The sequence below is a fragment of the Galleria mellonella genome, unplaced genomic scaffold (genome assembly GCF_026898425.1).
Source record: "Galleria mellonella isolate WM207_F2 unplaced genomic scaffold, CSIRO_AGI_GalMel_v1 utg1634, whole genome shotgun sequence".
Lineage (NCBI taxonomy): Eukaryota > Metazoa > Arthropoda > Insecta > Lepidoptera > Pyralidae > Galleria > Galleria mellonella.
The window spans coordinates 230,329-302,417 of NW_026442007.1; the positions used below are offsets into that span (position 1 = coordinate 230,329).

The following is a 72,089-nucleotide window of genomic DNA, read 5'->3' on the forward strand; positions in this document are numbered from 1 at the left end:
ATATATATATATATATATATATATATATATATATACGATGGTAGTGTCACTGTAGGAGAGGAAGAGACTGTTAGTAATGAAGACTGAGAATCCCATTGCTAGCAATATACCTAACCAGAGGGAGACTTTGTACAAAAGTCGATTGCTTGGGTACCTCTGTCCCATTCGTGTTTCTACCCCACAGCGTAACCGTGAAGCAGTTGTGTTTGCATGGCTGTGTTATATCCATGGTACTGCTCATGTCTATAGGCGACGGTTACCACTTTTCATCAGGTGGGCCGTCAGCTTGTTTGCCATTCTAAGTTGTATAAAAAAACCAGGTCGACCTCCTCGCGGTTCTCCCTGGAAACTATCATGGTTAATTTCTGATGAATTCATCATGATGGGCTAACTGGCCTGTTTTCATTCTCATCTATTACCCTTCACTGGTGCTCCGCCAGCGTATCCCGTTAGCGTAGACGGGGTTACCGTACCATTTTCATCCATAAAAAAAAGTGTCACTGTAGTCTATGAATACCTACAACACCAGGAGTGTCACGTGTTCGTTTCCATCTTTATCGTTACCCGTCCATTCTGAAGAAAGAACTTTTTGAAGAACTCCATACTGCAATGTCTAAGGAAAACCAATATTTTAATAATATTATAAATGTGAAAGAGAGTTACTTTGTTTTTTTTTTTTTGTTATGTTTCAACGCCATTTTTTAGCAATGGAATTTATTACTAACAATCCCTTTTTTCTCTGTTTCAACGCCTTATCGACTTGATCGACCAAAGAAATATATTTGGAAATAAATATGTATATTCTATTCTACGAAGTTTGGAAAAATTTTATACGGGTCAGTGAACTCACCCTGTTCACGGGTAAAATCTACTAGATAAATAAACCAATGCAATGATGGAAGTTGGTGGACAGTAAAACAAACTAGTTGATAGTTGAAAACTGGTGTACTTCAGATTTACATAATGAATACTCTCGTCTTAAGTAGGTACAATGGGGGGAAGGGATTATTAGCAATGGAGTTTGACAGCCCCATTGCTAGCAATATGCCTTATTAGGTCGACCTCCACGTGGTTCCCCCTGGAAACCATCGTAAAAAGTTCTTGTTGAATTCGTCACGATGAGCTAACTGACCTACTTCATCGTCACCTATCATCCTTTACTGGTGCTTCGCCAGTGTATACCGATAGTGCGGGTGGGGTTACCATTCCATTATCATCCATAAACTTGGTACAATATATTAACTATATATTATATATTAACTGCTACGTGCTAATATGTGATATAATCTTCATTACCATCATGACATCAGCCTTTAAGTGTCCACTGCTGAACATAAGCCTCCCCCTTGGTGGTTTTGCTAGTACTTGCCACGTTTGGCAGCGGATTGGCAATCGCAATCAGGCTTTAGAGATGGGCTGTCATCCGTCCCTTGCCATCCCTTAGTCTTCTTTTACGATACTCACAGGAAAGGAAGAGATGTTCTATTCTATGCCAGGACCACACGGCCAAGAATATATATACGTATAAATATGCAATATAACATTTTTTTTAATGGGTGAAAATAATATGGTAACTCCGTCTGCGCTATCGGTATACACTGGCGGGGCACCAGTGAGGGGTAATAGGTGAAGATGTAAAAGCAGGTCAGTTAGCCCATCGTGACGAATTGAACGATAAATTTGTGATGATAGTTTCCAGGGGGAACCGCGTGGAGATCGACCTGATATTGATGGCAATGGGGACTTACCTCCCCATTACTAACCATCCCTTCCCTCCGCGATATAATATTAGTATGTTGTTCCATACATTCATGCATGTTCATGGAATGTGTCATTAGTCACGTTACCATATCATACCTTTCCTCAAAAAGTAGGGCATTAGGGTATCCATCCCTACCCTCTGAAAGTATCAACCTATTTACAAAAAAAAAAACAATAAAAATTACAAAAAAATGTTTATGTTTATAGCCAGTAGCCTTATATTATGTGAAAAATATAATGAACTGTTCCCATTCAAATTTTCATCAATTACACAGTATTTTCAACAGAAAGGGTTCTACGGATTGGACGCGAGTCGTGTGCGATTTTTTAAAATGCATATATTTCATTGTTATATTCCATACATGGGCCAATTTGCAAACAAACGTACAGGGGATTAAGCTCTGTAGCTTGTTACAAATTAAATTGAATCAATTCGTTAGAATGGGATTTGTTATTACATGAGTTTAGTAGCGATTCTAAATTGGATGAGTATTTCGTGATTATGTAATGTGTGCGTTTCAAAAGAATATGCATGGTATTTTTTATATACTACTAGCGGCCCAGTACGTGCTTCGCTACGTATAAAGTGAAGAAATAAAAAAAAAAAATATTATGATCGCTGAAAATTTGCTTTAATCGAAGCACGTCCAAAATGAAACGACCGTGTTAGATATTTATTTTAAATTATATAAATTTTCTTAAACATCTTGTGTCAAAATGTGTACCTACATTTATTAATAAAAAACAAAGTAACTACTTTAAATATAATAAAACGTTCAAATTGTTATTATATCAAATTTGGTAATAAATTATTCTTGTAATGTATATTAAACTAATTTATATTTTAATTAAGTATAGAACACTAATTTATATTTTAATTAACTTTATAATTATTTATTGTCATGATACTTGAATAAAAAGTAATGAAATTGTAAGAACAGGTGGTCTCGCTGACTTGTTCACTCGAATTCAGCCCTGTAGATACAAAAGACTGTTACTTGGGTGGGGAGACAACACTTCTTGTCCAACCGTTGAACAGAGCGGAGCTCTCTGGCGTATCAAGAGTGAACAAGTATAGTGAACCACGTGGTCATTATATAAAATATACAATTAATGTTGATGGAAGTCCTAAAGAAGCTATATTTAAATTAGTGTCAATGGACTAACAGAAGTTGGGTATTTATATTATATTATTTGTTATATATCAAATATAAAGTAAAATAAGTAAATATATGATTTAATAGTATGATATCTAGATTAAAGGAACTGTAAGTACTTGTGCTTCATTTCTATTTATTACTAAGAGGCTTACAACCTTTATATTATTAAAGAATATATTATATACATATATGTAAAGTTAGTATTACGTAGTACACCTCACATATCATTCTATATATATATATATATATATATATATATATATATATATATATATATTTGACAGCACAATCCCCATCTTAAAAAAAGTTTGAATTTGACACAAAAATCCCCATTAACAAAATAATCCGCCATTTATTGAATTCATTTGTTATAAAAAATGTGATAAATGAAGAACCGCTCGACCGATTTTGTGCAAACTTCACATAAACCATCTACTAAATACGTCCGAACAAAGCCTGAACATTTGGTTTGGATAGGTGAGGCCGTTCTTAAGTTATAAAATTACAACGAAAAGTGGCATTAATTTATATATATATATATATATATTTATAGACTATGGTAGCGTACGGGTAAACGCAGTGTAAGACGACCTCCACTAGATGAAGTGACGACCTGAAATGCGTCGCAGGGAGTCAGTGGATGCAGGTGGCTCAGGACCGTTCTTTATGGCAGTCTATGGGGGCCGCTTATGTCCAGCAGTGGACGGGTAATGGCTGAAATCATGATAATGATATATGTACATGTTCTTATACATTAGTATCTATATAATAGTTTGCCACCTACCCTTTGCCTTTTTCTCAATGTCCTCTACCAGAAAGTCGTTTGGAAAAGATTTCTTAGCAGTAAGGGCGCCTTTTGTATCACTTCTCATTAATATTTACTATTCTATTATATAATGCAATGGTGCAATAAAGTGTAAATAAATAAATTGTCACTAATGGGGATTGCGATCCTATATTATAAATATTAGCTAATTCCAAGTGAATACGTCACGATGGGCTAACTAAAATGTCTTCATCCTCACTTATCATCCTTCACTGGTGTCCCGCCAGCGTAACCGTGAAGCAGTTGTGTTTGCATTGCTGTGTTTCGGTTTGAAGGGTGGGATATGGCGTGAATTTACAGGGTACAGAGAAATAACACCTGAGTCCTCAGGAATGGCAACGCATGGGGGGTATCATGGGCAAAACAGTATACTCTGTTATGTCCATGGTACTGCTCATGTCTATAGGCGACGGTTACCACTTTCCATCAGGTGGACCGTCAGCTTGTTTGCCATTCTAAGTTGTATAAAAAAAACAAAGTATACCGACATCGCAGGCGGGGTTACCACACCATTTTCACCTATTAAAATGAAAATATTTCTAAATATCACAAAAATGAATACATTCATGTCTGTAACTCGTGGAGCCCTAAGAAGTTTATGGAAATATTAATTAATGCCGTCGTTATAAGAAACTCGTTGCAAAATAAATATTTGATTTAGGACTTTATGAAGTAATATGAATACCTATATTTATATTATAACATATATACACACAATAAACCGAGACGGTACAGTCTTTTAATTAATATTTACTCATTTTATTTTCCATTTAGAAAATGGAAATAAAGTCGTCTACATGAGAAGGTTTGTTCCATTCGTGATTTTGTCGTGAAGCAGTTGTTTGCATGGCTATGTTTTTTGAAGAATGCGATATGGCAGTGAAATTACATAGTACTGGTGTAATGAAATTACATAGTATTAATTACATCTTAGTCCAGGGGGAAAGGGATTGCTAGTAATGTGATCTAAGAGCCCCATTGCTGGTAATATACCCTATAAGATCGACCTCTTCGCTTTTACTCTAAAAACCGTTGTGGTTAACACTTTTATAATATTAGTAGGAATTCGTTATATTAAAGTATGTTTGTAGGTGTTTAAAATAGGGAAATTACACACAGAATGCTGAGATCTGACAGACAAAAAATATAATGAAAAGCTTTACAATTGGCTTGTTGAGAAATGTTTTTATTCACTTGAAGACTATTTTAAAGTAAAATTTAAAGAAGAAATTCCAAATGAAATATTTTCACGCCACATGGTTGAATGTCGACAGTATTTCCTTTAACATTAATTACTTCTGTTTCGGTTTGAAGGGTGAGATATGGTAGTGAATTTATAGAGTACAGAAGAATAACACCTAAGTACTCAAGAACGGCAACGCATGGGGGGGTATCATGGGCGAAACAGTATACTTTGTTATGTCCATGGTACTGCTCATGTCTATAGGCGACGGTTATCACTTTCTATTAGGTGGGCTGTCAGCTTGTTTGCCATTCTTAGTTGCATAAAAAAATCTATATATATATAAATAAATAAATATCAAGAAATCATAACTCGCAACACATGTATATTTAGTTTTTTTTTTTTTATTTCAAATTATTAAATTGGATTTATAGTAATTATCTAAAAATAAATTGACATTGGAAAAAAATAAATTTCCAATTTATCGTTAAGCTTTAGTCGGATACAATATTAAACTTGGATTAATCTTTATTAAAATTCGATTTTGTCTTCTGAACGCAAATTTGAATCTGCAGGATTAGGAGGCAAAGTCTCCACAGGGCAAAGTGATTCATAACTATAAATTACTTTATCTTTTACATGCAGATTTGTAATCCTTCTTTAACCAGAATTCGAGTTTAAAATACATCTTCCAATCATTAAAGTTTCGTTTTCAATACGCTATATCGGTGAATTCGTCGACCTTACCGGGATATATTGATGGAATGAAATTATTTCGCAAAGATTTTAAATGATCAAATAGAAGTGATGAACATTTGGTCTCTGAGAAGACGTGCAAATATTTTGGTTATTTTTTAATTAGATAGGTACATACTTTTTTTATATTAATTATAAATAATTATTCATATATCTTCTTTATTGCACTTGTAAATTACTTTATTAATGCATTTATAAATGTTGTAAGCAAGGGTGGACTTATCTCTGACAGAGATCTCTTCCAGTCAACCCAATGCAGTTAGAAAGTATGTTGTTAGCGGGCAGCTGAAGTGCTACAACTATTAATATTTAGAGCATATAAACAAATTACAGTTAAATAAAATATTAAGATATGTAATAAAATATTACATAAATACATATACTATAAATAAATATAATACCTACCTACTTATACAATAGATGTTAAAATAAATTAATATACTACCTACAATAGAAATTTACAAATAAGGTTTGACAGTTTTTATTACAATTAGAAAAATGAAAAATTAAGATTATGACTCGAAGAAAAGAAAATGTAGCTTCAACCTTTTCAAAAATATTTTCAAAAGTTTTTTTTAATATATGAGATAAGAATAATAACAGAATGGTACCAACGAGATACTAAAAGAAACAGAGGTAGACAAAATAAGAGATGGGAGAATGACATTAGGAAAAAAGCCGGTCCAATATGGACTCGCAAATCAAAGGGCAAGACAGAATGGAAATCTTTAGAGGAGGCCTACGTCGGAAGACAAACTGTATCGGAACAAAGACCGTTTATGCCCCATTGCTAGCAATATACCTTATTAGGTCGACCTCCACGTGGTTCCCCCTGGAAACCATCGTGAACAATTCTTGTTGAATTCGTCACGATGGGCTAACTGACCTACTTCATGCTCACCTATCATCCTTCACTGGTGCCCCGCCGGTGTATACCGATAGCGCGGGCGGGGTTACCATTCCATTATCATCCATTTAAAAAAAAAGACCGTTTATTGATATTTAGTTTCAACATAAATGAAAAAATTAGTTTTAGTCATAATTTTTTTTTTCTAATACACGATATATTTCTATATAATACTTACCGGTTTAATTTGCATTTTATTTTACCTGACTGGTTTGTCAGGCTTCGCGTTTGCTGCTCGATCGTTCAAGACTAAGGGCCTCGGACGGTCCCGAAACTAGTCGAGCTTTCTAGACCAAATTAGACGTAAGTTAAACCAATAGTTAGATTCATCATCATCATCATATCAACCCTTAACCGTTCACTGCTGAACATAAGCCTCCCCCTTGGGGGGGTTTTGCTAGTAGTTTACGCTTGGCAGGCGGATTGGCAACCGCAGTCAGGCTTTAGAAATGTTTTAAGAGGGACACTGCTGCCCATCCCTCGCCGTCCCTTAGTCGACTTACGACACCCACGGGACAGGAAGGGGTAGCCTATTCTATGCTGGGACCACACGACCAGCTGTCAGATTACAATGGCACTATTCTTATAATTTTACATTTATATCAATAATTAAAACAAAATGCCTGTATAGCAGTCTTATTAACAGGGATTAAATGTAGCCTTGTCCATGGCCAAGTTCCAAGACAAAGGCTTTTTTACCAGCATCAGATTTCAAAGAGCATTGAGTTAATAAACATAATTTAGAGATTGTGTTGTACAAGAAAAAAACTCGACTTTAATTGTAACGTAAGCAGTTATTTTTATTTAAAATTAAACGACTGAACCGATTTTGATAAAATTTGTATAGGACCAATATCTAAATATATCCTTTCAGATAAAGAATAATAATTTAAAAAAATCTGTTTAGAACTAAATTTACTTTTTGGCGTTCCATTGTTTCTGCCTATCCTAATTAGAGACAGGCGTGACAGATATGTATGTATGTATGTTCAGAACTAACGGAGTTATGAGGTAATAAACGTAAAAAATACAACCTAATTCAGTTTTTAACTGACTTAAAAAAGGACGAACATTTTTTTAGAATATTTTTATTTATGAATTAATATTTTCGTTCGTTACACGAGCATTTTTTTTAAATAACAATTGTACATTCTTGATTACATTTATAAATTACAAAGATAATGCAGTTATAAATATTGTGAGCAAGGGTGGACTTATCTCTGAGGGAGATCTGGACCAGCTAATTATTCGAAAATATTAAAATGTTTTTAATTGATTTTAAAAATTCACAGATAATGCAAACTTTGCCCGATTTCAATGTAAACACTCTAAGTTAATAACAGATAAATGAGTACTCGGAAAGCGACGCCGCCGACTTAAAAGGGAAAAAAAAAATACTCTCACGACGGTAAATATTTATTTTAAGGGAATTAATTAGTTTTTAAGCGACTCCCAAATTAAGAAGGTTGTCATTTCGTATGAATTTTTCTGCGACTAAGTTACGTCACGCCAATTTTAAGGACTTCCACAGTTTCTTTTGCAGATAAATGAGTACTCGGAAAACGACCCAACGAACTTAAAAGGAAAAAAAATGTAAATATTTATTTTAATGAAATTAATTTTTTTTTATACTGCTATGGTGGCAAATAAGCATATAGCCCGTCTGATGGTAAACGGGGTTACCGTAGGTTATTATTTTTTTGTTTCGAGAGCGGGCGCGCAGCATATACCCTGCACGCCTATAGGGAGTCACCGAGTTCGATGGGTCTCTGGCGGTGTCCCGGTAGACTTCAAAGCGGGAACCTGCGGCACCGTCGCTATTATGAGATGGGAGGTATATCGTCAGGTTATTTAGCCGGTAGGAGTCCGGCAGTACGCACGCGGTCCCTAAACTGTATGGATCTGCATGATGCATTTTTCCTGACGTAAAAGGAAAGGTTATTTTTTTTATGACATAGGGGGCAAACGAGCTTGCGACTTGTAACACGAGTGGCATTGCAGGTGTGCTGTCGGCCTTTCAAAAAGGAATATATGCTCTTTTCTTGAAGGTTATAATGTCGTATCGGTTCGGAAATACTGCTGATGGAAGTTGATTCCAAAAAGTGGTTGCGCGTGGAAAAAAGTGCATTGTAAAACGCACGATTCTTGTGATAGTGTGACATTTATTATTATTTAGTGCCACAGTATTCAATAGGCATTTAAAATGAACTAGAATAAACATTGAAAACTTGTCCGCGATATATTTTACGTGCCTTTAGACCTGTACCTATGGACGGCTATAACACCAGGGATATCACATGCGTATTGTCGACTTTTAAGAAACCTTACTACACCCTAATTAATTTATAACCGACTTCCAAATTAAAATTTTTATTTCGTGTGAAATTTTTGCGACTAAGTAGTGTTTTTACCGTAAAGCAGTTGTGTCTGCATGGCTGTGTTTCGGTTTGTAGGGAGGGATATGGCGTGAATTTACTGGGTACAAAGGAATAACACCTGAGTCCTCAGGAATGGCAACACATGGCGGGTATCATGGGCGAAACAGTATACTCTATTATGTCCATGGTACTTGCTCATGTCTATAGGCGACGGTTACTATTTTCCATCAGGTAGACCGTCAGCTTGTTTACCATTCTAAGTTGTATAAAAAAAAAATTTTTGACTAAAGTCGCATTCCTTGTTCATTAGTCATCTAGTTATCTATGACCTCTACTGTGAAGAAGACTACGTGCTTACTAAATTTCATGAAAATCGGTCGAGTCATGACAACGCCAAGACATAACAAACAAACTCATTTCTTCATTTATTATATAAGTAAAAATAAAAATAAAAAAAATAAGGATTTCCAATAACTTTAGGATCTGTCTACCCTATAATGAAAATTAATACGATTATTTAATTCAAATTACACCTACCGTGGTCGCGAATAGACTGATGTAATTGTCATATCTCCGCTTCTAAGGCAGAAGTTTTTTCTTCTACCCACTTATTGTTGAGGGGAAAGGAATTGTTAGTAATGGGGTCTAATTTCCCCATTACTATCAACACACTCCATCAGGTCGACCTCTATGCGGGTCCCCCTGAAAACCATCATGCTTTTTTTCTAATGAATTCTATTCTGATGGAATTCGTCACGATGGGCTAACTGATCTGTTTTCATCGTCACCTATTATCCCTCACTAGTGCTCCGCCAGCGTATACCGATGGCTCAGGTAGGCAGTACTAGGCAGGCAGGGGATACCATTCCATTATTACCCATTAAAAAAAAACCCCACTTATTGTCCCATTATTTCATATAAATTGTGTCACTATACTGAAGGTTTCTGCAGAGTACACTGGCCGTGTCTTTATTCGATGCATATTATAACCATAAAGCGTGCAACGTGAAATTCTAAAAGTTAATACCTTATAAGAAGCCTGATATGAATTTAGATTTTTTTACCACTGAGGTGGCAGGTTAGCAGTTACCGTAGCCTATGAATGCCAGCAATACCAGAGGTTTTTTTCAGGATCTGCCGAGATCCTGTTATTTGGGAGCCGAAGAGCATCGCTATCGGAATACAATGCACAGCGGTGCATATACATGGTAAGCTATTTTGATTCAGAGGTAGGAGCCGTTGCCGTTGCCGACCCTGAAAAAACCTCTTTAACCCCCTTTTGAAGAACCCCATTCTCTTGGGAAAACCTCGGCAGGGACCTCATTCCATTACCTGAGTGTTTGTGAGAGAAAATATCTCTGAAACCGCGACCATTTAGGCTCTAGTGTATGAGGATAAACTTCCTGCCGATAGCAAGCCATACGATGGTAAAAAATGGCCGTGGGCCATTTTGATCAATTCCTCTGAGCACAATCCATTGTACAAGCGGTAGAACACGCAGAGTGAGGCAAAAACTCTTGAAATCAAAAGAGATAAATGATGCAACAAAATAACATTCATGAAAAAGTATCAATTTATTGTATTCACACACAAATAGAATTTAATATAACAATTTGAGTGATCTTTAATTACATTTTCAGGAAGTTACAAAATTTTGTGAATAAGTAATAAATTAAATAACACTCTATTATTATTATTATGCAATAATATTATTAAGTTAAATTGTAAAAATGATATAACGAGATCTATTCTGTTTAAAATTACACTGAATGTTATCAAATTTCATAACATTACAAAATTAATGAGTATTTTAAAATTAATATTTACAATATTATTTAAGACACGAATTTAAAATTAACAATTAGTGAACAAAAGCAATTTTATAATTATTACACAATTTAGAATTTACAATTTAAAAAAGGGACACGAATATAATCTAATTTATTTATAATTTGTTGAGTTAATTGAATAAAAGTTCACAATATGTTTCAAATTTTAAATTAGATAAAAACTTTTATTCTTTTTTTGAAACGATATTATAAATTTTATTAATTGAAAGTGGACCCCAATTACTTTTATTCATTGCACAAACATTTTGGAGTATTTACAATAGAAAATGTCATTGGTAGACATTTCTCTCTATCAAAATACTAACGGCACGAGTCTAAACTAGGAAGTCATTTATAAAATCTACGCTTAATTCAATTACAATACTATATAAGGTGCATTAATATTATTTATACGTATATATTTTATTTATATCACAAGCTATTTTTATATTATTACGAGTTAGTGACATAACACGAGAGTATTCGATATTGACTCTTCAACTCTTACCTACTCTCTTATCTGAAATCGCTTAACCTGGCTATCATAATTCAGCCAATTTTAAATATATTTTTCTTCAATCGTAGGATACAACCATTATTTTCTGAACAATCATTCAGAAATTCTACCGGTAATTAATTTGTAATGTAATTTTTATACATATTTGTTATTTACTTATGTAAATAATAAACTTATTAAAAATTTAATTATTTTATTGCTTAATAAGTAAACTGATTTTTATAAGTGAAGATGTAGTAGTAGATTGGTAAGTAAATGTGTGAATGTAAAATATCAGAATTTTGAAATTTTGAAACATTACCTTAAGTGTACTAATATACTATATATAATATACTTTAAATATACCCTTAATTTACTATTTACATATATACAAACCACAAATCTTATGTATTAGCTACTCCAACAGTATAATACAATTTATCTCATTTAAAATTAAAATTAATTAGGTATTAAAATATAAAAATCATAATAATCACAATTTTATTGATTGAATAATTATAAAATTACAATTTTTACATTTAAAAAAGTTTATATTAAATAAATATTAGCAATTAATGAAAATAACAAATAAAAAGTATATTTTCATTCTTATGTACGCTTTATGAAAGAAATACTATATGTACACTTGCTACAAAACGATGTATAAATTTTGCATTTATGTCATTTACTCATTATTTTTACAAACTGTAATTTGTAACTTGAATGTTCTTTTCTTTTTAATTAAAAGCAATTATATCCATGATTTTACAGTATCATCATCAAATCAAAATCAAAGTTTTGAAAAAAAAATTATGAAATACATTTACGGTTATTTATTTAAACATGATTATATTTTTTTTTTATATTTTTTTTTTTGGTGATGTTAAAAATATGTATTTTTACATCTATTAAAATAATCAGTTCAGGGTACGATAGGACTGATATACCTGAAGAAGGTAAAAGCCCAAAAAAATAATTAAAAAAAATCTATTAAAATAAACATCAATTAGAACCGCCGCATTTATTTGCCTAATTCTTCTATTATTGTATTTTTTAATACAAATCAGGAAAAAGTTTATGTGAAAGAAAATATTTAAAAAATCGTATGTAAAAGTGAAAATTTTAGAATAACAAAATTTTACGTAATAAAGTGAATGTGTGAGGCAGACATGCGAAGCCAGGGCAGGCAGCTAGTTTTAATAATAATAACTCTCTGCAAATTCTCTATAATAGTGACTTCTAACCGACGTTTATGGAAGGATATTGAAAAAGTTCTCGTAATTGGATGACCAGGCCCCGAGTTATTGTTAGCAAGAATCTCAAGTAAACTGCAAGATGCAATACAGTTATGGGTCAGTTCATATAAAACTTGATTGTGCAATTCCCTCCTGTTTAGTCTTTACTATTCGCCGTATGGTCCCAGCATAGAATAGTTGGTGTAGTAAGAACTGACTAAGGGCGGGCGAGGGATGGGCACCAGCGTCCCTCTTAAAACATCTCTAATAGCCTAACTGCGGTTGCCAACCCGCCTGCCAAGTGTGGCAACTACTGGAAAAACTCCTCTTATGGCGAAGGCTTATGTTCAGCAGTGGACAGTTAAGAGCTGAAATAATCCTTATTAACGTTATAAATGTAAAAGTGTATTTGTTTGTTACCTTATAACGCCTTAACGGTGTAACCAATCACTATAAATTTTAACATATAATTATTATAAAATGTACTATATATGATGAAGCAGGATAAAAGCTATTTCTTATCCCGGTAATACGAATGAGGTAACGGATAAAAGCCCGTGACGTCTAGTGATAATCTCAGATGAAGAAGAGGTGAAAGCAATTCATCATCATCGTCATCACCTTTGAATTCTATCGTTGCTTTATTAGTATTATAGTATATTATCGTGTCTGTATGTATATTTATATGTATGTTTTGTGTATTAATATTAATATATTATTTGTATATGTAAGTAATATTTGTTTAATGTATTCATGTATGTATATTTATATAATCATATTGTGCAGTAGTTCTCCATTGTATGTGTTGTAATTTGTAAGTCAATATAGATACGTCTGTAACTGTTTATCCAAAACAATTTTCAATATTTTTCACCACATAATTATTTTACTGTTTTTCCAAAGATTGACTGGGAGAGTATGTTTAATATAAAATTAAACCCGCCTTTTATACCAAACGTGTTTTGTAATGTGGCTAATAAAGAAAAAAATGAATAGATGAAATTTTTTTAAATATTATTTTTTTAATTTCTCAATGTCCTCTACCCAAAGGTGGTCCAAAAGAGATTGCTTAGCGATAAGGCCGCCTTTTGTATCATTTCTAAGATTCACTGTATTCACAACTTTATAATTTGTGTAATAAAGTATAAAATAAATAATTAATATAATTTCCAAATTTGTTCTCAATCTAATATATTTCTTTCTTTATTTTCTCCAAACTTTTAATTACATTCAAAGTTTTAAAGAATGTTGGAAGTAAACAATCATATACTTTTTAATTTCGGTGTATGAAACAATGAATTTTAAACTTTAAATCAAACCAACACAGATACTAAACGATAAGACTCTCAAGTCATTCAATTCTAACCAAGTATAATTAATGTTCAGAAAAAAATTTCATTAAATATAAAAATCTATTTACAGTATGTTAACTAACGTAACCCATTCCGTAAAACTAGCGGCGGCATTTCACTTAAATTTTCTATAATTCTATGTTTTGGTGTAATAAATAGTCAAATAAAGTAAGTAAAGTATAAGTAAAGTAAAGTATTATTATTATTATAAATAAAAAATATTATATATATAATATTATATTAATAGATAATTAAATAATATATGAAAACTCGTAAATTTGGTGTCAAAGCAATTGCTACCATCACCAATGTAGTGGTGATAGCAAATGCCTTTTTTTGGAATACATTTAGATTGGACAATATAGAGAAGTCTTACATAAGACATGCATTAACTAAAAATTGTCTCTTAGTAAGTAGCCTGAATTCGGTCAGCACTCAGGCACACGACGGGTTTAAAAGTCAGGTATACCCTATTTTAGTACAGATTCAATTTTAGTTTATCGAAATCGGATAGTAGGCACAAACGATTAAAATGGCTGGTAAACTAAAAACGGTGCTAATATTCACATAACTCGATTCTGCGTAGCCATGAAATTCTTTGTAGAATTTCGAGAAATTGTTGCAAACAGGAAAAAACGATTTCATTTATTTGAGGGGCATAATTCTCACAAAGCATTTATTAGGTACTTACAAACTAATAATATTGAACATAAAGATTTATTTAACTACATACTAAATAACTAATTAAAGAAAATCAATATAAAAAAGTATGGCTGGCGTAGAAAGGGCTTCTTCTTTTTCTCGTAGGTGTCTTAAGAGGTAACTAAGGAAACATAATACTAGAGAGATAGGTAAGGCAGTAGCATCCTACATAAAACATCACGAAAATCTGATTTCTAACCGCCTGCCAAGCGTGAAAACTACTGGCAAAACTCACTAAAGCTGATATAAATATAAAAAATAAATATGATGAAACTTATAATTAGAAATCCTTTTTGAGACTATATATTTAGAAAGTATAAAATATTGGTAATTACAAAATAAAATACTAAACTTAAATCGGATTAACACAAAACCTTACGGTTATTCAATGGAAAGACTGTTTCAATAATCCATGAATATTCGAACACTGGTCGTTATTATTACTATTAAATTATTTATCAATAACATTTTCTAATCAGTTTTAAAATTCTTTGTCGCCTAAATCTAAAAGTACTTAGCAAAAACAACTAATAGTAATGTATTAAAAAAGCTCTTTTCGCTTGACGATGCCTGATAATATTTCACTTCGTCTTGCGTAGGCGGTGAAAAAGTATCCTCTGAATGGAGTCGATTTGAACAAATCAACTTATCTTCTAGAATGTGCAGAAGTTTCCTTCGAGGCGATACTGTTTCTAATTCTCTATTTTTGACAGCATCATCGTAAACTTTATCATATTCAAGGTCTTCTTCTTCGGAATCTCTTCTGTAATCAATTTGTTTAATATTTGGCGAATGTTCAGTATTTACAACTATTGTTTTACCTAAGCTTATTTCAAGTTTATCATCCATGATGCAGTTTAAATACTTCAATGAGTTTTTTAATCGCTTGCTCCGTGTTTCGTTGTAAAGAGTATGCAACCAAGATAAGCGGCAGTCACAGGTCAAGTTGTTACCTGAGAAAGAACAAATACACATTGAATAATCAATACAGTTTCGTAGATATTATTTAAAACCTACATCAAACAGTAATTTCTCATAACACAAATCCTAATGTATTTTTGTGAAGAAAATTATGTGTGTCAAGATAAAAAGTATCCTTTATTAAATTAGGATAACGTCTTTCTATCTTTCAAATTTTACTCAAACCTATGTTGTCGTTTATGTGTATTTGAATAACACCTATTTTTACAAGTGTATCCTACAAACTTTCACATATCTAATATTATTGAACCGAATATTTTAGTTTCTAGTGCTTCGTGCAACAAAATTAATAATTGGTCTTTTATAATCATTTTTCTGTCTGTCTATCAAGATTATTCTTTAAAACAGGTAACAAAATATAGTAAAACAAGTATAACAGAATACTGTAACTGATATAATTAAGAACTTATTTAGATTTATGGCTTAATTTTGACTGATTCTAGAAAATCGCAATTCATTATAATTACAAACTCTCGCCAAATTTTACTTAACTGTAAGCAGAGACTACAAACCGTCAGTTATTATTCTGTTATACTTTCCATACTTGCTTTATATACGAAACATAGCCACACATAAGCTTGTCGATTTCTAAACTTCTCTCTTTAAAAAATCTTCAGTTTGGCCACAGTAAGATACTTACAGTAGTAATGAAACTAATTCTAATTTAACAATCGTCATCATCATATCAGCTGTTAACTATCCACTGCAATAATACTAACCAATTTCGCAGGACATTGTTAGAGTAATAAGTACCAAGCTCACACAATATGAACGATGCAGGACCGAAACAAAGTCAGTTAAATCACTAGCGACAATGCGAGCACAACGGTTCTGTACAAAACATAACTTGTCTACCGTAAAATATTTATGCTATTAAAACGTCGCATAGTAGCAAACCATACATAAATGGTGGATTTATTAACGGTAATACAATAAACGTTTTAAATTTAGACGAAAAATTTTATAAAAATCATATACTGATAGTAATAAAACAATCTATGAATTGATGAGAAAAAATATAGGAATTCCTTTGTATAATATAAGATGAAAAAGATGATCCATGGATTCATTAACTGGTTCTAGAGGAAAAAAAATCTATTGCTAGATCTACGTGTATATCTAAATAAAAAATGTGTTACACCTAATAATAAAAGAATATAAAAAATCAACTAAGATCATGCTAGATATGTACGATTCTATGAAAACATTCTGTAGATCCAGATTATGAATCCAAATAAAACTACACAAAAAATCAGCTGAGACCATATATTAAACTAATCTCTGAATCCGAATGTAGACACAAGTTATGCATCCAAACGAAAGAATACAGAAAATTTCCCAAAATTATGTTGACTACGTAAGATTCTGTAAAACTGTCTCCAGATCTAAATTAAGGTCCAAATGAAAGAACACAAAAGGCAACCAAGATCATATTAAATAATTATACAGTTTTACGCAAAATTGTAGATACAAATGAAAGCTTAAAAGAATACAAATGAAAGATCATAAGATCATGTTGAACACGTACAATTCTATAAAACTGTCTCCAGATCCAAATGTTGATCCATATGATGGGTCCAAATAAAAGATAAAAAAAAAACTCAGAGCATGTTAGTCACGTACCATTCTATAGCAGTCACGTCTCTAAACTAGTATATCAAATAAACTATTACACGTGAACCCAATTTATAGACGAGTCTTAACGTAAGAGGGCACATTCGAAGTCACCTTCTAGAAGGTGTTTTACAATGTAACATTCCTCAGATACAGTTTATAGGGTATCAAACGAAATGATTTGATGAGACGAACAATTATCTGATATTAAAGAATATATATTTATAATAACAATAATAATAAAATTAGATTAGATGTGTCATTTTATCCATTCCAATCAGAAATTGCATTCCGAACAGAGCAAAGGATTCTTAAAAAAATTACTATTTAAGAATGTTTATGATTAAGTTTAATTGAATAAAACATATTTATTAGGTTTTTTAGTTTAATGCTTGTCTTTTAAATTGACCCAATAATTTTGCATTGTAGATGCATTTATGCAAAATCCAGGTTGCATTTCAAAATACAAAATAATTTAGGGACTTATATAATCAAAAGACTCATGAATATATCTGATTGCATTTAACAAAATATATTCAGTAACATCATAATTTATTTGATAATCAAAAATACGAGTAAGCTTGATTATAATTAAATTCTACAAATAATTCTATATAATATCTTTTTCTAAAAATGATCTACTATATCGGTGTTTCCCAACGTGGGTTCACGCCCCACAGGGGGGCAATTTGATAGTTAAGGAGGGAGGGCAATTAAAATATGGACTCGAAGCGATTTTAATTCTTTTGTTCCGGGTCATTTAAATGCAATGCTACATGTAGATTTCGGTGCCAAATTTAATAAATAAAACAAATAAAAAAACGCTGTAAATATTTATTAAGTATTATTTCGTTTGACATTACCAAAATATCAACTGAGCGATTAGAGTAGTTAAGTAAATTTTGTCGGGAAAAATTATGTATGGGGCAAAAAATTTTAGAAATGTTAAAGTGGGGCATGGCACAAAAAAGGTTGGGAAACACTATACTATATCGTCCTGTAAAATTTCATCACCTTCACTTAATAAGGTGCCTAAATTATGATTGTACATGGATACATGGACAGACTTATACGAAAATGCACTTCAGCAAATATTGTATTCGAATTGTATGCAGACAGAGTCGCAAGCAATAGCTTGTTTCCTATAGTATAAAACATATACCTTTATGATATTAATAATTCACTACGTTTGTAGCGCCATTAAATAGAGAGGACGTAAAATACAGAACTCGGCAGCGGATATAAAATTCTCTCGAAAATACTAAAACTTCCAACGTTTCTGTTATAATAATAAATTTCACATTTAAAAAGCAGCTTTATCTCTTACGAAATATAATGTAAAATAATAGGGCAAAGTGTTAAATACTTTATGAACAAAGTACATACGAGTACATTAAGTAACTTTATGTAATGGCTGCTTAAATGTTCTCTGTTTATTTAATTGTTCTATGATCGATTTTTTTATCAAACTAAATATCTTGATGTAGTTTAGTTCTTGCTATATTTCCAAATGTAATGATAAATTAAAACTGGTTTTAATTCTTTACATTAATTATCATTAAATTCAATAGTTAATTAATAACTGTTTTCTATGTTTTTGATTTAATTACCTGTTACAATTATAAATACCCCTCTCACCGTACTGGTTACGCTTCAAACTCTTTTCTCCTACATTCTTCACGACTCTGGAACGCGCTTCCTGATGCCATTAAGAGACTACCGACTAAACCGTCTTTCAAAAAAAGCGTTAACGCACACTTTTTATTTTTATCCGAGCAGTAAGTACTTTATATTATTCTCAATTTCGTGTATAATATAGTATATGTCATATATGTGTAAGTATATTTGTTATTTATATATATTTATTCGTTTATATATGTAATTTTAGTATGTATGTATATCAATAATTAGTAGTACCGCATTCGAGTATTCTGACACTTCCCTATGGTTGACTGGGAGAGAATGCTTTTAGCATTAAGTCCGCCATGTACACATATTTGTACTAATGAATAAATAAATAAATAAATAAATAAATTCTAATATATAATAATACTAATAAATTTGATAATAATAAATATGTATTATTATTCCATTATACCAAAAGAGCCTGTTGATATTTCACAGAAGTAGACACGAAGCATTAAGTAAAATAATATAGATTTATACCATAAAATTTTGTTCAAATGAAGACAACCGTTGCGAGAATAATCAATAAAACTCAGCGGCTTCCTATAATCTCCAAGTGACTTAGAATACTAAACAATAAAGACAAAGTGAAGCCCGAAGTTATGAAACACAACTCACCGTTCAGAGAGATTAAACCATAATGCGTCTTCATGTTTTCTAAGATCTTCTCAACGACCTCCTTTCTCAGCGTTACCAAGTCATTATTTTTTAAATCTAAAACGGTCAACTTTTGTATATCACCGAAGACGTTATTTTCCAATGTTTTCAATTTGTTATCTGCTAATGAAAGTTTGTTCAACTGACCCAGTCCACCGAAACCCCTCTCCGATATAAATTCTATTTCGTTGCCGTCCAAATAAAGTTCCTGCAGATTCCAAAGTTCAGCGAATGCCAAATCACCTATCATCGTTAATTTGTTTTTCCTCATATCTAACGTAATCAAGTTAGATAGACCCTGGAAGTTCTCTCTGATCACGACGGTCAACAAATTATTGTGGAGGTCCAATTTTATTAGATTGCTCAGATGCTCAAAACAACCGTCGTAGAGCAGACTCAAAGCGTTTTTCGATAGATACAAACTTTGTAAATTTGGTAGCATGTAGAAAACGTCTTGCTGTATCTCGGATATTTGATTTTCTACTATGCTTAAGTTCGTCACCATTAGTAGATGTGCAAACGCCATCTTCTCCAGTTTCATTATTTTGTCCTTTGGCATTGCTATCTCCCTTAGCGTAGTCGAATTTACAAATGCAAAGGCTGGTATATTAAAAATGTTTGCGTATTGTATATTAAGATATTTTAAGTGATTAAGTTTAGCAATAACTTTAGAAGGTATATACGTTAATCCACCATCGGCTCGGACATTGAATACAAGCTTTTCTATATTCGGTTGTGTATAAAATGTTGACCAGAACGGATCGTCTACGGCTATACCGCCATTGAAGACCCAACAGTCTGCTCGTGTCGCCATTTTTACTTTTATTGTGTCGCAATAACAATGTACTTTAGATCCTCTATCTTGGATGTCGCAAATATTGACGGGATGAGAGAAGCCTCTGTTGTTTTTCCATCTTCTCCTCTCTTCGTCGCGTCGACTTTCCGTTACGTTTATTTTGACTATCGCCGCTATCAATAAGATCAAACATTTAAAATTCATGTTTATTCTTCACCACGGGTGCGCGATATCCATCTGTAACAACAAAAAAACAAACAACGTTAAATCCACAAACAGCTGATAGAAGATTGAAGTATCTTAATTCAGGTGAAAAGTAAATACATCAGTACTAAATTATTTGCCATAATGTTACAAAAACTATTTATTAACATTTTATTGTGCAAAAGAAAACTTGTTTTGATGCAATTTCGATTCCAATGAATCATTAAATTTTCATAAACACATTAGATTGAATGTATTTTAATTTGGAATGTGTTTTGAAATATCTTCCTTAAATTATATAAACAGTGTCTCAATTTGTGCTCAATATCTCATTATTAATGCTCAATTTCATTATAATAACACGTTTTTAAACAAGTATTCCACACAGACAGACAAATATGCAAAATTTTCGTCTCGGCATAGAATGGGCCTATTACTTTACCATGGGTGTCGTGAGAAGCGACTAAGGGAAGGCGAGGAGCTGCTACCCAGCGTCTCCCTTATAACTTCTCTAAAATCTGACTGCGGTTGCCAATCCGCCTACGTAGCGTGGCAAAACTCCTACTATATACTATTACTAGTAGCAAAACCTCCAAAATCCACTGCTCTACATAGTTCAGCAGTGAACAGTTAAAGGCTGATATGATGATAATTTGTCATTCTATTCTACAAACAAACCCCTGCCGTAACTTTCAAAATTATATATTTTATACGGGATCTATAATCCCATATTTGATATTTGACGCCACATCTTTAATTCATATCCGTGGAAATATATTTAATATTTTTATCATTTTCTAATAATTAAACTTGATCTTGTGTAAGGATGTAGATTTTCATAAATCTGTTTGGGTTCGATTCTCGATCTGGCCAATTTCGGAAGCGAAATATCCTAAATTGGGTCGGGTCTGCATTTTCCGGGTTGCGGCCCCAGATGTTCGTTATCTCATAATGTGTTATGAGATAACACATACATGCTAAGATACCCTGCGGCGTATCTTAACACGAGGACATGAAAATTGATGTAATTGTATAGCATTTAATATAATAAATAGTTGTTATTAATTTGAAATCTCTTTTCTCAAATCTACTACGTAATTCACTAATTTTAGAGCGAATATCAATGTTTCAAAAACGTTGGGGCCATTTCAATTCTGAGATTAACTTAAATTGACATTGTCATTTCAGTATAATTATATTTTTATTGAAGTTTTTATATTTTCCCGTTGAAACGAAATGGTTTCCTGTAGTAAAAATTGTTCAGATACCTACAGAGATATCTCTACCACAAACTTCCTTAACATATGTTATGTTTATAATATTATATGTCATGTTTATTAAATTATATTTTATTTGTATACCGCGTGATACCGGCATAGAAGGGTTCTTTTACCGTGGGTGTCGTAAGAGGCAACTAAGGGAATTTAATGTACGAAGGGTGGTCAGCAGCCTCCTAAAATAATACCAGAGCCTAACTGCGGTTGCCAAACTGCCTGCCAAGTGTAGCAACTACTGGCAAAATTCTCGTTATGGGGAAGGTCTATGTTCAACAGTGGACAATTAATAGTTGGATCATCGTCATCATCATTGGCAACTAAATTCGTAATATAAAAAATATGTATCAAAATTACTTTTTTCCTTTCCTTTACCTTAGTCTTTTCATGAAACCCGTTTCTTATCCTATCAAAAATTCTAACTCAATATTATAAATATGAGAAATTATTTTTTTATATCATATCTCTTGGCATATCATATAAAATTAACACAATAGGTAAATGTAGCATTTAGCATTAAGAAGGGCATGGGTTATTTTACATCCAAGTCATGCGTATGAAGTCACGTAATTATATATATAAAATATTTTATATTAAACAGTGAAAAAATAAAAACTAAGCCTGAACTTGATGATCACTATGATAGTAACTCAGTATTCAAGTCTAAATTAAATAGTTGATGTACCTCGCCATTATATTTTATTTATTTGTAATTTAATTTAAATTCAATTGAAATAATTTTTATCATTTATTTATATTATAATATCTTTATTCATGAAATAACATTTAATAATTTAAATCCATTTTAATGTTTCTCAAACATAAAGCACGCTGTGATTGCCTCTAAATGTAAGAACAGTTAGACGTAATCCACTAGTGTCTTGAATTGAAATGCTTCACTGTATCTTATGTTACAAGGAAGTCTTGAAAAGGGTGAATAAGGAACAAACATTAATGAAAACAATAGAGGATAGAAGAGATAAAATGCTGGGCCACCTTATACGACATGACGATTTTTAAAAGAGCATAGTGGAAGGTAATGTAGAGGGCAAAAGAGAAAAGGGAAGACCGAGGAATTACTACATAGGATAGATAAAGGAAACACTGTCATGTCGTATATGGAGATCAAGAATATGGCCTGGGATAGAACTGACTGGAAGAAGATGCATGAATTAGTTGCACCGCCAAGAGGAAACTCTTAAATGAAAAAAAACTTACGTTGGTGGTCCTTTAAATAAATAAATCTGGCACAAAACAAACCATAACCTTAATATAGTGTCTTCCAGTGTCGAAGTTTGAATTGCTTAATAATCCTTCCATTCCACCAGTATTCTTGTATAATGTCTATTATACTTAATTAATGATTCATTAAAGCATTAGAAAGTTCACGATAAATGGTATTCCAACAATACTTTTATTCGTTAGGAACTTTTCGCAACTCCTACGCTTGATAATAACTTACCTTCTTGTTATGAATTATATTTATTATTGTCAACAAATATATATACAACACAACATTTATGAGTCTGTGTTGTGACTCCTCCGTGTTAAATTAACTTACCCTGTTGTTGTGAATTATGTTTATTATTGTCAATAAATCAACAAATGTATTCACAACATAACACATATATGAGTTTACGTCGTGACTCCTGCGTATTAAATTAACCTACCCTGTTTTTATGAATTATGTTTATTATTGTCAATAAATCAACAAATGTATTCACAACATAACACATATATGAGTCTGTGTTGTGACTCCTCCGTGTTAAATTAACCTACTCTGTTTTTATGAATTATGTTTATTATTGTCAATAAATCAACAAATGTATTCACAACATAACACACGAGTCTGTGTCGTGACTCCTCCGTGTTAAATTAACCTATCCTGTTTTTATGAATTATGTTTATTATTTTCAACAAATGTGTTTACAACATAAAGCATATATGAGTGTGTGTCGTGACTCTTCCGTATTAAATTAACCTACTCTGTTTTTATGAATTATGTTTATTATTGTCAACAAATATATACACAACATAACACATACATATAATACTGTGTTCGTGACTCCGTATTAAAATAACCTACCCTGTTTTTATGAATTATGTTTATTATTTTCAACAAATGTGTTTACAACATAAAACATACTATAAGTGAAGGGGAGGGGATTGTTAGTAATGAGGTCTACCAATTTCATTGCTAGCAATATACCCTGGCAGGCCGACTTCTACGTGGTCCTCCCTAGAAACCATCGTGCTGAATCCCTAATGTATTCATTACGATGGGCTAACTGACCTTTCTTATTTTCATTCTGTTATCATCCATCACTGGTGCCCCGCCAGCGTATACCGTTAGCGCAGGCGGGGTTACCATTCCATTATCATCCATAAAAAAATATACTATGAGTATGTTTTGTAATATTACAAAATTTTGTTTTTATATTAAATAAATCTGCTGTTGATAACAGTAAGATCAATAGGATAACATTAGTGTTATACTCATATTAAAATAATATGAACATATTTATTGATGTGTATATATATTTAGTGTATATATTTAGTGGTGTAGATATTTGACTGTTTGTTACTTAATCACGTTTATCAAAAACCTAAACGGATTTTAATGTAATCATCATCATCGTCATATCACATCAGCCATTAACTGACTGCTGCTGAATATAAGTCATATATATATATATATATATATATATATATATATATATATATATATATATATATATATATATGATATTATATATATTTCGCATTTTAATGAAATATGGTAGAGAAATTTTCCAAATTAACAAATATTATTGTTAGTGGGTATAATTTTTATCATAAAAATCTCGAACAAAGCCACACTTCGCAGCTAATACACAAAAAAATATACAGTACTCTTGGAAATGTATTAAAATTATGATTATGATGCCCCCCCGTATTTTAATTGTTATGAACTAGCCAAATAAAATAAAATTAGTGGGCACACGACTGCCACAAAAAGGGAGCCAGTAAATTTCAATTAGCAAAGTTTAATGACCTCGTGCATTATTATTAAAGTAGCTGAGTGGCGCCCCAGAGGTTATGAGTAAGTAAAGAGACAAAAATATGGAGTAACGTGTACACATATGTATATGTACACAACACGAAACTGAGTAAAAATTGAGCGTAATTTTTCAATCATACATTTGGATTGTGTAAAATGTATGTGTCTAAAATGTTTAAAATATGTTTTATTAGAAAAAAAAAAAAATTACTAAACATTTTTTGGATCTGACGATTCCTTTACATTTTTAAATGGATCCATTTGATAAATAAACGCACAAATCAAGTTCTAGAACATAAGTAGATAAACTAAAAAAACCACGAAAGAATTATTCACAAATACAGTAGAGTAACGAAAGAGTACCATTTTCACCCATAAAAAAAAACACCGTGAATTTCATAGAAAACACCGTGATGTTCATGATAACTCCATGATTTGTTATATCTGAGCTTTATGTGTTTACTTTTAGACAATCAAAATATTATAAATGTAAAAATAAATTTGTTTATTTGTTTCGATGTAAACGTTATTATATGCGATGGAGAAGGCCATAGGCTATTTTATTTTGATTAGTGAACATTTTTTTTTACAACACAGGGGGCAAACAAGCATGCGGCTCACCTGATGGTAAGTGACTACCGCCGCCCATGATCACCCACAACACCTACGACATCGCAGGTGTGCTGCCGGCCTTTTAAAAAGGAGTATGCTCTTTTCTTGAAGGTTATGTTGTCGTATCGATTCGGAAACATATCCCGATTACACAGATGTAGGCACGGGTAATGGCAATAAATTACAGGGCACAAAAGCATGACATAATTCTCAGGAATGAAAACGCATATAGGGTATCATAAGCGACATAGTATACTATTTAACGCCCATACTACAATTCCTGTCTATAGGCGACGGCTACCACTTTCCATCAGCCTGTTTGCCATTCTAAGTTGCACAGAAAAAAGTGAGTTTATAAAGTAGAAGTCAAGTGAGTTCAGTTACTACATGTGTAGACAATCAAATGGTATTCTTTGTATATATTGTATACTGTTGTAATTATTTATATTTATAATAAGTTTACTATTGTAATCTTTTGGAGGAAACAATAAAGAGTATCTATCTATCTATCTACAGGTGATACAATGCTGCTGACATTAATTTAACATCGTTGATGTGCCTTTGACTTACTTGTTCGGAGTCGTGCACACTGCACCCACTTGATAGTGACATGTTTTACTTCACCGAGTGTAGACGGCGCGTTAATTAAGCCACGCTTCAACACACTACGTGTATTATAAGAGGAAATAGTTTACAGCCACCATAAAGTAAGATGACTAAATAGTTGTAATGTACGGAATTGAAGCTTATATTTTAACTTGTTGTAACACACGACTTTGCAGGAATTATTTTTTTTATACAACTTAGAATGGCAAACAATCTGACGGCAAACAAAGTGGTAACCGTCGTCTATAGACATGAGCAGTACCATGGACATAACAGTGTATACTGTTTCGCCCATAATACTCCCCATGCGTTGACATTCCTGAAGACTAGGGTGTTATTCCTCTGTACCTTGTAAATTCACTGTCATATCCCACCCTTCAAACCGAAACACAACTGCTTCACGGTAGAAACACGAATGGGGCAAAGGTGCCAAACAAACAACTTTTGTACAAAAAAACTACTGATAAAACTCCCCAAGGGGGACGCTTATGTTCAGCAGTGGACAGTTAAAGGCTGGTATGATGAATTATAGGTATTCATTAATATGATCTTAATTAATTCAGTTTCGTATATGCAATTTTGTATATTTTATAATTTTGTACTTTTGTATATTCCCAAAGAGGGTTGACGTCAGGCAGGCGGCCAGTCGTAAAACTATAAGCTAAATCCTTTTGTAATATGGATAAAACCATATTACGCCGACCACAAATAATAATTGGGATAAGGATAGGAAGATGATGATGATATGCAATTTTGTTTATTAATTTTCTTTTTTTTTATTATTTTCTGATACTTTATTTTTTTTAATCAACGTAAATAAACCTATACTACAACCACATTGCACAATCTGCTGTCATTTCTATAACGAGTAGTTATCCAGGTGTATTGTCGATTCGTTTGAACCGATGTTATATTTAAATAGCAATAAATAATGCAACAATTTCCAACCAAATGGTGGATAATATAATGGTAAACGGTGGATATAGGCGATGTTTTTAAATAAGTAATATAATAATATAGCTAACGTTTAAGTGGCCATCAAAATCGATTTCTCAGTAGTATAAAAAAAGATAAATTTATTCATGAATATTATTTTTAAAACTTATTCTTTATTTTTTTTTTGCAACACACGGGGCAAACGAGCATGCGGCTCACCTGATGCGGACCACAACACCTACGGCATTGCAGGTGTGCTGTCGGCCTTTTAAAAAGGAATATGCTCTTTTCTTGGAGGTTATGTTGTCGTATCGGTTCGGAAATACTGCTGCTGGAAGTTGATTTCAAAGAGTGGTTGTGCGCGGGAGAAAGTGCCTTGAAAAACGCACGGTGGAGGACCTTCTTTATACACATATCACAAATATAATGTTCAGAACGATTAATTTTAAACGTAATGTACAAAGGCGGGCTTGTCTCTAATAAGAGATTTCTTCCAGCAAAACTTTTCATGTGAATTAAATTAATATCTATCTATACTTATAATAAATCTGTAAAGAGGTCAATTCTGTACATGAAATATATTTCCAAAATAACTATCAGGGGGTCATTAGTGATCGATACTGATGCCAAAAATGCAATCAGTAAAATTTTTGTCTGTCTGTTTGTATGTTCGTTATAGTAACGAAACTTGGTACAATTATTTTTCATACTCCTAGGTAGGTTATAGTATACTTTCATCACGCTACGATCAATAGAAGCAGAGCAGTGAAGGGATATGTTAGCGAAACGGGAGAAGTTACTCAGTTTTTAAGCTTCCGTCGCATGTGCAGCCTTAATGGCCACTTTTTAAAATGTAAAAATGTCCATCCGTGCGAAGCCGGGACGAGCCGCTAGTTTAAGAATAAAACTTATGTTTAAACCATGTTCATGCATAACAGGGGTTTTATGAACTTATTAATTTATTTTACAAATTTATCCAAAGGTTGCCTGAAAGAGATTAATCATAGCGATAAGGCCTAAATAAAAAAAATTAAAAATGCTAGAATATAATGAACATTTATTAGTTATTTATTTATTAACACACCATTATACATTGTTTTTTAAAATTGTGAATGAATGAATGAATAAAAAATTATTTTAATAAAACCATGACACTTACATATACTTAGATTATAAGTAATAACAAATTTAAAAAATATATATAGAAAAAAAAATTATATTAAATTAAATTTTTTGTCACCATATTTGTGTATACATACAAGACAAGAACAATAAAAAAATTATAATTAATATTAAGTTTTAAACTTTGACATTGCGTGATTCATAGTTTATAAGAGACAAGGAATTAACACAATCATTTAGTTTAGTTTAAGATATTTTGTGTGATGTGAGACAATAAATGGGTAAAAGACAATACTTCTGTCTCATTTTACTTCTCAATATTTTAAATAGTTATTTTATGCAATTAACCATAGCTCATATTAGACATCAGACGGGCTGTAAGCTTGTTTGCCAAGTATGTCGTATAAAAAAAATAAGTTTAAACAAAATAATTCTAATTAAATAACCAATGATATGGAATTTCACAAAATAATATCTAGTTAAAGATAAAGATATATATTAAGATATATTTATTTAACAAGGTATGTTTGTATTAGCACAGAATTTATCATTGCTTCCTACACTAGGCTGAGCCTGTCCTGTAGGAAGCAGTACTCGTGTTATCATATACATGCATACAGATATTATACATAGGCTATTTAGCAGTACTAACAATTGTGCAACTAATTTGTATAATGCAATTATTTCATTTAGATCTCACCACCAATACACATGTATGGATAAGTATTATGAATGTATGTGTGTGCATGCGTGTGTGTGTGTGTGTGTGTGTGTGTGTGTGTGTGTGTTTCATTTATATGATTAACAGGAGCATGTTTTCAGTATCGTCATAATTCACAGATTTCAGATGTTCGCTTACTTTTGATTTTGTTTCTTTTAGGGTACAGTTCTTTAGATTGCAAATTTTGCAAATTTTATTCTATTATTAGTTAAATAAAACATTTATATAAAATAGATTTTTGTTTATTTATTTTATTTATTTGTATTGAGGTAAGGTTACAGCTATGATAATCTATTAATTAAATATATATAACAACAGTAAAACATATTTAAATACACTATCGGGATTTAGCGCAATATTTACATATTTAAACATGTGGAAATAATGCGAAAATTAAAAATTAACTAACAGTAAGCCATTTAAAAGCTTACACATGTACATAGTTAACGAAAATTGATATTAGATGTAGGTAAATAATTAATGAGTACGCAAACACGAAATATATTGTACATTATTAAAATTATGTGAATAAATTGCGACGGTTATTCTTATTTTCTTTTATACCACTGAGGTAGCAAACAAGCATACGGCCCACCTAGCAGTTACCGTAGCCTATGAACGCCTGCAATACCAGGGGTATTACGCGTGTGTTGCCGACCCTAAAGAAACCTCTCTACCCCCCGTTTGAAGAACCCCATGCTGTAATCTCTTGGGAAAACCTCGGCATCTTATATAATAATGCTAATAATCTTTATTTGCTTAAAAATATTCATGTTTAGCTAACAATGTGATAGCATGCAAAATTATTTATGATATAAAATTAACATTTTTTTTTATTTTTAAATATTTTAGAAACAAAGAAAAAACATATTTTACATAATAAAAACTATTTACATTCAGACATATACATAGATACATTCTTTTTTTAAGTGACATGTAACCATTTTAATTCATACAATATTTTGTTGTTTATTTTTTCGCACATAGTAACTTTATAATATTATCATTGTATGATTAATGTTATAGTTTGCCAGCGGAGAAGTCTTTAAATAATCACCTAAATCATCGAAAATTGTTAAATTCTTCTTGAAAATAAACGGATAATGGCGACGTTGCGACACTTTGTCACGAACGCTCTCAAAAGAGATGCAAATTTGAATTCCACCCAGCATATTATTTTGTGGGTAGTTCATAAGAAAACAAAGGTGTCATCGAGCCGTCTGGATCTGTGCCTTTTATAAACACGGAGAGTTAACGAAGCAGCGAAGGCAAATAATCTGTTTGTCTAGGCAGTGTGTATTTAGGACGGCAGCCTTACCTGTACGGAGGCAAAAATTGCAATTTGGTTGCGAAGCCGTTTCTCACGGGTTACGTTGCCGACTGTTATATTTTTAGTTCGCCATATGAAAATGTAATTTCACGTGTAAATATTTATATTAAAAATCATATTATTTTGTATAGTGCTCGTATTATACGTACAAGAACCAGATTTGGTAACGTGTTGCCATGAAAACCTTTACAATCGTATATTTACATGGAGATTTTAAAAGACTGTTATGTCCATGGCACTGCTCATATCTATAGGCGACGGTTACCACTTTCCATTTGGTGGGCCGTCAACTTGTTGGTCATTCTAAGTTGTATAAAAAAATTACTTCCGAAAGGTGGTAGCAATTGCTTTTTTTTTTGTGACTATATTGCGCGATTCTATTTTCATTTAAAAGTTTTCTCTTGTCGGGGCAACTAATTCATACATTCTCCTCCAGCCAGCTCTATTCCATCCTATATCTTTGACCTCCCTATACGACATAACAACTACTGTTTTCTTTGTCTGTCCCATATAGTTATTTTTCTGCTTTCCCCTTCCTCTTTTGTCCTCTATTTTTCCTTCTAATATGTTCTTTAAAAAGTCGTCATGTCGTATAAGTTAGTCCAGCGTTTTCTACGCGATTACGTGACTAATTTCTGAACGGCCTTTTACAGCTCATTCTGTAATCGATACGGTTCGCTCTATATTAAACTTTATGTTATATTAATTTAAAAGGCAAGATGAAATGTACTAGACACGCAATTCCATATTCTAAATTCAAATATTTTTAATGCAATTAAAAAAAATTAATTTAACGTATTAATTTACATAAAAAAAATCTCATTGTTTGTCGGTGTCTGTATTTATAATGGATTCTTTTTTTTTGTGAAACAAAATGTATCTGTTACAACTCATAAAACAATTTCAATGATCGTTAAACCGAGTCATTAATAATCGTAATCACGAGATATGAGGCGAATGATTGATACAGCAAATTCTCATTCATATTCTACCAACAGATTAAGTTGCCCACAATACAAATCTCGAATTTTAATGGCATTTATTGGAAATGGCTTGAGTTTTAAGAGGCTTGTATGTCATTAATCCATAATTATGGCTGCTTGTCGCTGATTTTTAAGTAACTTTTAAAAATGAGGTTCTGATTTTAATTCACTCCTGTCTATGTTACGTAGTCCTCACCAATTCCGAGCCGATTTTGATTATTCTTTTGTTGCAATCGGTAGAGTTTAGTTAATTCCATTTTGCGTGTTGGTAAACATATACATACTAGTTCACCTTCATATATTCTATGGAATCCTTTCAGCTTCTCAAAGATTGACTGTACGATCCCTCTAGGGGATAAGTCCGCCATTGTTTATTAAAACATTTTCATATATCCAACGTAAAGTTTCTGCAATAAATATATATTTATTTGTTTAAATTAATTTAGCTTCTGGCTTTTGTCTGTATTGTCTTGAACTACTCACTTACTTAATTTTAATGTACTATCTATTTTAATGTACTATCTAAACTGACCAGATTGTAGTTGCCATGTTTAGCAGGTGGATTGACAACCGCAGTTAGCCTTTGGAGATGTTTTAAAAGGGACGCTGCCGCCCATCTCTCGCCCTCCCTTAATCGCCTCTTATGACACCCACGGTAAGGGGTGGCTTATTCTATTCCGGGACCACAAGGCAACAAACTACGAGACAAAACAATTATATACGGCGAGCAAGTAACAACTTTAACAAATTATGTAGGCAATTAGATATTGATCCATTCCATAGTAAAATGTTGGTTATTTTTTTACTAAGAACTATCTGTTTTATAATAGGTTTGTTTTATATAATTTTAATAGCGTATATTATGTTCTGATACGCGGCAATTGGATGGAGGAAAGGGATTGTTAGTAATGGGGTCTAATTTCCCCATTACTAGCAACATATAGCCTGTCAGGTCGACGTCCACGTGGTTCCCTTGGAAACTATCGTGGTTAATTCTAGTGTAATTTGTCACGATGGGCTAACGGACCCGCTTTCATCCTCACCTATCATCCCTCACTGGTGCCCCGCCAGCGTATACCAATAGCGCAAGAGGAGTTACCATTTCATTATCACCTATTAAAAGGGCACCAATTGGACGCTATTATCCTTTACCGTGGATATCCACAATATTGTGGAGTAGAATTATTTTGTATTTTATGTCGGCATATGCTTTTGTATTTTTTTTTATACAACTTAGCTTGACAAACAAGCTGACGGCCCACCTGATGGAAAGTGGTAATCGTCGCCTATAGACATGAGCAGTACCATGGACATAACAGAGTATACTGTTTCGCCCATGATACCCCCCATGCGTTGCCATTTCTGAGGACTCAGATGTTATTCTTCTGTACCTAGTAAATTCACGCCATATCCCATCCTTCAAACCGAAACACAGCCATGCAAACACAACTGCTTCACGGTTGAAACACGAATGGGACAGAGGTACCCAAGCAATCGACTTTTTTACAAAGTCCCCCCTGGTGTTATTACAAGTTATAACTTACAAGTATATTTTCTATTGTTATAAACTTGCATGTTTGTATGTATGTAATATTTACAAATACAAATCAATATTTGCCTCACGTGTAAATAATTCTATTTATCCGAGGCACCCACACATACTTTATGAGTTATTTGTCTGATAAAAAACACTGTAAAATTTTGTATACTGTGTCTATTGATGAAAACCTATAAATGGCTTCATTGTTGTTATCCTGTCGTCGTTTTTATGTAAAATTAATGTTGGTTTTCCTGTTACAAATAAAAAAATAAATAAAGATATATTGTATAACTAACTTTGTCATGACTGAAGACTCTATTTTTGTGAAATAATATCTTTAAATGATAAAGAAAAATAATCTTGTATAGATATTGAACGAGCGTGTAAAATATTTAAAGTTTTATGTTAGTTTCTAATTAATTAATTAAATAGTTTGAGTACAATAAGAACGGAGCAAAATGGAAATAATATAAATATTTATAATTTTTTTTATACAACTCAGAATGGCAAACAAGCTGACGGTCCACCTGATGGAAAGTGGTAACCGTCGCCTATAGACATGAGCAGTGCCATGGACATAACAGAGTATACTGTTTCGCCCATGATACCCCCCATGCGTTGCCATTCCTGAGGACTCAGATGTTATTCCTCTGTACCCAGTAAATTCACGCCATATCCCACCCTTCAAACCGAAACACAGCTATGTAAACGCAACTGCTTCACGGTTGAAACACGAATGGGACAGAGGTACCCAAGCAATCGACTTTTTTTACAAAGCCTCCCTTTGGTTGATAATTGTGAAGTGTCATTGATAACTGCACAAAAAGTTAATTAATTTTTAGGATAATTTATGTAATAGAAAATTCAGATACAACAGTGCAATAACCTAATCTAACGACAAATTATATGTACTAATGTTTTGTTTGGATTTATATAAAAGTAACTCGTATATGTGTGTGCGTGCCTGGGTGCGAGCATGTGTGCGTGCGTGCGTGCGTGCGTGCATGCGTGCGTGCATGTGTGTGTGTAATGAATATAATAAACAATATTTTACAATAAATGTGATAAACGAGTGATAAAATATGTACCTATCTAATTTCAAATATTTGATCGCATTCTCAGAAGCAAAATGTATAAGGACAATGTTCATCACTACTATCTGAAAATCACTTATATTTTCCAAAATAATTTCATTTAATTTTATTAATTTATCTCTATAATATAACCATATAAATAATACCTAAGTATGTACGTATCAACAAATTTTAAATATATATTATAATCTTTCCCTAATTCTCAAATTCCATTTTATATGAACGGCCCGCGGCAACTTCCAATTATAGTTAACAAAAGTCATATTACGAAGTGGTTAAATTTAACGCAAACTGGCCGTACTTTCAGTTAATTGCAGAGCAAAAACTGTCTGACATAACGGTTCCAATAGAGGCTTCATTAGTGAATGGTAATCGAATTTAACTTTGTTTAACGTGCTTAATTTCAGTAACCATTTATTGGTAAACTGACACAACAAAAATGTTACGGGAAAATAATATATTTGTTTTATTCATTTTTATTAAAGAAAAACCAACAGCTAGGAAATTTCATAATAAAAAAAACATACATACATACATACATATCTGTCACGTCTGTCTCCCATTAGGGTAGGCAGAAACAATGGAACGCCAAGTGCTTCGATTCAAACAAACCTCTTTTGCTTCTTCCACATTCATCAATCTTTTCATACACACTTACGGGTACGGGTACTTTTAATTTGGCCCTTCTTCAGCACGTCGCCTATTTGGTCAACATACGTCCGTCTAGGGCGGCCCCTACCGACATCAAAAAAAGAAACATTAAAGACAAAAAGCCAATTAAAGGTTTCAAAAATGAAAACAAGATTTAAATAATTAATATGACATCGCTAATACTTGCAATTAACTAAACTTAGAGTAACTACATTATAGTAGTACACATATTATAGGTAGGCAGTTATGTAAAATAAAAAGTACCAGAGGGAGTTTGTACAAAAGTCGATTGCTTGGGTACCTCTGTCCCATTCGTGTTTCAACCGTGAAACTGCTGTGTTTGTATGGCTGTGTTTCGGTTTGAAGGGTGGGATATGGCGTGAATTTACTGGGTACAGAGGAATAACACCTGAGTCCTCAGGAATGGCAACGCATGGGGGGTATCATGGGCGAAACAGTATACTCTGTTATGTCTATGGTACTGCTTATGTCTATAAGCGACGGTTACCACTTTTCATCAGGTGGAACGTCAGCTTGATTGCCATTCTAAGTTGCATAAAAAAAAAGAAAAAAAAAGTTTAAATCACACGCTCAGAGATGAACCATCAAAGAACCACTGACTCAGCACACGTCTTGCGGATTCTAACTTCTCTAGATATTTATAGGTTGTGGAATGAGCTCCCTGCCGAGGTTTCCCCAAGAGACTACAGCATGGGGTTCTTCAAAAGGGGGTAAAGAGGTTTCTTCAGGGTCGGCAACGCGCGCGTAATACCTCTGGTATTGCCGGTGTTCATAGGCTACGGTATCCACTTACCACAAGGTGGGCCGTATGCTTGATTGCTACCCCAGTGGTATAAAAATTTTTAAATTTAACACTCAATATGCATAACTGGCGAGTTCTTATTACCATTTATTTGTTAACTAGCTTTTACACACGTCTTCACGTGATCTAAATATGATTACTAACAGGCATAATAACGAAAACATTCTAATGTCAATTATAGCAAAACCAATTTGATTTTTTTTTCTTTTTTTTTAATAATGTTTTAATAAAAGAAATTAATTATTAGTCATATTTATGATCGATTTAAAAACTAAACCACCTAATCGATTCAGATAAAATTCGTATGGTTAAATGGGACCGATTCAAAAGTATATTCTTTTAGATAAAAAATCCAAATCTTTTTTTATCTGAAAGGATATATGTACTTACAGATTAATTCCACAGAAATTATGTTAAAATCGATTTAGTAATTTAGTTTTTAAACCAAAATACCTGGTTTTGCCACACTTGAAGTAAAATTTCTTTTGTACTAATATTTTTTTACAACACAGGGGACAAACGAGCATAGGGCTCACCTGATGGTAAGTGACTACCACCGCCCATGATCACCCACAACACCAGCGGCATTGCAGGTGTGTTGCCGGCCTTTTAAAAAGGAATATGCTCTTTTCTTGAAGGTTACGTTATATAATATAAATACAGTTATAGTATATACTACATACATACATATCTGTCACGCCTGTCTCCCATTAGGGTAGGCAGAAATAGCAGTATATACTATTTGTAGTAATATAATATAAATATAATTTAATATTATCAATCAATTACTATTACAGTGATTAAACATCTAAATAAAACAGGAAAATCTATTTCCGCGCCGAAATAAAATGTATCCAATACTGTATTTGCATATTCGTTCACAGACGCCTTGTTTTGTAATCTCAAATGTCAACAAACTTATATCACATCAAACGTAGCTACGAGTATCTACGCACAACATATATAAATACGATTATTTACTGCGTTCACCCTAGTTATTTACACTGAATACGTATGTAATCCTTTCATTATTTAATTATTCATGTGCCTAGAGCCACGGCTTGGCGTCTGATAAATTATTTAATTCAATAAAATGAACTATTCTTATTCAGCGATTGAATGATAAATGAGGTTTTACTTTATGCGTACCTATGTTGAAATGTCCATAATGATGAAGGTTGAGCGTAAAAAAAAAATAAAAAAAAAAATCTATTGCCTACTGTTTAACGTATAGAGAACACAATGATAAAAAAGCGAGCACTACGTATTTATTTATTTATTTACCCTTTATTGCACCAGTAATATACAAAATATACAATGACAATTGAATAATTCAAGTGAAATACAGTAACATAAATACAAATCGAAATATATACTATATACATAAAGGTACAAAAGGCGGTCTTATCGCTAAGGCAGTCTCTTACAGACAACCTTTGGTTAAAGGAGAACAGATAGAAGTGGATAGGCCACCTACCAAGAGTGATTTAATAATGTTTTCACAAAAATATAAAATGCATATTATTTCTTAAACTACTTACTATAACTACATACATATATATATATGTATACATATACATATAAATAATATATATATATATATATATATATATATATATATATATATATATATATATATATATAATACATAAACATACACAAATAAATACATGCATAGCACACACAAGGAAATATGACGAATCCAGTAAGAAAATTACAAAAGAATGGAAAAGAGTAACTACAGCGAAAGGAAATGTGATTTGACTTGTCCTTTAAACGAAGTTAAGGACTGAGCACGGCAGCAAATTCCATAGACGAACTGCCTGAACGGAAAAGGATTTGATGTAGTACACGGTGGTATGTGTGTATTCATCTATGATCTTAAATGTTGTTTTTGTTAAACCTCTTTCTATTTGCCTTTTTTATATTCACTTTACATTGTTTTATAACCTCAATTATATCCAACGTAAACTTTATAGAAATAGATACTAAAAACTAAAAAATTTGATAGTAAAATACAGCCAAAGGTTGCCTGGAAGAAATCGCTTTTAGCGATAAGATCGCCCATTGTTTTCACACTGTGGTCATGTCTTGTAATTGTTTATATCTATAATAAGTTTCCTATTTTAATCATTTGGAGGAAACAATAAAGAGTATCTATCTGTCTCTATATCTGTTACTATTAAAACTAATTTAGAACTAAAAATGCAAACTACTAGTTACATAATTAATTTTAATTCAATAATAGAAACAAATACTATTTATTTATACTATTTATATCACATAAATACAAATAAATATACTAGGAATCAATGTATTTTCAAATATAAACACGTAATATAGGCAACAGACATTTATGAGAAACCATGTCAATGAACACAATAGGCACGAAATATTAAAAAGAATCGATGAATTACTTGTTATAGACATTTATGTTGTTTTTAAAATACAATTTAATAAAATATAAATATTGCATGATATTTCTATAACAACTCCAATGAGTTGGTTCAAAAAAATTCAGTTTTAATAATTGATTATTTAATACATGCCGTGTGGTTCAGGCATAGAATGGGCCACCCCTTGTAATCGCTTGTATCTATAATAAGTTTACTACTGTAATCTTATGAATGAATGAATGAGTATACTTTATTTGCATTATACAATATAGGAAATTCTATTCTGTCCTATTTACGAGTAAGAACTGCGCTCTTGTCGGTGGAGCTCTTGCCACTCACTACGATTTTCAGCGAGTCTCTTCACCTCTTGATACGACACGACACCAACTCCTTCCTTGATTTGCCTGATGTAACTATGTCTCGGTCTCCCTCTCCCCCTTCTTCCTTCTATCTTACCTTCTATTATAATGTTCATAAGTTCGTCGTGTCGTATCAAGTGTCCTAACAATATTCCCCTTCTGTCCTCAATAGTTCTAATAATTTGTCTTTTTTCTTTAACACCAAGCAGGACCTCCTCATTGCTAATTCGATCCCTCCAGCTAATATAGGAAATAAGCAAGAAAATTTACAAACACAACGATACAATTGTATAGGTACAGTAAGGCTTATCATATCTTATCATCATGTGTTAAAAAATTGCTTAGCCAACCTTTGGCTGAGTTTTCATTTTCACGTCGATACGTCGGCAATAAAAATCAGATATGTACGTAGGTAGGCATGACAAGTAACCTGTAATCATGTCACGTTAAGTCCCGATCGTGAATTTAAATGTGTCGTTTTCACACACTCAATGTTCTCGGCTGAAACGTTCATTACCTTGTCGAGGTCTACAAATGTCTGACAGTAGGTATAATATTTATAATATGAATGTATTTAAAAAAAAACTCCTTTATTATTTAGGAATAAGTTTTGTAATTTCTTTAACTTAGTAATGAATAATAATTATGTGTTTATTCTTTTTTTTTTATACAACTTAGAATGGCATACAAGCGGACTTCCCACCTGATGGAAAGTGGTAACCGTCGCCTATAGACATGAGCAGTACCATGGACGTAACAGAGTATACTGTTTCGTCCATGATATCCCCCATACGTTGCCATTTCTGAGGACTCAGGTGTTATTCCTCTGCACCCTGTAAATTCACGCCATATCCTACCTTTCAAACCGAAACACAGCCATGCAAACAACCGTTTTACGGCTGAAACACGAATGGGACAGAGGTATCCAAACAAACGACTTTTGTACAAAGTCTCCCTCTGGTAATATTTCATGTCCACAAATTACAGAATGTATACAGATTGTTTACTTTTATATGGTAACTAGTCTTACATGTCTGCCATATTTTTTTTTTTATACAATGTAGGTGACAAACAAGCATTCAGCCCTTTTGATTATGAGCAGTCACTGTGGCCTATGGATGCAACACTAGTGGTGTTACGTGAGCGTTACCAATCCTGAAGAAACTTTAATACACTTTTTTTTAAAGAACTCATACTGTAAGAGAAACCCTCGTCAGGGAGCTCATTCCATAGTCTGCGTTTGCTGAAGAATAAAGTGTAACCATTCTATTCACGTAAACAGTATGTACTATATTCTGTAATTTTCATGATTTTTTTTTCTGATGGGTGAAAATAGTATGGTAACCCCGCCTGCACTAACGGGATACGCTGGCGGAGCACCAGTGAAGGGTGATAGATGAGAATGAAAACAGGCCAGTTAGCCCATCATGATGAATTCGTCAGGAATTAACCATGATAGTTTCCAGGGAGAACCGCGAGGTGGTCGACCTGGTTGGGTATATTGCTAACAATGGGATTCTCAGTCTCCATTACTAACAATCCCTTTCCCCCCATTTTCACGGTGTTCTTCGTGTCTATGAGCGACGTTTACCACTAAGAACAAGGAATTACATAGAAGGAGTGATAAAATTGTCAATTCATAGCAGGCTAGTGTATAGAAAATGTTATACGGCCGTATAACCCTACCAAATTTAGATACAACCTGCTTGTATACTGTCTACATAAACTGTGTCGAATATATAATCTTGTAATGTAAAATTTGTTATTGTCAAATATTTGACATATCAAACATTTTCTATACACTAGCCTGTTATGAATTGAGAATAAAAATCGGTAAAAAAACTTTTAAGTTAAACGGTTTTATTTTATGTGCACTGAAAACTACAAAATAAATAAATAGTTACTTACCTATCAACCTACGTAGGTGATCTCGGTCATTAATATCTCTGATGGTAGTGGTTGTCATAACATGAACCATGTCAGCGGCCGAAAGGCAGTTCATGAGAGAACACTAACACCAGGGTTTGCTTGGTAGGTAAACTAAGCAGCCCGCACTATAACAAGTAGGTATTTTGACCTTCTAGTTCAGAAATATTTTAGTACTAGGCAGAATAGCTTTTAGGCATATTAGACTAAAATAAAAACGTGGGGCCCCTCTGAAATCATACCTATAGCAGAGCATATCTTATACTTTGGTAGATCATGAGCTCGGCGTTCGCTGGTGAAGCCGTAACGGCTGGTTATTGATGGTCAAAACCTCCAGTTACGATTATAGTAAGTCGATTCAGCGGACCCTGGACTCCGGAGCTATGAGGTTTCGGATGCGACCGGGATAAACCGCTAGGATGATGATGATGACGATTATAATAAGTCGATGCAATCCACACTTAGTATAGTAGAAAGTAATACAGAAATAGTTAATGGGCCCCACGTTTTTATTTTAGTCTAATATGCCTAAAAGCTATTCTGCCTAGTACTAAAATATTTCTGAACTAGAAAGTCAAAATACCTACTTGTTATAGTGCGGGCTGCTTAGTTTACCTACCAAGCAAACCCTGGTGTTAGTGTTCTCTCATGAACTGCCTTTCGGCCGCTGACATGGTTCATGTTATGACAACCACTACCATCAGAGATATTAATGACCGAGATCACCTACGTAGGTTGATAGGTAAGTAACTATTTATTTATTTTGTAGTTTTCAGTGCACATAAAATAAAACCGTTTAACTTAAAAGTTTTTTTACCGATTTTTATTTTCTTGTTTTTAGTATTTAGTGAAATTGTTTACCGAATATTCCTCATTTTATTTAATTCATTAAGTGCATCATTATTACATGGTTTCTTACCTGATAATTTAGTACAATCTAATTCCTCAATACATAGCCCTTCCAGAGACTTGACTCGACTTAGAGCCACGTATGCTTGTCCTTCCTCAAACCATTTTGAGCCCAAATATACTACTGCATGGTCGACGGTGCTGCCCTGCATTTTATGGACGGTGAATGCTCATGACAAAACTAAGGGCAACATCCTTTTTTCAGCCGTACCATAATTGAATTTTGCTGGAAACTGTATGGCTTTAGGGTAAATAACGTGCATGCCGTCTGTGCCAAAGTCAATTAAAACTGATGATATATCTGTTTCGTACATTTGGGTTCGACGGAACTGAGGCCAAAAAGGTGTCTGAGTGTCAAGTGTCTGAGAGTCTAGTGTCTGAGTGTCTTGTATCCGAGTGTCCAGTGTCTGAGTGTCTAGTGTCTAGTGTTTAGTATCTGAGTGTCGAGTGTCGAGTGTCTTGTGTCTGAGTGTCGAGTGTCTGAGTGTCTAGTGTCTAGTGTCTAGTGTCTAGTGTCTAGTGTCTGAGTGTCGAGTGTCGAGTGTCGAGTGTCGAGTGTCGAGTGTCGAGTGTCAAGTGTCGAGTGTTGAGTGTCGGGTGTCTAGTGTCTGAGTGTCTAACGTCTGGGTGTCTGAGTGTCAAGTGTCTGAGAGTCTAGTGTCTGAGAGTCTAGTGTCTGAGTGTCTTGTATCCGAGTGTCGAGTGTCGAGTGTCGAGTGTCAAGTGTCGAGTGTCGAGTGTCAAGTGTCGAGTTTCGAGTGTCTAGTGTCTGAGTGTCTAGTGTCTGGGTGTCTGAGTGTCAAGTGTCTGAGAGTCTAGTGTCCGAGTGTCTTATATCCGAGTGTCGGAGTGTCTAGTGTCTAGTGTTTAGTATTTGAGTGTCGAGTGTCGAGTGTCGAGTGTCTAGAGTCTGAGTGTCGAGTGTCTGAGTGTCTAGTGTCTAGTGTCTAGTGTTTAGTGTCTGATTGTCGTGTGTTGAGTGTCGAGTGTCGGGTGTCGAGTGTCGAGTGTCGAGTCGAGTGACGTCGAGTGTCGAGTGTCAGAGTGTCTAGTGTCTGGGTGTCTGAGTGTCAAGTGTCTGAGAGTCTAGTGTCTGAGTGTCTTGTATCCGAGTGTCTAGTGTCTGGGTGTCTGAGTGTCTAGTGTCTATGTGTCGAGTGTCGAGTGTCGAGTGTCGAGTGTCGAGTGTCGAGTGTCGAGTGTCGAGTGTCAAGTGTCGAGTGTTGAGTGTCGAGTGTCGAGTGTCGAGTGTCTAGTGTCTGAGTGTCGAGTGTCTGAGTGTCTAGTGTCTAGTGTCTAGTGTTTAGTGTCTGATTGTCGAGTGTCGAGTGTCGGGTGTCGAGTGTCGAGTGTCGAGTGTCGAGTGACGTCGAGTGTCGAGTGTCTGAGTGTCTAGTGTCTGGTGTTTAGTGTCTGAGTGTCGAGTGTGGAGTGTCAGAGTGCCTAGTGTCTGGGTGTCTGAGTGTCAAGTGTCTGAGAGTCTAGTGTCTGAGTGTCTTGTATCCGAGTGTCCAGTGTCTGAGTGTCTAGTGTCTGGATGTCTGAGCGTCTAGTGTCTAGTGTTTAGTATCTGAGTGTCGAGTGTCGAGTGTCTAGTGTCTGAGTGTCGAGTGTCTGAGTGTCTAGTGTCTAGTGTTTAGTGTCTGAGTGTCGAATGTCGAATGTCGAGTGTCGAGTGTCGAGTGTCGAGTGTCGAGTGTCGAGTGTCGAGTGTCGAGTGTCGAGTGTCGAGTGTCGAGTGTCGAGTGTCGAGTGTCGAGTGTCGAGTGTCGAGTGTCGAGTGTCTAGTGACGAGTGTCTAGTGTCTAGTGTTTGAGGGTCGAGTGTCTGAGTGTCTTGTGTCTAAGTGTCGAGTGTCGAGTGTCGAGTGTCTAGTGTCTGAGTGTCGAGTGTCTGAGTGTCTTGTGTCTAAGTGTCGAGTGTCGAGTGTCGAGTGTCGAGTGTCAAGTGTCGAGTGTCGAATTTCGAGTGTCTAGTGTCTGAGTGTCTAGTGTCTGAGTATCTAGTGTCTGGGTGTCTGAGTGTCAAGTGTCTGAGAGTCTAGTGTCTGAGTGTCTTATATCCGAGTGTCGGAGTGTCTATTGTCTAGTGTTTAGTATTTGAGTGTCGAGTGTCGAGTGTCGAGTGTCGAGTGTCTAGTGTCTGAGTGTCGAGTGTCTGAGTGTCTAGTGTCTAGTGTTTAGTGTCGAGTGTCGAGTGTCGAGTGTCGAGTGTCGAGTGTCGGGTGTCGAGTGTCGAGTGTCGAGTGTCGAGTGACGTCGAGTGTCGAGTCTGAGTGTCTAGTGTCTGGTGTTTAGTGTCTGAGTGTCGAGTGTGGAGTGTCAGAGTGTCTAGTGTCTGGGTGTCTGAGTGTCAAGTGTCTGAGAGTCTAGTGTCTGAGTGTCTTGTATCCGAGTGTCCAGTGTCTGAGTGTCTAGTGTCTGGATGTCTGAGCGTCTAGTGTCTAGTGTTTAGTATCTGAGTGTCGAGTGTCGAGTGTCTAGTGTCTGAGTGTCGAGTGTCTGAGTGTCTAGTGTCTAGTGTTTAGTGTCTGAGTGTCGAATGTCGAATGTCGAGTGTCGAGTGTCGAGTGTCGAGTGTCGAGTGTCGAGTGTCGAGTGTCGAGTGTCGAGTGTCGAGTGTCGAGTGTCGAGTGTCGAGTGTCGAGTGTCGAGTGTCTAGTGACGAGTGTCTAGTGTCTAGTGTTTGAGGGTCGAGTGTCTGAGTGTCTTGTGTCTAAGTGTCGAGTGTCGAGTGTCGAGTGTCTAGTGTCTGAGTGTCGAGTGTCTGAGTGTCTTGTGTCTAAGTGTCGAGTGTCGAGTGTCGAGTGTCGAGTGTCAAGTGTCGAGTGTCGAATTTCGAGTGTCTAGTGTCTGAGTGTCTAGTGTCTGAGTATCTAGTGTCTGGGTGTCTGAGTGTCAAGTGTCTGAGAGTCTAGTGTCTGAGTGTCTTATATCCGAGTGTCGGAGTGTCTATTGTCTAGTGTTTAGTATTTGAGTGTCGAGTGTCGAGTGTCGAGTGTCGAGTGTCTAGTGTCTGAGTGTCGAGTGTCTGAGTGTCTAGTGTCTAGTGTTTAGTGTCGAGTGTCGAGTGTCGAGTGTCGAGTGTCGAGTGTCGGGTGTCGAGTGTCGAGTGTCGAGTGTCGAGTGTCGAGTGACGTCGAGTGTCGAGTGTCTGAGTGTCTAGTGTCTGGTGTTTAGTGTCTGAGTGTCGAGTGTCGAGTGTCAGAGTGTCTAGTGTCTGGGTGTCTGAGTGTCAAGTGTCTGAGAGTCTAGTGTCTGAGTGTCTTGTATCCGAGTGTCCAGTATCTGAGTGTCTAGTGTCTGGATGTCTGAGTGTCTAGTGTCTAGTGTTTAGTATCTGAGTGTCGAGTGTCGTGTGTCGAGTGTCTAGTGTCTGAGTGTCGAGTGTCGAGTGTCGAGTGTCAAGTGTCGAGTGTCGAGTTTCGACTGTCTAGTATCTGAGTCTCTAGTGTCTGAGTGTCTAGTGTCTAGGTGCCTGAGTGTCAAGTGTCTGAGAGTCTAGTGTCTGAGTGTCTAGTGTCTAGTGTCTAGTGTTTAGTGTCTGAGTGTCGAGTGTCGAGTGTCGAGTGTCGGGTGTCGAGTGTCGAGTGTCGAGTGTCGAGTGTCGGTGTCGAGTGTCGAGTGTCGAGTGACGTCGAGTGTCGAGTGTCTGAGTGTCTTGTGTCTGATGTTTAGTGTCTGAGTGTCGAGTGTCGAGTGTCGAGTGTCTAGTGTCTGAGTGTCTAGTGTCCGAGTGTCTAGTGTCTGAGTGTCTTGTATCCGAGTGTCTAGTGTCTGTGTGTCTAGGGTCTGAGTGTCTGAGTGTCTAGTGTCTGAGGGTCTAGCGTCTGAGTGTCTAGTGTCGAGTGTCGAGTGTCAAGTGTCGAGTGTCGAGTTTCAAGTGTCAAGTGTCTGAGTGTCTAGTGTCTGAGTGTCTAGTGTCTGGGTGTCTGAGTGTCAAGTGTCTGAGAGTCTAGTGTCTGAGTGTCTTATATCCGAGTGTCGGAGTGTCTAGTGTCTAGTGTTTAGTATTTGAGTGTCGAGTGTCGAGTGTCTAGTGTCTGAGTGTCGAGTGTCTGAGTGTCTAGTGTCTAGTGTCTAGTGTTTAGTGTCTGAGTGTCTGAGTGTCGAGTGTCAAGTGTCGAGTGTCGGGTGTCGAGTGTCGAGTGTCGAGTGTCGAGTGACGTCGAGTGTCGAGTGTCTGAGTGTCTAGTGTCTGGTGTTTAGTGTCTGAGTGTCGAGTGTCGAGTGTCAGAGTGTCTAGTGTCTGGGTGTCTGAGTGTCAAGTGTCTGAGAGTCTAGTGTCTGGGTGTCTTGTATCCGAGTGTCGAGGGTCTGAGTGTCTAGTGTCTGGATGTCTGAGTGTCTAGTGTCTAGTGTTTAGTATCTGAGTGTCGAGTGTCGAGTGTCGAGTGTCTAGTGTCTGAGTGTCGAGTGTCTGAGTGTCTAGTGTCTGAGTGTCGAGTGTCTGAGTGTCTAGTGTCTAGTGTTTAGTGTCTGAGTGTCGAGTGTCGAGTGTCGAGTGTCGAGTGTCGAGTGTCGAGTGTCTAGTGACGAGTGTCCGAGTGTCTAGTGTCTGAGTGTCTTGTATCCGAGTGTCTAGTGTCTGTGTGTCTAGGGTCTGAGTGTCTGAGTGTCTAGTGTCTGAGGGTCTAGCGTCTGAGTGTTTAGTGTCCGAGTGTCTAGTGTCTGGGTGACTCAGTGTAGTCCTATTATTTGATACCCATATTGTGGTGGTTGTGTAAAAATATGTACCTAGTCCGCCATATTGGAACGGCGTCCATCTTGAATTTTAAATTTTGACATAATTGTCGTGTTTTACTAGTGTAGCCCTTTCATTTGATACCCATATTGCGGGGGTTAAGGAAAAATATGTAATCCGCCATTTTGTATCGGCGGCCATCTTAGATTTATAATGTTATTGATTTTATTATATTGTATTGTCATCTAAATTAAATGTGTGTACCAAATTTCAGATCAATCTGACAACGGGAAGGTGCTTAAATTCCAATTTCTAATTTTGACCCAAATAAATAAATACCGTACGGGTCGAGCTAAATAAAACCGTTTAAAAATAGCAACAGATGGTGTATCTTTCGTCCTCTTTTTATGAATTATATTTACATAAGAAGAAAGGTGACAACTATATTATGTACAGTTTTTATTTTATCATTCCTTGTTCTTAGGTTTACCACTTTCAACCAGACAGACCCACTGCTGATTTGCCATTCTAAGTATTACAAAAAATTACGTTCTCTGTCTAGATTATCAAAGTATTCTATCCTGCATTGAGGATCAAGTAATCGGTGTCATTGTAATACCACTCGTTATTTTAGTGAAACACGCAATAAAGTCGTTTGAACAGCGTTTGATAAATGTATTTAGATTTGACATTATTCACAACATTAGTATGGCCGCAGTTAATTTTGAATTTATAACGATGTATTAAATAATTAAATGGGGTACGTTCATGACTATACTAAAGGTACAATATTAATTGGTACTGAGGAACCAAGGCACAAGCACCTGGAGAAGGAAGCAACTCAGAATACTCAGACCCGAAGTTATTTAGAAAAGCTCATTTTATTCATAATTATGTATATTTTAAACCAATTTGAAAAAAAGAAGAAAATCCTGAATTCGGTTTTTTTTATGTTTGTTATGTTACAAACCTGTCAGTTATAAAAAAATCCGAAAACCGTAAATTTGCAGTTAATTCATAAAAAAAAATTAAACTTGATGATTTTGTAGATAAGCAAAAATCAATCAATCAATTTCAAAAGTCGATTGCTTGGGTACCTCTGTCCCATTCATGTTTCTACCGTGAAGCAATTGTTTTTGCATGGCTGTGTTTCGGTTTGAAGGGTGAAGGGATATGGCGTGAATGTACTGGGTACAGAGGAATAACACCTGAGTCCTCAGGAATGGCAACGCATGGGGGGTATCATGGGCGAAACACTATACTCTGTTATGTCCATGGTACTGCTCATGTCTATAGGCGACGGTTACCGCTTTCCATCAGGTGGGCAGTTAGCTTGTTAGGCATTCTAAGTAGTATAAAAAAAAAGTAAAAACCCTCGTTTCGCGAATCCGACTCGCACTTGACTCGCTTTTTTTTGAGAACAAATTGTTTTTAACATTGTAAATGGACAGTAAAAAATGAGAATTCACTCGATCCATCAGTTTAATGCGAGGTGTGTATGAAATGTATTATATTTAAATACATGGACACGTCAAAAAACACCCGCTTTATATACGACTCGTAATTACTGTTATCAATAATTAAAACATTCATGCTAATAGCTACAAATCTGTTTCGTTAATATTCAGTACAAAACATAATGGTAGGTAGCTCTTTACACTTTGTGTTATTTTTATCGTCACAGACAATCTGTCTGTTGGACACTTGGCACGAGTAATTTTTTATATTCCTTTATAGAAAATATTTTTTTTATGTATTCACATATGGCAATTATCTCGAATATATCACGAAGGTATCCTTTATTTAGTTTTATTGACTGTATAATTTTTTTTTTTAATACTAGAAATATCACAAATAATAATAATACAGTATATCCGTCGAATGGTAAATGGATTTTTGTTGTACGCCGTTTTTGTTGTACGTTGTACGCCTCAATACTGGGGGGGGGGATTGTTAGTAATTAATAATGCTGATTATTATATCCCATTGCTAGCAATATGCTGGAAACCATCGTGTTGGTCATCACGATGGACTATCTGCCCTGCCCTTTCTTTCTCACTTATCATCCCTCACTAGTACCCCGCAGAGTATACCGTTGCAGTATACTCTGTTAACCAACCAACATACATCATACATAGTTCAACATATATATATATATATATATATATATATATATATATATATATTGAACTAACAAATAATGGTGTCAAACATAAAAAAAGATATAATAATATAAAAATATGAGTATATATATAAATGACCGGCTGTTTAAGTTGCCAGCAATAAGCCATTTGTCTGATTTGGACATTTTTAATTTTTTTTTTATTTAATCATTAGTACACGACGGATTTAACGCTAAAAGCATTCTCTCCCAGTCAACCATAGGGAAGTGTTAGAATACTCGAATGCGGTACTACTAATTATTGATATACATACATACTAAAATGTACATATATAAACATATAAATAAACATTCATTCTATAAACAAATGTCTATAGACAACGGTTATTCCGTGTGGTAACGAAATAGAGAATACAATGTTTCACCATCCCTTTTCATCCCTAATATGTCGTAAGAGACAATTGGAGGAACACAACAATATATGCCAGTATGTAAGAAGGAAAACTCGAAACAAGGTCGCTTAACTACTGTGGTAATAAAAAGCTAATATCCTCCCTTTATGGGTGACATTCATGCCCAGTGGTGGAACAGAAGTAGTTCGTTATTATGAGAAGATTACTATTTTCCATCAATGAAATTGTCCAATATCAAAAAACCCTCCAAATATTACTAAACCAATTGCTGGTTGACCTACTTTTTTTATACAACTTAGAATGGCAAACAAGCCGACGACCCACCTGATGGAAAGCGGTAACCGTTGCCTATAGACATGAACAGTACCATGGACATAACAGAGTATACTGTTTCGCCCATGATACCCCCATGCGTTGCTATTCCCGAGGACTCAGGTGTTATTCCTCCGTACCCAGTAAATTCACGCCATATCCCACCTTTCAAACCGAAGAAGACACAGCCATGCAAAATAAACTAATGTAAAATATTTAAAACTAATGTATTTACTAAAATAATGATTTTTATGTCATCATTTACATCACCATCATCATCATATGGATTTTTTTATGGGTGATAATGGAATGGTAACCCCACCTGCACTATCGGTATACACCAGCAGGGCACCAGTGAAGGATGATAGGTGAGGATGAAGCAAGTCAGTTATCCATCGTGACGAATTCAACAAGAATTCTTCACGATGGTTTCCAGGGGAGACCACGTGGAGGTCGACCTAATAGGGCATACTGCTGGCAATAGGTCTGTCAAAGTCCATTGCTAACAATCTCTTTCCCCCTTCATTATATGGGTGGAATATGGCAGTGTATTTACAAGGTACAGAGAAATAACACCTGAGTCCTCAGGAATGGCAACGCATGGGGGGATCATGGGCAAAACAGTACATTCTGTTATATCCATGGTACTGCTCATGTTTATAGGCGACGGTTACCACTTTCCATCAGGTGGGCCGTCAGCTTGTTTGCCATTCTAAGTTGTATAAAAAAACCTATAATCTTCTTCATCCCATATAGTAAGTGTATACCAAATTTCATAGCGATTGGTTGAGCAATTAAGGCGCTATAAGGTAACAAACAAACAAACAACTCTATAGCACATTTATAATATTAGTAAAGATTTCAAGCTACATAAAAAACCAATCAATATTATAGTTGCCCTGTATTACTAGATTAACCAGACAGTATGAAACTTTTATGCTAATGCACTGTCCGTAATGGCCCTTAAGTGACCAGAGTAGTCAAAGCCGCTTCGGGTCATTGACATCAGACATAATATTAACGCGGACTCGCCTTAGGGATCACAATATCGGTACATCGACGCTGCAAAAGCAAAACGTCGTAAGCGACTTTTGCGCATATTGAATTATAAAGGATTGTTTATCAAGGTTTTATCTACCAATTAAGTAAGTAAAAGGCGATTAAGGGAATTAAAGTCGGGAAACAGACAGCGTCTTAGAACATCATCAAAGCCTAAATGCGGTTGCCAATCTGCCTCCCAAATGTGGCAACTTCTGGGGAGGGTTTTACACTGGTAAAACCGTCCGGTCCGGACCGGTAACCGTCGCCTATAGACATGAGCAGTACCATGGACATAGCAGAGTATACTGTTTCGCCCATGATACCCCCCATGTGTTGCCATTCCTGAAGACTCAGATGTTATTCCTCTGTACCCTGTAAATTCACGCCATATCCTACCCTTCAAACCGAAACACAGCCATGCAAACACAACTGCTTCACGGTTGAAACACGAATGGGACAGAGGTACCCAAGCAATCGACTTTTGTACAAAGTCTCCCTCTGATAAGTATGTATGTGCTCGTATCTAGTATGTAAATACGAGTAATTAAAAGATGTGATATTAACTATTTTGCAATATCCTATATTAACTATACTACCTAATTATCGCTCATTTTGCTTTTTCATTATATTTTTTTGGTCACCTGTAAAATTTACTAAATGTCACTTAATACGTTTTGCCTTTCAGGCGTCGTTATAGGAAATTATATATGAATCGCTGGTGGGCCGTATCGAGCGGAATAATGCGGAAATTATTCACATAGTCACGTTTATCTAATTAACACTTCCCATCCCACCTTCCCGTTAAATAGGTATATAGATTTTATTTATTTACATTTATTTATTAATTTATTTATTCATTAGTACAAATATGTGTACATGGCGGACTTAATGCTAAAAGCATTTTCTCCCAGTCGACCATAGGGAAGTGTCAGAATACTCGAATGCGGTACTAGTAATTATTGATATACATACATACTAAAATTACATATATATGAATAACAAATATACTTACACATATATGATATATACTATATTACTCGTATACACGAATTTGGAAATAATATAAAGCACTTACTGCTCGGATAAAGATAAAAAGTGAGCGTGAACGCTTTTTTTGAAAGACGGTTTAGTCGGTAGTCTCTTAATGGTTAAACATTTAACAGCTCACAAACTATAGAAAATACAAGTAAAATTTAAACCACAAAAATAGCAATTACAATAGTGACGAAAATGTATACAAAAGTAATCCTTATACTTGTAAGAAGAATGATTAAAATCGGATCATAATTGTCGAAGATATTGCATAACGTATTCTAGCCTGCGGCATAGATTTTACTACTTATTTTCAATAGCGATATACTCGTAACAGCGAGGGATGAGACATGAGAACGGAATCAGCGGGTCTACCATAAAATGGAATTCCGAATCTTCAGACTCAGTTTCGTGTTTTTGTTTATACCAAAATCGGGCCAATAAATGGAGTTTATCATTTCGTTCGTCATACATCCTGAGAGTCATAATCATAAAAGTCCAAAGGAATGATATTTTAACATTTTTAATTTTTCCAAACACATACATGCCGTATTATGTAATTTTAACATCAAATTTGTGTTTCGTTTGGCTTCGAAATTTCGGAAAACATTTCATGGTAGGCCCTCTGATCAACTAATCAGAGATCCTGATCTGCTGAGTTCCTGATAAATTAATCACAATGACCAACTGGTCATCGTGATTAATTTATCAGGAACTCAGCACCGAAAAGGATCATGGTCGATCTAAAAAAAAAAACATTGCTAGCTGTGGAGTACACGTCACATATATTATTTATAGCTTTATATTATTTGCTACCAAATTCGAAATTGACATGCATCTCTATTGTTTCCTTTTGGCTTGTCTTCACGGATCTAGTCTTCTAAGTTCCTTTGACCAATATACAATTTACCAGAGGGAGACTTTGTACAATAGTCGATTGCTTGGGTACCTCTGTCCTATTCGTGTTTCAACCGTGAAGCAGTTGTGTTTGCATGGCTGTGTTACGGTTTGAAGGATGGGATATGGCGTGAATTTACTGGGTACAGAGGAATAACATCTGAGTCCTCAGGAATGGCAACGCATGGGGGGTATCATGGGCGTAACAGTATACTCTATTATGTCCATGGTACTGCTCATGTCTATAGGCGACGGTTACCACTTTCCATCAGGTGGGCCGTCAGCTTGTTTGCCATTCTAAGTTGTATATAAAAAAAAACATATATTTCCAATTTCCATTCTTGGTTTTGTTTTGTTGCCCACACTAGCATTGGAACTACTCGTCTAATTATCATAGTATCGTTATCATAGTTAATCTCGTTCACTTTTCTACCGAGATTTACCTTAAAAATTAAACGACGAGATAGATAGATAGATAGATAGATAGATAGACAATTTATTTACATTACTTACAGCACACAAATTACAATAAAAAAAACATACACGTAATACACAGCAAAAGAGACAAAAGAATAAAAATAAAAAAAGCACAAATAAAAAACAAAAAAATACAAAAACAAAATACATAATCTAACAATCTCCTTTGTTAACATTCCTTCATGCGTGTGCCATAGTAACACAAAATGGTCACAGCTCAGTTTATTGCTTTGCCCTTAAAAGAGCAAAACACTGATATTCTGAAAGTATTTACCTTCAGATCACTTGTTGCAATAAAATTGCGTTCCACAAAACAATCAAGTTATTTTAAATTAAAAACTAAAATACTGAATGGATTTTAATAATTTATCTATGAAGCTCCTCTTTTCAGATAAACAAAGAATTCTCGAAATCGGTTTACAATTGACAGAGTTGGGGGGAAATGGATTGTTAGTAATGGAGACTGGGAATCCCATTGCTAGCAATATACCCAACCAGGTCGACCTCCTCGCGGTTCTCCCTGGAAACTATCATGATTAATTCCTGATGAATTCATCGTGATGGGCTAACTGGCCTGTTTTCATTCTCATCTATCACTGTTCACTGGTGCTCCGCCTGCGTATCTCGTTAACGCAAGCGGGGTTACCATACCATTTTCACCCATAAAAAAAAACTGACAGAGCTATGAGGTAACAAACATAAAAAATGCAACCGAATTGAGGGCCTCCTTATTTTTTGAAGTCGGTTAAAAAAGACCACTAGACCTAAATGGTGTATTATTAAAAATACTTCATACCTAACTTTGTTACAATAAAATGTTTGAAACAATTTCATTAATATCGTTATTTGTCGCAAAACTCAAATATTTGGCCCGGAAAACTCATTTCAGGTTGCTAATATGACCTTGTGCAAACTTGTGATACATTTTAATAATGTAGGCATGTTCCCCATACACAGTGAGTATGTATTATATTATTAATCTTTACAAGTTACAATACACTTGTACAATATCCGTAGAGTTTTATTTTACCGTCTAACGATCCAGCCTGGTTTAGAACGGATTGAAAAATTTTTCCAAAATGATACATAGCCAAGTAAAACATTTTCCGTTTGGTCCCAGGATAGAATAAGCCACCCATTCCTTTCCTGTGGGTGTTGTAAGGGAAGGCGAGGAATGGGCAGTAGAAAGCTACATTATGAGCATGCGGCTCACCTGATGGTAATTGACTACCGCCGCCCATGAGCACCAGTAATACCAGATCCATTGCAGGTGTGCTGCCGGCCTTTTAAAAAGGAATATACTCTTTTCTTGAAGGTTATAATGTCGTATCGGTTCGGAAATACCGCTGCTGGAAGTTGATTCCGAAGAGTGGTTGTACGTGGAAGAAAGTGCCTTGAAAAACGCACGGTGAAAGACCGCCACTCGTCCAGATGGTTGAGATGAAACTTTAGTTTGGCAGGTTTTTTTTAATGGGTGATAATGGTATGGTAACCCCACCCGCGCTATCGGTATACACCGACGAAACATCAGTGAAAGATGATAGGTGAAAATGAATGCAGGTCAGTTGGTCCACCAATTGATGTATCCGACAAGAATTACCCATGATGGTTTCCAGAGGGAACCGCGTGGAGGTCCACCGGGGAGGGTCAATTGCTAGCAACGGGGTTATTAGACCTCATTACTAACAATCCCTTTCTCCCCTGTTTGTGGCGGGTTGTACGGTGGTGAAAATCAGCAGCAGGTATCCATCCGAACAATTCCTCAGAGAACTCCCCATGATAAATTCCGTAGAAGATGCACAGGGATGCAACACCTCTACACAATTTTCTACAAGGCACTAATACATATGTGTACGAAACATCTCATTTTCGGTAAATATTATGTACTTCTTGTAATTAACTAGACAGTAATATGTATGTATAAGTTGTATTAATAAATAATTATATTAAATTTTAGTATTTAATTATACACTAATATACAATACTGAAATAATTATACTGTACCTGAATTATTAATACCACGAAGTGCTATTCCTTGAAATAGGTTATCAACTATTACATGAAACCCTTAAAAAGCATGTTAGTACTTAAAGTTTATGAACATACCAACTAATGAATCTTACTAATATTATGAATTAACCACAACATAGATCAATATACGCGAACATAGTATAGATACACCAAAATAACATTACCATCTTTATTTTTTTCAAAATGGCGCGTTCTAAATATCATATATGTAATACGCAAACTGTCATAGCATCCTACTGATACATAAATGAAAAGGTTTGTCAAGACATTAGTATGTTTGAATATATATTACTTACATACGCTAAAACCGTGTGGTCCCGGCATAGAAAAAGTCACGCTTTCCTTTCCCGTGGGTGTCGTAAAAGGCGACTAAGTGAACTAGGCTAGATCTAGGTCGAGAGATAGGCAGCGGCGTCCCTCTCAAAACATCTCTAAAAGCCTAACTGCGACTGCCAACTCACCTGTCAATTATAACACGAGTATTATAGTATTAAATAGGCATTTACAATTAAAACAAAATCTACCTATTAAATTTTCTGAATCTTCTTTTTTTATTATTTGCACCACGATCTGAACCAAAGTTTGAAACAAAAAGCGTTCTACGAACAAAACACAGAGCAAGCGATCTATTAACTCTTGGCTACTCTGTATTATTTGGGTTGGCATTAGAAATTTTCCCCCGCCTATTTGTCAGTTATGAATTTCGCTTGTTCTTGCAATATTTGCGGATTGTTGCAAAACGGAGTCCTAGTGTGTATAACAATAAGGTATATTTTACTAATGCCCTCGTATTAGAGTAATGAATAGTTTCCTTAAGATTTTTTGTGCTTGAAGGATTAGAACCATTCAAAAGGTCATTCGTCTGTAGACTAGATTTTGATAATGTGAATATATCTAAACATATTTTATTTATATAGATCATCGATCAACGATACACACTAGATATACGAATGTTTAAAAAAATTATCGAACGAATAATGCCTCATTTACAGAAAGAATTCGTTTGGAAATGTTTGAAAAATTTCCAAACGAGGAAATTCTTAATTTTGCTGTATTTTTTTGCGTACCAACAGGTTAAGTTTCATCATTATATCAGTTTTCAATTGTCCACTGCTGAACATAAGCCTGCTCCTTTAATAAAATTTTCATTTTTTTTTATAATATAATTAATATTATCGAAAAAATGTAAAATTACTATTTCGAACTCAACAAAGTGTCCCCTGTGATTGCTTATCTCATTGATTTAAGGTACCCCGCAATAAAACCCTTGGTGGGTACAAGATAACAATCAAATAACTTCATACGATAATTTCGTCCCCAAATTTTGTATCGATGTCAAATATCAGGGCACGAATGTAATTAATCCTTATACATGGTGTTCAAAAATTAACTGCCAACCATTTTATGTTATACCAGCTAGGTAATTTAATTTTAAATGACCGATTTAGAAAGTCTTGCCAAGTTAAATATATATATATATATATATATATATATATATATATATATATATATATATATATATATATATATATATATATATATATATATATATATATAATACTACTTACGGGTATATAACATAGGCCTCCCTCTTAAGGGAGTTTTGCCAGTAGTTGCCATGATTGGCAAATAGGTTGGCAATAGTACATATACCTATACTAAAATCCATAATTGATTACTCGCCTTAACATTTATAATATTTGTATAAATGCTAAATGTTATATCCAGAGGGATCCTGTGGAGGTCGACCTAACAAGTTACAATACCAGCAATAATACTGCTAGTTCTCGTTACTAACGTAACATGCCATGCCATGCCCTGTCAGGTCGACCTCCACGTGGTCAAACGTGATAACTATCATAGTTAACTCTTGATGCATTCGTTAAAATGGAGCCACTTGTACCTCGCCAGCGTAAACAAACAGTGCAGAATGGGCAACCTGAATGAATTCTGACTTCAACCATAAAAAAATCTCCAGAAGTATGAATAGTCATAATGATAATGGGGTGCAATGACCCCATATAGTCTATCGGGTCGACTTCCACGCGGTACCCCCTGAAAACCATCGTGATGGATTTATTGTTGAATTCCTCACGATGGCCTACTTCCTCTTCACCTATCATCCCTAACTGGTACCCATCATCATGTATTAAAAAAACCTCTAGAAATCAACTTGATTAATTGCCGATGATAATGACGGGTTTACTGACCTGACTTCGTCATCACCTATCATCATTCACTGATGCATCACTAGAGTACACCGATAACGCGAAAGGGGTTATAGAAAAAAAGAAAAAAAATTAAAATAAATAATACACCACGAATATGAGTAGGGCAACGGTGGGCCTTTACAAAAACCCAGTGCCCCACAAGGGGAACGGACAGGGGTAACAATGGATCTATTTACTGTTTACTTCCCTTACGACTAAACCTTAACAGCGGGCGCGTTGCCCTTTCAAGCATACATTGGTAACAAGGGAATGCAACAGCGCGTCACATTTATAATATTTACATACATATTCTTTGCCCTAGCTTACAAATTAGGGTAACTCGTGCCTTGTAAGCCAGTTTTTTTTTAATGGGTGATAATGGAATGGTAACCCCGCCCGCGCTATCGGTATACACCAACGGGACACCAGTGAAGGATGATAGGTGAGGATGAAGCAGGTAAGTTAGCACATCGTGACGAATTCAACAAGAATTGTTCACGATGGTTTCCAAGGGGAATCATGTGGAGGTCGACCTAATAGGGCATATTGCTAGCAATGGGGCTGTCAAACTCCATTGCCAACAATCCCTTCCCCCCCCCCCCCGCCCTTGTAAGCCAATTCCTTCCAACACACAAGAACTAATACTTTGTATTTTTACATGTAGAATTAACAATATTAACTGTTCTTTGCATGATTTTTTTTTACTGGTGAAATAAACCAAGGAAATAATTCATGTTCAAAATTAAAGGAAAAATGGTTAAAAAAATAAATTTGACAGCTATGGTTTTTTTTTCTGCAATGGACATTAAAAATGTATCCAGACACGATCAACTTAAAGTGAACTTGTTCTTTTATATAATAGGCGACGGTTACCACTTTCCATCAGGTGGACCGTCAGCTTGTTGGCCATTCTAAGTTAAAAAAGATAAAAAAATATTGATATAAATAAATAATAATAATAATGTATAATAATAATGATTTATTTCACACATCGTATGGTTCCGGCATTAAATGGGCCATCCGTTCTTTTTTCATGGGTGTCGTAAAAGGCGACTGAGGGAACTCATTGATCGAGAGATAAGCGGCGTCTCTCTTAAAACACCAAAGCCAAACTGCGGTTGCCAACACGCCCGCCAAGTGTGTCAACGACTGACAAAAATTTCCTAATGGGGGAGGCCTATGTTCAAAAGTTGATATTTAACAGCTAATAATAATAATAATACAATAATTAATTCCAACTTCATATAAAAGAGTTAATAATATAGTAGTACTCGTAGTAATAAAGATGGGAAAGTTATTTTGTTTGTTTGTTACCTCTAAGCGTTTTAACAATGCAATCAACTATATATATACATATACAGAGTTCTTTTACAATTATATTAACAATTTGCCTATATATATATATATATATATATATATATATATATATATATATATATATATATATATATATATATATATATATATATATATAGGCAAATGGTTAATATAATTGTAAATGAACTCTGTTAAGTTTTTTCCTAAAAACTACAGTATTGGGTTCTTTAAAAAAGGGATAAAGAGGATATATATAATAATATATATATATATTATACAACTTAGAATGGAAAACAAGCTGACGGCCCACCTGATGGAAAGTGGTAACCCAAGGTAGACATGAGCAGTACCATGGAAATAACAGAGTATACTGTTTCGCCCATGATACCCCCATACGTTGCCATTCCTGAAGACTCAGGTGTAATTCCTTTGTACCCAGTAAATTCACGCCATATCCCACCTTTCAAACCGAAACACAGCCATGCAAACACAACTGCTTAACGGTTGAAACACGAATGGGACAGAGGTACCCAAGCAATCGACTTTTGTACAAAGTCTCCCTCTGTATAGGTTACTATAGTATATTATACCATATATATGCTATATGTACTATATAGGTTTTTATTCTATCCTAAATAACTTACTAGTCATGCAAAACCACGGATAAGAATCAGTATTAATAAATAAATAAATTCCACACAATTACACTGCCACCACCAGGGGAAGACTTTGTACAAAAGTCGATTGCTTGGGTACCTCTGTCCCATTCGTGTTTCAACCGTTAAGCAGTTGTGTTTGCACAGCTGTGTTTCGGTTTGAAGAGTGGGATATGGAGTGAATTTACAGGGTACAGAGGAGTAACACCTGGGTCCTCAGGAATGGCAACGTCCGTCAGCTTGTTTGCCATTCTAAGTCGTATGGAAAAAAAAAAACAAAAAAAAGCACTAATTACCCAATTATTAAGTTAAATTAATCAGCATCCCTGAATGGAATCAATTAGGAAACCAATCGATCAATAATTTTATTTGCATAATACATCATATATCATAGTTAGCTATATGCCGCAATTTTACCCGCTTGATTTAGTATATAAAGGATCCTATGTGCTAAGTTAGCGTTAAACCTACCTATATACCACATTTCATTCAAATTCGTCTAGTATTTTTACGTGAAAGAGCAAGAAAAATCCATCCATCCCTCGTCACAAACTTTCACATTTTTATTATATAAATAGAGTTTATCTTACAGATATAAGAAAAAAGAGTTAATTTCATTTGATCGAACCGAAATTCGAAATAAACTCGGTACAATAAATTCATAATACTTTTTTTACAAACTGAACAATTATTATTATTTGAATTTTTAAATTTCGAATGTTTATTTCCTTTTGCTTGCATTTATTAGAAGCCAGTTTTGTTACAAAAGTCGATAGCTTTTATAGTTTATATTGTTTCGTGTATGTTATTACCAATTTTACATATATTTTCAATATTCTTTTTACCATTGACTATTTTATAATACTTCCGTGTTGTCCTAGGTATAATTTATTATGATTAAAACCTATTTATTATATATATACCATATGTTATTACTGGCAATTAAATAACAATCAAATTTTCCAAAAAAAATCTCTTAATTTATTAAATCTATTATCAATTAATGAATTACAATAAATGCCTATAATAATTTATTTCATTTAATTTTCAATTAATTTTAAATTAAAATACCTACATTAAGTAAATCAATATAAAAGTAATATTTATAAATAGGTAAATAAACATCTAATTATACAATAATTACCTGAAAAAACAATACAATGACATGTCAGGAGCTCAGCAACAGCACAGTTACAATTTTCAATATTGAAAACTTTTATTTTTCACGTACAGTTAAAAAAAATCGTAACAAAGAACAACGGGACTGTATAAGTAACACGAATACAGTTCTAACTACAATACGCGATAATATTAAATTCGGCAAGCGAGAGACGCGTTCACTTAGCGCGAACACACCGGCGCAACTGAGCTTGTAGCTTTTCACTGTTTTGTACGCTTGTGGAAATTTAACCATAGTTATATATAAAGCTTTAGAGTTCTGCTGTCAGTTTTTCCATCATTCATGACGGATAGATGATTAATGATTGATGATTGATAGGATACAAGCGGTGGACACGGAAGGTTTTTTTTTTCTTTAACAATCCTATTAGTTCTAACTTCCTTTACTCGTGTCAAACACTGATTACATTATTTATTTTATTATCAAGGACAAATAGTGCCTTATATTCATTCTAACTTGTCGTGTGGTCCTGACATTGAATAGGCTACCGCTTCCTTTCCCGTGGTTGTCGTAAGAGGCGACTAAGGGAGGGTCAGATATGGGCTACAGCGTCCCTCTTAAAACATTTCAAATCCTAACTGCGGTTGCCAACCCGCCTGCCAAGCGTGGCAACTATTAGCAAAATCCCTCAGTAGATGGTGACCTATGTTCAGCAGTGGACAGTAAGCGTCTGATATGGTACGATATCAAGTCAGCTTTCATTTTCATTTTACTAAGATATATAAACAAAATTGTGCGTTCATATTTGTTGAGTAAAGTCAATAAGGTGTATTTCAACAAGTCTGACCCCAGTCCAACTTCGATGAACCTGTTCAACTTCGAGATTACCAAAAAAAAGCTGAAGTCTCTAAAGCGTTTTATGAAATACTTTCTGGGTACATCCACTTTTATGAAGACTCGAAAGTAAATCATTAAACATTGTGCCTCCCAAAAACAATCGACGTCCATTATGTCAAAACCAGTTATTTTGATCTAAAAACTAAAAACCTATTCGATAAATTTCTACGGAACTAATCTACAGGTATATCCTTTCAGATAAAAAAAAAATCCAATTCGATTCACAATTAACGGAGTTATGAGGTAACAAACATATAAAAACCGTATAAAGAACTTTTTTGAAATCGATTGTAAAAGTTCGCGATCAGTAATTTAATGGATGATGATGGAATGGTAACCCCGCCTACGCCAACAGTATTACTGCTGCTGGGGACACCAGTGAGAGATGATAGGTTACGATGAAAGCAGGTCAGTTAGCCCATCGTGACAAACTCCACTAGAATCAAACACGATGGTTTCCAGGAGAACCGCGTGGAGATCGACCTGGTTGGGTATATTGCTAGCAATTGGGACCTTAGTGTGCATTACTAACAATCCCTTCCCTCGAATTTATCATGGGGAGTGCTCTGAAGAATTGTTTGGATTGATACCTGCTGCTGATTTTCACCATCCTACAACCCGCCATAAACTAAAATTTCATCCCAACCATCTAGACGAGTGGCGGCCCTCCACCGTGCCTTTTTCAAGGCACTTCCTCCCACGCACAACCACTCTTTGGAATCAACTTTCAGCAGCAGTATTTCCGAACCGATACGACATCATAACCTTCAAGAAAAGAGCATATTCCTTTTTAAAAGGCCGGCAGCACACCTGCAATGCCGTTGATGTTGTGAATGACCATGGGCGGCGGTAGTCACTTACCGTCAGGTGAGCCGCATGCTCGTTTACCCCCTTTGTTGTAAAAAAAAATAGACATCGCACTTGCTGAAAATCCAATTTCTAAAAACTCAAAAATATTAGAAGACGTCCAACATACTTCTTGTTAGGTTAGAACAGTACTAATAGTTTCCTGTAAGCTCCCTCTTCAGGATGGCGAAGAAGCGTGGAATATAATATCATGTAATAATAACAAACTCAATAGTACTTAACAATATTTTATCCCTCTTCATCCTATTGGAAAATTGTCTTGTTTTATTTCCACAATAATTAATCAATAATTCTCGTTATCTTATCAATAACGGTACTATCAGTTATTGGTTAATTGACAGTTATTTTTCATTTAATTCTTTATTAAGAAAAGAGCATATCCCTTTTTAAAAGGCCGGCAGCACACCTGCAATGCCTCTGGTGTTGCGGGTGATCATGGCCGGCGGTAGTCACTTACCATCAGGTGAGCTGCATGCTCGTTTGCCCTCAGTGTTGTAAAAAAAAATTTAAAACAATTATATTTTATTGTACAAGAAAAAAAGCACCGAGTTCAAAAATGTGGCAATATCAGTTATTTTGACGTAAAAACCAAACTATTAAAACCAATCTGACTCCTTTGAAATAAAAAAAAGCATTTTCCAAAACGATTTATATATAAAGAAAATTCAACCTAACTGAGTACCTCCTCTCCTTTTTGCAGTCGGTTAAAACCCCAACTTCCCGAGAAAAGAAAATTAAACCCTTTTTATTGTAAAAGAATAATCGAAATCTGTACAATTGACAACTTTCTTTGTGATAGTTTTTCAGTTGACTTATTTCGATGGACAGACTGACTGATCTATCCATGCTTTGAGCCGCTGGGATTAGTTTTATATATTGCACGGCAGCAACTTATATGACAAAAGCATACATAAAGAATGTAGATAGATAGATAGACAGATACTCTTTATTGTTTCCTCCAAAAGATTACAATGGTAAACATATTATAAATATAAACAATTAAAAGAAATAATCACAATGAGAAAACAATAGGCGATTTGTTAGTTATAGGGTCAAATAGCCCCATTACTAGCAATATACCCTATCAGGTCAACCTCCATGCGGTTCCCCCTGGAAACCATTATGGTTAATTCCCGTGGAATTCTCGACGATGAGCTAACTGACCTGCTTTCATTCTCACCTGTCACCTTTCAGTGGTGCCATGCCAGCGTATATTGAATGCGCGGGCAGGGTTACCATATATATATATATATATATATATATATATATATATATATATATATATATATATATATATATATATATATATATATATATATATATATATATATTATAGGTAGCTAGAATTTTCAATGACATCAATTTATATACATAGATATTTTGAACAGAGCAACATCATAAATTATATTACAATTACAGATTAAATTAATTTCACAATATATACATATTATTAGAAAAAATATTTACAAAATTGATTGAAATGCAATTAGTAAATTGGGTTTGAAGGTTGGGATATGGCAGTGAATTTACAGGGTATAGAGGAATAACACCTAAATCCTCAGGACAGCAAGGCATGGGGGGTGTAATAGGCGAAACAGTATACTCTGTTATGTCCATGGTATTGCTCATGTCTATAGACGACAGTTACCTCTTTCCATCAGGTGAGTCGTCAGCTTGTTTAGCATTCTTGAATTTAGAATGTGAATAAAACCGATAGTTATTACTAACGTGAGTTATACTCACGATAGTTATTATTTAACAAATCTTTTACAATTTATAAGAATAATAAACGTAATAAACTCAACAGTTACTCATCCATAAACTGACACTTCAAATATTCAGTCAAACTAAAAACCTTTTTTCCGTTGAATCGAATTCACAATTCACCTTTTCAAATCCCAAGCTGCTCCAACATTTTCCAAGATTACCATTTAAAACAAATCGACATCTTCAAATCCACCCCCCCCCCCTCCCACCCTCCTTCCATTACAAGAACAACTACAATATATCAGAAACTCGATGAGCGTGATCAACACTTAACATTATTCACGGCGTATTCGATTTTATGGTCCCTACGTGATAGGTACCCACGGTGCCTGCGTTTCCTTTCAGAGGGAAAATAAATCTGTTATTACCCACTCTCATGGTCAGTCCAAACATCAAAATGTTATAAATATATCAGGAATTATTGCAATCTCTATAAATAACATGAATATTGGGTAAATTTACAAGCCGTGTTTCGACGGTGGTATCCAATTTCGCTGGCACAACACTCCCTTTAAATGAGCTAACGATTTCGACTTCACCATATTTATTGCTCGGCAAATAATTTAAGATTACGTTCTATAATAAAAAATTCCAATTTAATCGTGGCAAAATAAGTTATTTTTATTTAAAAACTAATCTTGTTAAACGATACTGATTTTAGACATAGTACATTTAAATAAATACATATAAAGTTAACAGAGATTTAAAAGAGTTACTGTTGAGTTTTTTTGCGGGCTCTTCTCAACAGACAACGACCTTCCGATCCCTGCAATAGATTTATAAAAAATTACGATTTACGAGTAAAAATGCTTGTAAACAAGTTTGAATAAAGATGATTTGAATTCGATATTTTTATACGTAAACTATAAACTTTTTGATTTAAAATATAGTTATTTCTAAATCGGTTTATAAATGACTGTATATATTGTACAAGTAAATAATATTGTAGAGGAACACTGATAATGGTGCTCTAAGGTAACTAACATAATAAAATGGAATTGAATTAAAATTTCCCACCTTTTTTGAAGTCTCTTAAAAAAAGTGACTTCACTATTGAACGCGCCATTAAACGTCCAGACGTTACGTAAACACCTTACGACAATATGTTTTTTTATGCAACTTAGAATTGCAAACAAGCTGACGGACCACCTGATGGAAAGTGGTAACCGTCGCCTATAGATATAAGCAGTACCATAGACACAACAGAGTATACTGTTTCGCCCATGATACCTCCCATGCGTTGCCATTCCTGAGGACTCAGGTTGTTATTCCTCTGTACCTTGTGAATTCACTGCCATATCCCACACTTCAAACCGAAACACAATCATGCAAACATAACTGCTTCACGGTAGACAATCATGCAAACATAACTGCTTCACGGTAGAGACACGAATGAGACAAAGGTGTACAAGCAAACGACTTTTGTACATGGCCTATGCCGATAACGCAGGCGGGGTTACCTTTACGTTAATATCCGTTAAAAAAATGTTTTATATTTTATTTATTACAGTATAATTACACGTGTCTAGATCTTTGGCGTAGCCTATTCACACCAGTATTCGATTAACATATTCAGATTTCCGAAACCTCTTTGCATACATAAGTAACTCAGTAAGATCAGCGCCAGGCTCGAATGTACACGGTGGAAGTACAGAATTTGCTGTAGGTACATATTACACTAGCGATCTTGGTCCGGCTTCGCACGGGTAAGTAGAATTTTCGAAAATAATGGTTACTTGGAAGAGATGGAAATATTTTTATGCAACTTAGAATGCAAACAAGCTGACGGCCCACCTGATGGTAAGTTGTAACCGTCGCCTATAGTTAAGAGCAGTACCGTATATTTTTATTAACAACTTATTTCTATTAACCTCTTTTCATCATCATCACCATCATTTCAGCCATTACCCGTCCACTGCTGGACATAAGCCTCCCCCATAGACTGCCATAAAGAACGGTCCTGAGCCACCTGCGTCCACTGACTCCCTGCAATGCATTAGAGATCGTCACACCATCTAGTGGAGGATCGCCCTACACTGCGTATATATATTAAAAATGTATTTATTACAATCAATACTGAGTTTTAATCCAAAAAATCACATAACAAGAAAGAAATGTAACACAGATAACCAGATTAATTCCGTTTATTGCAAAATTAGACATGAAATTGTTCAAACACGTATTACTTCAATAAAATTGAGAAATACAAAAAAAATTGTACCCTGTTTTCCTTTATTATTTATTGAGATACATCGCCTTTTACGGGCCCAATAGAAAGACGAGAAATAATCCAATATTGAATTACTTTCGACGAATTTATTTTTGCCCTTTCCCCTTAAATGACTTATCGGAACCTTTATAATTTCGTTATGTCAGTATTTCCGTCCGTTGTGCGTTTTGCAGACGAAGTTTGGTCCGAATGAAACTTCACAAGTAGATGTAGAATGCTAAAACTCATAAAGAGATACATGTATTTTTTTTATACAACTTAGAATGGCAAACAAGCTGACGATCCACCTGATGAAAAGTGGTAACCGTCGCCTATAGACATGAGCAGTACCGTGGACATAACAGAGTATACTGTTTCGCCCATGATACCCCCCATGCGTTGCCATTCCTGAGGACTCAAATGTTATTCCTCTGTACCCTGTAAATTCACGCCATATCACATCCTTCAAACCGAAACATAGCCATACAAACACAACAGCTTTACGGTTGAAACTCGAAGGGGACAGAGGTACCCAAGCAAACGACTTTTGTACAGTCTCCCTCTGGTAGGAAGTGAAATTGAAATTACTGCAAGCCACGAAATTCCTTAATTAAACTTGAAAAAAAAACGAAATATGAACAAAATATATTAATAATACAAAAATCATTTAGTAAATTGAATGCTTCGATTTGTTGCTAATTCCATTTAGAGAATGTTTCTGCAATATTTTCATCACAACTTAATTACCTTTATATTAAGTTATAGAAGTAAGAAAGAAAGAAAGATATTGAAACAAACTATAGATTTACAAAAGAAACTAAACGAAATAGGTGTTAGGAATGACATATAATAAATAATTTGGCAAATTGATGTTACAATTTTATTTTACCAGAGGGAGACTTTGTACAAAAGTCGTTTGCTTGGCCACCTCTGTCCCATTCGTATTTCTACCGTGAAGCAGTCGTGTTTGCATGACTGTGTTTCGGTTTGAAGGGTGAGAGATGGTAGTGAATTTACAGGGTATAGATGAATAACACCTGAGTTCTCAGGAATGGTAACGCATGGGAGGTATCATGGACGGAACTGCATACTCTGTTATGTCCATATTCTCTCATGTCTATAGGCGACAGTTACCACTTTCCATCAGGTGGGCCGTCAGCTTGTTTGCTATTCTAAGTTGCATAAAAATACATAATTTTTACTACTTTTTAAGTGTGCATGTTTACGAAAATCTAAATATATATCAAAATAATGCATCTGGTGTCGTCATAGAATGGACCAGGCCACGTTGCCTTTCACGTTGGTTTCTTAAGAGGCGACTAAAGGAACTAATTGGTCGAGAGATAAGCAGCAGTGTCCTTCTTAAAACATCACCAAAGCCTAACTGTGGTTGCCAATCTAACTGCCAAGCGTGGCAACTACTATCCCTCCTTTTTGGGGAGGCCTATGTTCAGCAGTCAGAACAATAGCTTCAAGAAATAGGTAAATGTTATTTTTGGTCACTTACATAAATGAGGAGTTAAAATATAGCAGCAAAACTAATAAGAATCTATTAATAAGGTTTCATAGCTCCCGAGTTTTTAAAGCAGTATATTTTTATGTCTTCGCCGGCATTACAAGTAAAATATTTTGTTTAAAAAAATATCAGAAGATTAAAATTTCAATTCAAAAGTCTTTCTTTCTCCTCTTCAAAGCATTGTGTTCTATTTAGTATCAAGAATGCAGCGCTGCAAACTTGCGCTAAAGCCGCTATTCACTTAACGTTTATTTTTTGACTGGCTGGTGCACGCGACTTCATTTCTTAATCGAAGTTAAAATCTAAACTATTGTTCGTTTGTTTTGTCTATTTATAACATTTCATTACACAGTGGAGTCTTAAATTATAAGATCTAGATTTCTAAAGAAAATAATTACTGCAATGGTGTACTTGTCCCATAATAGGAGTTTATTTGGATATATATTTAGATTATTCGTAAACATATTTATTTTTATGCAACTTAGAATGGCAAACCAGCTGACGGCTCATCTGATTGAAAATGGTAACTGTCGCCTATAGACATGAACAGTACTGTGGACGTAACAGAGTTTACTGTTCAGCCCATGATACCCCCCATGCGTTACCATTCCTGAGGACCCAGGTGTTATTCATCTATACCCTGTAAATTCACTACCATCTCCCACTCTTCAAACGGAAATACAGTCATGCAAACACGACTGTTTCACGGTTGAAACACGAATGGGAAGAGGAATGATTTTTTTATAATTATGTTTTTTTTAAAAACCTCACCTATAGAATAGACATTGCCGTGTAGCTCCCGGCATAGAATGGACCACCCCTTCCTTTCTCGTGGGTGTCGTAAGAAGCGAATAAGGGAGCATATGGTAGAGGGATGGACAGCAGCGTCCGTCATATGTAAAAGCCTAACTGCGGTTGCCAACCCAAATTCCGGTTGCCAAACGTGGCAACTACTGGCAAAACTTCCCTTATGGGAAGGCTAATGTTCAGCAGTGGACAGTTAACGGTTGAAATAAATAGAACAGACTACATTAACACCTATCTACGTTATTGTCATTATTGTTAAGAGATTGTTAGTAATGCGGACTACCAGTCTCCTATAACCCTGTTAGGTTAACCTCCACATGGTCCCCCCGGGAAACCATCGTGCTGAATTCCAGGCGTATTCATCAGAATGGGCTAACTGACTTGCCTTTTCATTCTCACCTGTCATCCCTCACTGGTGCCCCGCCAGCGTATACCGTTAGCGCAGGCGGGATCACCATTTCATTATCATCCATTAAACAAAACCTCTCTTTTCATTTATTAGTTTCCTCTTGTCGGTGCAACTAATTCATGCATCTTCCTCCAGCCAGCTCTATCCCAGGCCATATCCTTTATCTCCCTATACGACATGACGCCTAGTGTTTCCTTTATTTGTCCCATGTAGTTATTCCTCGGTCTTCCTCTTCCTCTTTTGCCTAAACAAAACCTATATGAGCGAAATTGTCTAGAATAAAATGTATTATTTATCAATATCAAATCAGTCTAACTGTCCACTGCTGAACATAAGCCTCCCCTTTAGGGGGCTTTGCCAGTAATGGCTACACTAGGCAGGCGGATTGGCAACCGCAGTTAGGCTTTAGAGATGTTTTAAGAGGTACGCTGCTAGCCATCCCTCGCTCTCCCTTAGTCGATTCTTACGACACCCGCGAGAAAGGAAGGGGTGGCCTATTCTATGCCGGAATCACACGGCTAAAAAAATATTGTTATTTTTTATTTTTATTTTCTTTATATTTTTTATATACAATATTTATTTACTTTTTATATTGTTTATTTTAAACAAACATTAAACCTTTTATGGCAAGGAGAACAAAAATGATTATTTTATTCAGATACTTCTTCAGTTTGAAAGATTAGGTATAATGGCAACACATTTGTTCCTGGAAGTGACAAATCATGAGACACCATGGGATCGTCACGTATTTTGAATATCCATGGTGCTGTTTACAAACGACGGACATGACTCCCTCAGATAGACCGTTAGCTTGTTTGCCATTTTGAGTTGTAAAAAAACTTTGGGGTCAAGGGTGAAGGGAGATAAAGTTTCCTCCAATTCGGGTACTAATCAAATATAAAAGGCGGCAAAATCAAACAACCCATTTGGCAATTACATTAGCATTTTAAAAGAACTTTCTAAAAATATCTTATTTTTAATGGAAACCATCAAAATTGGGATGAAACGATTTTAAAGACAAAGAAAAATGACGATTTTTTACTTCCGATACAGTGGGATGTTATAAATACAAAGCCATTGTTGGGACGTGTGTCTGTCTGTGACACCGTGGCTGTCAATCCTGTAGATTGTTTCCAATGCGACATTTTATATATTTTATGAAATTGTACACAAGCAAGGCGGAAGAAGACTCTCATGAGGCAGCTTTGTCCATCACAGCGGCGTATTTCAGCAACTAATATTATCAACTTGGAATTTTTAATTTTTATTTTTTTACCCTTATCTCAATACAAATTTTGGGGTCATCGTAACATGTTTTTATCTATATTACCCAAAATTTCGGCTTTTAGTTTTACAACTGTCCGCCTGCCTGACGTCAACCCTCCTTGGAAATACATTTGGCTGTGACATCTGCCACTTATAGTATGGAAGAAAGTATATATATATATATATATATATATATATATATATATATATATATATATATATATATATATATATATATATATATATATATATATATATATAGGATAAATTTAACACTATATATATATTATATAACTAACTTTTTATTAATCGTATATATTATAAATCGTCTAGTTACATTTTTATTATATTAGACTAAATAAATATATAAATGAATGATTGGTGAATGAACGAAAGAATGTTCGAATGCATAATTAAATGAACGGATAAATGAATGGATAATTAAATAATTAAATAAATAAACCCCTACCGTATTCACTTTTTCTATCGAGGTCAAAACTATCCTTTCTCTGAAATTAGACTAAACAATATATATTTACAAAATTTCATTTAAACTGGTTGAGCGGTTCCGAAGATTAGTGTTAACGAACATCGTGACACGACATTTTTATATATAAAGACTAACTTTTACCCCCGACTTTGTCCACGTATCCGAGATAAAGAGCAGCCTATGTTTTTCTCCATAGTGCGTATACTCGTATACAAAATTTCATAATGATCGCTTAACCCGTTAAGAGACTAAGAGGTAACAAACAAACTTACATTTAAATTTATAATATTAATGAAGATAAAGATAATGAACAGCAACGAACAAATTAAATGACTTCCCATAATAATTCGTACAGTTAATGGCGTGCTTTAAGCTATCTTAATAGCGACTCGAAATAATGAAGTCTTACCAAGCCACCGTTTTTATAAAAGACGTCGGAAATTGTTAAGAAAAATCTTTTATATCATTCTAGTTTCAATAACTCTCGCAAAAAGGCAAATGCCGATTTATTTTTCCTATATAACACTAGTTGTATCTCACGATTCCGCCTGTGTAACGTAAAAAATATTCTAACTCTCACAAACAATGCTTAACTTTCACACAAAAACAAATATCAAGGAATTATAGACACCAAATTGAAATAAAATTATATTTCACATATTTGTATTTTTTTTTTATTATAATTGTTAACACGACTAATTGTTTTAATGATTAATTCAATTAACATTTATGCTTTTTATGTTTTAAATATTACATGCTTAATTATTGCGAGATATATGGACCTAAACTTATTGTTAACATCTACAAACTTACAACGTTTCTTATAAATAATCATTCATTCAATTATTCATTCGTTCATTAATTCATTCATTCATTTGTTCGTTCATTCATTCATATACCAGAGGAGACTTTATATAAAAGTCGATTGCTTGGGTACCTCTGTCCCATTCATGTTTCAACCGTGAAGCAGTTGTGTTTGCATGGCTGTGTTTCGGTTTGAAGGGTGGGATATGGCGTGAATTTACTGGGTATAGAGGAATAACACCTAAGTCCTCAGGAATGGCAACGAATGGGGGGTATCATGGGCGAAACAGTATACTCTGTTATAAGTTGTATTAAAAAAAAACATCCTGTCAAATAAAAAAACAGTATTTTCTAAATACATTTATAACTAACGAAATCATGAGGTAATAAACATAAAAAGGAATATAACCGAATTAAAAACCTCCATCTTTTTCAAAACCATAAACCCATGAAAAACATAATACATACTACGAGAGCTAAGTAATAAAATAAATCAATCGTAACAGATTAATTCTCAACAAGCAGTCCATAGGAAATAAATATATATTTTCAACTTTTATAAAGCATCCTCGATATCAATTTATCGAAGCTAATCTTTTGAAGGCAGTGTTCTACCAGCAAAACTGAATATGTTCATCAATTGAACACGGGTTGAAAAACAGAAAAAAAATATTAAGCTATCCCATACTTAGTACAGTATTTTATTATCTGTGCCCATACTAACCCGCTGCATCTGTCTGTTTCTTGCAATTTTTGAACTTTTAATTCATGGCATTCTAGTCCTAATATTATAAGTATACGAGTACATAACGTATTTGGAATCCACTTGCAGCAGCAGCAGTATTTTCGAATTGATATAACAACATAACCTTCAAGAAAAGAGCATATTTCTTTTTAAGAGGCCGGCAGCACACCTGCAATGCCTCTGGTGTTGCAGGTGATCATGGGCGACGATGGTCATTTATCATCAGGTCAGCCGCATGCTCAATTACCCCCTGTGTTATAAAAAATAGTTAGGATTAGAATGTCATGAACTATAAGTCCCAATATTATATGGCTGTGGTAGACTTTGCGGGGACACTGCCGTGCCCCCTGACATTCTATAACATAAATACATTCTCAAGTTTACGTACCGCTAATAATTTCTATTTTACCTGTATATTGTTGTATTAGATTTAAATTTTTTTTTCGAATTAGTTTTTACACGGGACTTCGTTCGCATGACCGAAAAGCGTTCACTAACTGATATAAAAAGTCGCCTATGTCCTTCTCCAAACCATATGATCTATCTATCTATTATTAACTCATGATATCCTGCTGGACAAAGATCTCTCCCATCTCCTTCTAAAAGTTCCAGTTCAACGACAATTCAAAGCAGGTCCTTTTAAATGCCTATATATTTAAAATTTAGGAAATAGAAGGAAGATGGGGAAGAGGGAGACCGAGACATAGTTACATCAGGCAGATCAAGGAAGGAGTTGGTGTCGTGTCGTATCAAGAGGTGAAGAGACTCGCTGAAAATCGTAGTGAGTGGCAAGAGCTCCACCGACAAGAGCGCAGCTCTTAAATAGAATAGATAGATCAAAATTTTATTTAGTTAAGCCATTAAAGAGCTAAAAAAGAAAAAAAGTAAGAAATAATTTAATCGAAGAAGCATGCGACACAAAACAAAAGAAACAAAAACAAAACAAACAAATAGTATACAAATGGAAAGCAATTAAATTAAATACAGTTCAATTAAAATCTAAATAAAAAATAAATAAATAAATAAATAAACAAACAAACACACTTGCACATTTTTGTTATATTAATAAGGATATTCGAAGATACAAAACAAAAAAAAAATAACCATAGTAAACAGCTACACAACACAAACATTGAAGCAAAAGTCACATCAAACC

The 72,089-nt window shown here is 34.6% G+C and overlaps 1 protein-coding gene across 1 annotated transcript; it reads right to left on the reverse strand.

Moving 5' to 3' along the window:
- Positions 1–10,647: 10,647 nt before the first annotated feature.
- On the reverse strand, positions 10,648–59,389 carry LOC113510391 (connectin-like). Its single transcript, XM_031911013.2, has 3 exons — positions 59,181–59,389; positions 19,485–20,556; positions 10,648–15,538 (listed from the first exon to the last, which is right to left on the reverse strand). The coding sequence occupies exons 2-3, from the start codon at positions 20,521–20,523 to the stop codon at positions 15,090–15,092; spliced, it is 1,488 nt and encodes a 495-aa protein (XP_031766873.2). The 5' UTR covers positions 20,524–20,556; positions 59,181–59,389; the 3' UTR covers positions 10,648–15,089.
- Between the last annotated feature and the right edge of the window lie 12,700 nt (positions 59,390–72,089).

Bases quoted from the DNA above. Each gene is read 5' to 3' on its own strand.
- LOC113510391 (XM_031911013.2), bottom strand. From the start codon at position 20,523: ATGAATTTTAAATGTTTGATCTTATTGATAGCGGCGATAGTCAAAATA. The intron at 15,539-19,484 runs GTGAGTTGTGTT...GTTCTTTCTCAG, and splicing joins TGGTTTAATCTCTCTGAACG to GTAACAACTTGACCTGTGAC.